The 57,896-nt window shown below is 42.9% G+C and overlaps 4 protein-coding genes and 1 long non-coding RNA gene across 19 annotated transcripts; 4 read left to right on the top strand and 1 right to left on the bottom strand.

The window, feature by feature from the left end:
- Nucleotides 1-4,521: 4,521 nt before the first annotated feature.
- Nucleotides 4,522-7,828, top strand: LOC100690875 (uncharacterized). 5 transcript variants are annotated; one of them, XM_005460500.4, is made up of 3 exons: nucleotides 5,086-5,201; nucleotides 5,293-5,448; nucleotides 5,573-7,828. In XM_005460500.4, coding segments are annotated over exons 2-3 (783 nt in total). In that variant the 5' UTR covers nucleotides 5,086-5,201; nucleotides 5,293-5,446; the 3' UTR covers nucleotides 6,354-7,828. The 5 variants fall into 5 exon arrangements, with proteins under 5 accessions (XP_003455825.1, XP_005460556.1, XP_005460559.1 ...); XM_003455777.5 differs by lacking the exons at nucleotides 5,086-5,201; nucleotides 5,293-5,448 and adding an exon at nucleotides 4,522-4,809; XM_005460499.4 differs by lacking the exons at nucleotides 5,086-5,201; nucleotides 5,293-5,448 and adding an exon at nucleotides 4,961-5,005.
- A 10,763-nt stretch (nucleotides 7,829-18,591) lies between these two features.
- On the top strand, nucleotides 18,592-33,021 carry lpar4 (lysophosphatidic acid receptor 4). 8 transcript variants are annotated; one of them, XM_025898111.1, is made up of 6 exons: nucleotides 18,592-18,889; nucleotides 20,994-21,145; nucleotides 24,269-25,067; nucleotides 25,173-28,710; nucleotides 28,816-29,163; nucleotides 31,079-31,151. In XM_025898111.1, the coding sequence occupies exons 3-4, from the start codon at nucleotides 24,492-24,494 to the stop codon at nucleotides 25,659-25,661; spliced, it is 1,065 nt and encodes a 354-aa protein (XP_025753896.1). In that variant the 5' UTR covers nucleotides 18,592-18,889; nucleotides 20,994-21,145; nucleotides 24,269-24,491; the 3' UTR covers nucleotides 25,662-28,710; nucleotides 28,816-29,163; nucleotides 31,079-31,151. The 8 variants fall into 8 exon arrangements, with proteins under 8 accessions (XP_025753896.1, XP_025753899.1, XP_025753888.1 ...); XM_025898114.1 differs by lacking the exon at nucleotides 20,994-21,145 and having other exon boundaries at nucleotides 18,592-18,860; XM_025898103.1 differs by lacking the exon at nucleotides 20,994-21,145 and having other exon boundaries at nucleotides 18,592-18,885.
- A 579-nt stretch (nucleotides 33,022-33,600) lies between these two features.
- On the top strand, nucleotides 33,601-40,227 carry gpr174 (G protein-coupled receptor 174). 2 transcript variants are annotated; one of them, XM_003455780.5, is made up of 4 exons: nucleotides 33,601-33,882; nucleotides 34,150-34,327; nucleotides 37,114-37,556; nucleotides 38,149-40,227. In XM_003455780.5, the coding sequence occupies exons 3-4, from the start codon at nucleotides 37,347-37,349 to the stop codon at nucleotides 38,947-38,949; spliced, it is 1,011 nt and encodes a 336-aa protein (XP_003455828.2). In that variant the 5' UTR covers nucleotides 33,601-33,882; nucleotides 34,150-34,327; nucleotides 37,114-37,346; the 3' UTR covers nucleotides 38,950-40,227. The 2 variants fall into 2 exon arrangements, with proteins under 2 accessions (XP_003455828.2, XP_019201519.1); XM_019345974.2 differs by lacking the exons at nucleotides 33,601-33,882; nucleotides 34,150-34,327 and adding an exon at nucleotides 34,669-37,007.
- LOC100702394 (integral membrane protein 2A) lies at nucleotides 39,333-47,907 on the bottom strand. Its single transcript, XM_003455818.5, has 6 exons — nucleotides 47,642-47,907; nucleotides 47,150-47,287; nucleotides 43,248-43,427; nucleotides 43,041-43,151; nucleotides 41,980-42,124; nucleotides 39,333-40,555 (listed from the first exon to the last, which is right to left on the bottom strand). The coding sequence occupies exons 1-6, from the start codon at nucleotides 47,711-47,713 to the stop codon at nucleotides 40,461-40,463; spliced, it is 741 nt and encodes a 246-aa protein (XP_003455866.1). The 5' UTR covers nucleotides 47,714-47,907; the 3' UTR covers nucleotides 39,333-40,460.
- A 2,230-nt stretch (nucleotides 47,908-50,137) lies between these two features.
- On the top strand, nucleotides 50,138-56,930 carry LOC102079103 (uncharacterized). 3 transcript variants are annotated; one of them, XR_003213780.1, is made up of 3 exons: nucleotides 50,138-50,190; nucleotides 51,520-51,603; nucleotides 56,480-56,930. It is a non-coding gene; the product is annotated as an uncharacterized LOC102079103 (long non-coding RNA). The 3 variants fall into 3 exon arrangements; XR_001222937.3 differs by lacking the exon at nucleotides 50,138-50,190 and adding an exon at nucleotides 50,867-50,950; XR_267265.3 differs by lacking the exon at nucleotides 50,138-50,190 and adding an exon at nucleotides 50,977-51,099.
- Nucleotides 56,931-57,896: the final 966 nt, after the last annotated feature.

The following is a 57,896-nucleotide window of genomic DNA, read 5'->3' as shown; positions in this document are numbered from 1 at the left end:
ACGCTCCGACCGGCGGCTGCCTCGGGTCTCTCCTCCTCCTGCCTCCCCTTCCCTCATCCACCTGCTGGCCTCCACCACTTGTTAATTTTACTGAATCTGTGGAAGCTCCGCCATAGCCACCACCAAACAACTGAGTTATTTTTACACACCGACCAGCATCTGGTCAGTCCACCACCAAAAAAACCAAAAAACCAAAATCATCGGGCCACCGAGCAAATGTCCGGTATGCCCGATGGCCAGTCCAGCTATGGTCGTGCGTGCCATCAGTTAACCCTTTGCGTGCCAACGGTGGCACGCGTGCCTAGGGTTGCCGACCCCTGCTATAAACGGACCAAACTTCAGTCAGGAGAACAACTGAGATAATCCATCCACAATACGAGGTTAGACATTAATATACTGCTGCAGGGGCTGGGCTGTAGTTACATCGTAAGATTTTAAAAACTGAGCTTTAAAATGAACAGTGGCGATAAAAACCGAGAGAGGCCGACAGGGATCACTGACTGTTTTTAGGGGCTTGTTCAGATTAAATAGAACAAGATACAAAACATTAAAACATGTTAAAAACATAACAGCCTTAATAAACACAGAGTAGTTTGGACCCTGAAGCAGGGTTCATACGTCATCACCTAAAGACCGTATTCCTTGCTGATGATAGATAGACGGTGCATGAGCTGGCAGTGTGATGGCATGCTGATATGTCACAGTGACAATCATTTTCCATGCTTAGCCTCAGGATGTATTGTAAAATGTTTTCTATGTTTGTTTGGGTGACCCTGAATCCTCCCTTAGTTATGCTGCAATAGGTGTAGACTGCTGGGGGATTCCCATGATGCATTGAGTTTTTCCTTTTCAGTCATCTTTCTCAGTCAACATGTGTTAACAGACCTCTCTGCATTGAATCACACTTGTTATTAATCTCTGTCTCTCTTCCACAGCATGTCTTTATCCTGTCTTCCTTCTCTCACCCAAACCGGTCGCAGCAGATGGCCCCGCCCCTCCCTGAGCCTGGTTCTGCTGGAGGTTTCTTCCTGTTAAAAGGGAGTTTTTCCTTCCCACTGTCGCCAAAGTGCTTGCTCATAGGGGGTCATATGATTGTTGGGTTTTTTCTCTGAATGTATTATTGTAGGCTCTAACTTACAATATAAAGCGCCTTGAGGCGACTGTTGTTATGATTTGGCGCTATATAAATAAAATTGAATTGAACTGAATATGTTTGGCATCCTGGACAATGAAGCTGACAGAGAAACTGATGGGAAAAACATATTTTTAAATCTCAAATCTTGTGTTTAAATCTTAACACCCAGTGTTTTCCTGGATGAATCATGTAATAGCCACTGTAATATTACTTATTGCTTATTATCTTTTTGCTCCTTGTTATTGTTTCATTCATTTCTGAAACATTACTTTATAATATGCTGGTTTAGAACCTCATCCTTCCACCTCTTGCCACTACCATAAATCCCTTTCCTTTTCATATAAGCATTGAAACTAATAACTATAATTGTGTTAGCTTTGGCAAAGTCATGCGTACGAGAACTCACAAACGCACTCTCATGTCTAGTCTGATACAAACATCTCGCCTGGCTTATTCACTGTGTAAACACTGCATGCAAAGTGCACCAGACTAAAAGTAAAAACGCCTGTTCTCAGTCCACCCAGCAGAGAAGTGTTTACCAGTTTAGAAACAGAATACATTTGCACCTGTTATGAGCGATAAGCACAGCAACAAATACATGAAGCAATTCAATATGCAAAGTTAGTGGCATTTTTGGTAAATATTGCATTATTGCTCCTGTTAGGAGTGATGCACGCCTCACTTTATGTAATACTGGACAGCGTGGCTTCTCTGGAAAAGAAGGTGACAAGTTTGCCTTCCTGCTATAACTCACAGTCAGCCTGGATAAATAATTTGTTGCTGTATGAAAAACCACCTCCACAAATCGCAGACTTCTTACTGTTTCTCACTGATAAAAGAAAGAGGAACAACACGAGGTTCCTTTTCTGTAATAAACCTAATCGGCTCAGAGCTCTTTTACTTAAGAATTCCATCAAACTTTATGTTTTGTTTTGTTTTTCACAACAACAACATTGTAAGAATTCAGGGAAAAAATATTTACAACCTTCAGACAAGTACATCATTAATTATAGCTACCTTATTGTTTACTGATGTTTATCTAGACTGTTGCCTTCCCATCAGCCTCTGCAAACTCTCTCCAATAATTACTTCATCCAGTGCAGCCACATGTTGCACTAGGCACCACGTGCCAAGCCTTATCTAAGGTCTCATCTAATCATTGAGCTTTTACAAGCTTTTCTCTCATTTAAAAAATTCTTCAAAGAGTAGCTGTGAAACAGCTAACTAAGCTAACTTTGCAAAGGACTTATCTATTTGAGGAATTTCAGTGAGGATGCAGAGCTCAGCATAGCACAGAAACAGCAGTAGTGAAGGTTACTAATGACCTTCTCATTGCCTCTGACCATGGACTCGTCTCTGTGCTTGTCCTGGCAGACTTCAGTGCAGCATTAGATACAGTTTGCTACCTTAACCTCCTGAAAGCCCCAAACTCTTTCATGGCATGCATTTTTAATTTCTCTTTGCTATTTGGGCTGATTGGGACCTGATGAATGTAAAAACAAAGAATTATCTTTTTAACTGATTTTGCTCTACGAGGGCCGGATATCCACATATGAGGACATTCATTTTAAATTTTGATAGACCAGTGGCAGTGTAATGTCCTCCCCTTATAGAGTAAAATTTAGTATTGTGGTCTAGACCAACGGTCCCAATCCCCGCGAGTCGTTTGGTACTGGGCCGCGAGAGTTGAGACTCGGGTGTGAAATTTATGGTTTTCAGGGTTTTTATCAGTTTTTATCGTTATTTTTTATAATTAACTCGGTTTCCCTGGGTCTTTTCCCGTGTGGTATGAATAAATTTTCTTTTTTTTTGGTACTGGTTTTATTTTGTTGTATTTATCCGCAACACTTTAAAGCCGGTCCATGAAAATATTGTCGGACATAAACCGGTCTGTGGCGCAAAAAAGGTTGGAGACCGCTGGTCTAGACAACCCAAAATGTGATGTCCACATATGTGGACACCAGGTCCTAGGGGGTTAATATATTTCCAATAATAACATTGGTATTAAAGGAAATGTGCAGCAGTGGTTTCAATCACATCTGATAAACTCAGATTTGTGGATGTAAATGGCTTTTCTTCACATGGACTTCAGGGTTCTATGCTGGGACCAGTGCTATTTACATTATACACGTTTCCCTTAGGCAGTATTATTAGAAAACACAATATAATTTTACTGCTTTGCAAATGATACCAAGCTTTCTTTATCTGTGAAGCCAGGGGACACAGATCAACTAGTTAAACTAGGCTTGTCTTACTCTGGATGGCATTACATTGGTCTCCAGTAACACTGTGGGGAACCCGGGAGTTGTTTTTAAACAGCATATGTCCTTCAATCCACACATTAACAAATATCTAGGACAGCCCAATATCGCAGAAACATCCCATCTTAGATTGATGCCCAAAAACTAGTCTGTGCATTGATTACTTCTAGGCTGGGCTACTGTGATTCATTATTATCAGGCTGTGCAGTTAATCTGAAAAGCTACAGTGAGAGTACTGACAGGAACAGAAAGATAGAGCATTTTTCTCCTGTACTGGCTTCTCTTCATTACCTCCTGTTAATTACACAGTTTAATTTTAAATCTTTGTCCTCATACAGAAACGTCCTAACAGCCTTCAGCCATTAGACAGTTTGTGTCCGTTTGGGCCAGTTAGACACCTTCTCTCCTTTTAAGATTAGTCTTAAAACTTTTGATAAAGCTTTGTGTCGTATCTGGTGACCCTGAGCCGTCCCTTAGTTACGCCGCTATAGGCTCAGACTCCCAGACTTTGTGTGATCCACTGGTTTCTTCTCCAGTCACCTCTTTTTACTCCCCACTGCCACACATCCAGTCTTCTTACGCTCTCCTTTTTCTCTCGCTCTTTCCCATCGCCCCCAACCCATAGCTGGTTCTGCCAGAAGTTTCTTCCTCTTACAGTAGTTTTCCCCTCCCACTGCTGCATAGAGTTCATTCATAGGGAATCAAATGATTGTTGGGGTTTTCTCCCTACTAACGTACCGTTGTTAGCTTGCAGAACAAACTTTGGGTGGCTGCTGTTGTGACTTGGTGCTAGATAAACAAACCTGAACTGAATACAACTAATGTCAAAGTGAGTCAAGTAATGAGTCATTCTTAGCTGGCAGCAGTTGTTGTAGTGATCACATGCTTGTTGTTGTGGACATGTCCCTACCTGCCCTACAGCAATACATGACATATTGACAGCACATGCTGGTCGTTTAGTCAACTCTTCAATCAAACATCTAAAAAAAAAATAAAAAGACAAAATTATATAAAGTTGTATTAGTTACTGGTTTGATATTAGTCTGTATAAAAGGTTCCTTGAGGAAACTCCTTTTTTGTCTCTGTGTCACGTTGAAAACCATACAGGTCTACACTGATGTCAGCAGTTAAAAGATAACACTTGAGCACAGATCCTCTGCCCTCATGAGTCAGATCCAGCTTTGCTCACAGACATGACACCACAGAGTGAGAATGTGCCAACTGAGCTGAGGCAACCAGCACTAATAAGGAGAGGAGAGTTGGGGCTCCTCACACTCACTGTTTTCCATTTGCCCACGCCGGCAGGCAGGCTGGGATGAGGGGCTAAAATGTGGCTTTTTAAAAGAAGAGATCAACGCACAAGAGGTGAAACAGGGCAATGACCTTCAGTCACGACTTCCTGCCTATACACAGGTGAGTTCCTTAGATATTAGAAGCAATAGAAGGAGATTAACAAAGCTGAGGAAATGATCTAAATCAGGGGTAGGCAACTCCAGGCCTTGAGTCCCAGTGTCCTGCAGGTTTTAGAGCTCAGCCTGGGTCAATGCACCTGAATCAAATGATTAGTTTGTTCCCAGGCCTCTGGAGAACTTCAAGACATGTTGAGGAGGTAATTTAGCCGTTTAAATCAGCTGTGTTGGATCAAGAATACATCTAAATCCTGCAGGACACTGGCACTCGAGGCCTGGAGCTAACTTTTAGAATTAATAAGAGCAGTTTCAAATGTATTGTTTTCCAGATAGTTTTAGTTAAGGTTTGAATACATACGTACTGTGAACCATGAGTGTTTTTATACATTTAAACTGGTATATAGCTACTTTGCTTAGGAAATTTTAAAAGTTTACAGGTTATATTTATTTTCCAATTTAAAGCATGTCTTACTGCTGTATTTTTCAGTGAAGCTTGACTTTTAGGCTAAATGAAGTTAACATGAGTCATCTTAAGATTCCTGTAAAGCTGAGGAATTTATCAGTGGCTTGTTTGCTTGCCTGGGCTTCTGCCTTCATGAGTAGTACTGCCTACTCATAAAAATAGATAACAGCATTAAGAAATGTATGTAGAAGAGATGCGTCAGCAGTGAGTCTGTTGTGAGGCAGAGACAATTTAGAGAATTAATTAGTGTCTAAACTGTTTCATGTCATTCTGAGCTAACCGCCCCGTGCTGGACTCTCCGCAGGTCACATCAACTTTTAAAGTCAATCTGGGAGATAAGCTGCCTCTGTTTCCCTGGTTCAGTCACAAAAGGGGTGCACCCGGCCTCCAAAGGATGGCTACGCAGGTTTTTACTGCTGAAGCTGGTGACGGTGCTGCTGTTCCCCCATGGGGTGGGCCTCCCCCTGCTCCTGGGCTGTGTATTCAGCCTGCGCGCTCTGTTGCTCCTGCGCTCCCCTCACATCTCCACCAAGCCCTCCACTGTCCTCCTGAGCCAGCTGGCTCTCTCAGATAGCCTTGTGCTGCTGCACTGGGCGCTTCGGCTGGGAGTGACGCTGGGGAGGTGGATGGAGGAGGTGGGCTGGAAGGCGGAGGTGAGTTTTATGAAGGAGGGGAAATCGGTTTGGTGGAGAGAGGCTGCAAAAGTGCTCTGTCATCAGCTGCTTGATGCACATCAGCTGGCCTCTCTGCTGCTGCTGGGTCTGCTGGGACTCGAGGCCACGCTGGTGTCACGCTGGCCTCAGCAGACTCGGAAATTCAGGACTTCTCGCTGGGCGCAGCTCAGCTGCCGTCTGGCCTGGATGCTTGTGCTGCTGGAACTCACGTCTTTGCTACACTTCAAAACTTTGCAGGACTTCAGACTTCAGATGTACCCCTCAGCATTTCATCGTCCTGGCATCATGCTTCCCCCCTCCCTGCCTACTCTCTCGTGTTATCTGAGGAAGATGTTATGGCTGGTGAATTCATGGCTGCATTACGCCATCTTCTATGGTCAACCACAGAGGAGAAAGAGTTGCTATCATTAGACCTTTGTAACAGGAGGGGAAATGGTTGCATTTATACAAAAACAAAATCTTATTTCTAAAAACTTACTTTACAAGTCAGACTATGTAAGCTTTCCTGCGAATAATCTGTCATACAGACTATTATAGTTATAATAGTCTAGTTATAAAACCAATAAAAAGTTATACTAATATTATTGTTAAAAAACAGAATGCTCTATAAATGTTGATAAACATGAATGTTACTACAGAAAGCAAGGTAGAAGTTGCACTGGGCCTTCTGTTCAGCTGGAACAGGAAATACAAGTGTCTCATACTTACAGTATTCATAAATAGACAACTAATCAGTGACTAATCTGTCATCTGCATTTGCATTTGCATAGCCACTTATCCAGTTCAGGAGCTTCAGAGTAAAGTGAAAGTGAATTATATAAATTCAAAGCTTTATTTTCATCAAGGAAATCATCAAGGAAAATTAGCTTAATGAATGATCTGATGAATTTGCTTTAAAAATTAATAACATTTTAATTCCTTTAAATGATCTTTAATTTGAGTCCACCTGTTGCCCTATGACAGCTGATGTAGGCTCCAGCTTATCCCAGCAACCCTGATAAGGATACGAGGAAAAGAGAATGGATGGACTTTTCATTTGTATCATATTTGCTTTATCTGGTATTTGAAAAGGTTTTTTTGGGGGAAAGTTGCACTCTATGTATCAAATGTGATACACTAGGCATCGAGGGGGTTAATCTTTGGAATTTTTGTGTTTTATCTGTTACAGGCGGAGCCATGCACTAAAACGTTCCCTGCTTTCACTGCATCTGTTTGAGTCTTAATGGCACTATAATTTACAAAATTAATGTAATGCTATATTCAGTAAGAGTTAAAACATGTGACTATAACCATTAACTCATTAGGAAGCTCTTTACTGAGGTCACATATGAATGTAACTTCTAAACAATTCTTTTCTTTGTATCCAGAGTCGTCACACCCTGCTCGGCACAACGATTCAAAAAGAATTCACGTTTAAGCCGTTTCACTTTTCAGTAGCCACATTTAATGCCCATCTTTTATATACAGGGTTTTATGAACTGAGCAGAGAAACGTCTGAGTGTAAGAATTAAAAAGTTTTAAAAGATTTTTAATTCTTATAAATGCAACTTTTCATGTGTAAACACAAACTAAAAGCAAGTTTTGTTTTTTTTAACATTACTTGGGGTAACATTTGAAAAGTGCTTAGAGTTTAAAATGATGTATTGGCATTTATTATCAAAAAAACGAATACTTTTAGCACACACATTATGACACATCCATTAAATGGGAATCTGAACACACACGGCTTTCACACTTGATTTTTGAGAGGCTTATATGACATGATCAGCTTTACGTGCAAATGTGCTCTCACTTGTTGTCTCTCCCTTATTTAAACTGGCAGCCAGCCCAGGAAATGGTGTTAATACCAGAGTACAACACAATAAAATGTTTGCGTGGTAAAACCACACACTAGAGCTCATCACAGTCTTTTCTAAAAGGTTTCCAGTTCACTGCAGCTTTTCATCATTTCTTTTGTGCGGCAAAACGGAAATAAACAACAACAAAAACAGCAAACTGGGGTGGGTCACAAGGAAGCTCTAATGAATGGAAATGGCCTCAGCGTAATTTCTGTAATGTCTTCTATTGATTTAGTTTGTTACTATATGGATAGTACAAATGTGCACATGCTGAGTGGAAAATAATTTTCCTAAATGATTTAATGGATGATTAGTGAAATGTGGGTCACTTTGGGCAGGACTGAAGCCACAAACACTCGGCAGGCAGGGCTGTATCAAGACATGATCTAACCAACCACCACAGTCATACCTGAACTCCTCACATTTGTCACAAAGCACATGAAAGATTCAAGATAAAGACAGGCGCTTACATCTGGATAGAATCTGCGACGTAACCACATCACACACAGCAGTCGCTGCCATACATGATGAAATTAAGTTCCAACCACAGAGAGGGGTGAACACATTACATGGTTCAAATAATGTGAGCAGCAGCTTCCACATACTTGTGAGTGAATCCAGAGTTTGTCCTTGCAGTGTGCGGTGTGTCCAGCAGAAGGAAGCACAGAGCTGCTTGCTCTGCTTCTTTACATAATCCACGCCAAGGAGCTCCTGACAGTGTAAAAGACCGAAGAGGATCGAGGAACTCTGCGTCTACGCTAACCTATTTACCACTGTGTTTGTGTGTATCAGTGTGTAGCTGCAAATTCAAGTGTTCCTGGAAGAAATCAATTAAAGCTGAAAAGCGAGGAACAGCTTAAGAAAGAGGGGCCTCGGTGGCCGCTTCCTTCCCGTGATGTTTGGCAGTGGTCGCCCTACACAGAGTACTTTGGCATCGCAGCTGTCACTCACAGGGAAACAATGTGGGAGGTTACACTTTTGAAAATAACAACATGTCCTGTTTGTTCTCTCAAATGAGTCAAGGTTCATCTGCACTACAGGCTGTAAAGGAGAGACCGTGGTAACTGGGTCGTTTCATCTCAAATCAACATGGGCCTTGTGCTCGACCGGTTTGCATCAAAGGTTTACGGACCGAAGTTTTTACGTCTGTAATGAGCCCTCTGACATTTAGACTTCATCTTCTCTCAGCTTTGATCTTTGATCTGTTGTCTTTCAATTTTAAATATGAGGTTGAAATTGAAATTTTTCATGCCTTGGGTATTTTCCTTCTCATGTTCCTGTTTTCTCCCACTGCCTTTATCTGTAATAATAATGTGTCTCCTTTTTGCCTCTGTGCTTGTGGCCTGGGTTTTACTTCTTCTCTGATCCTGCTAACCATGATTCTCAGGAAGGCTGCCATGCTCCTCGAGTTTATCTACTCTTTTTTTATGCTTAAAACTCTATCATGTAAAAGTCACCAACAACCTGCCTGTCAGCCACTTTAAAGCTCTTTCTGTATTTGTCTTTTACTAATTAGCAAATGGACCAAACGTGTCCTGATAGGACCTGATTTATTTGTCCTAACATTTCTTGAAGATGAGGTTGTGATACATTCATCACAAACATGTCATTTGTCACCAATAAAACAGTCAGTAACATATAACAGTACAGAATGGCCTCTTGTTTTGACATGTAGGTCAACAGCGCCCTCATTTGGACTGTTTCATTTTTCCAGTGTCAAAGAACTCGTAAAAATCCATCAGTCCAGATCATTAAGCCACATGCTTTGTCACACTGTGGCAGTTATGATGTCTGTAAAGAAATCTATCAATTAATGTGCAGATTTTCAGGAACTGATTAAAACTGACAGTAAGTTACAGTTTTACATTTTGTTAAGTATATATAATAAAACATCAGCTCACACAAAGAGTCACAGGATCTACAAAAACCATCCACTGGGAAGCATTCACCAAACTGCACAGCAGTCCATCCATTAGTACATTTTATGTTTTTAAACCTGCTGCTCTGGAGCTGTGCCCGCCTCAAAAGTGATGAATGTTAAGATGAAAATTAATTCTTAAATTAAACAGCTGTAAAAATGTCCGGCCTATAAATGTATTTTTATTTTTTTTTTAAAAAACAACAGCAAAAAAAGTTCATCATAACCTACTTCTACCACCTGACGCCTTGTTCTCATTTATTCTGGTGAACCTGTGTGATGGCATGGATCTCTTCCTATGGATGAGAAATCAGATTTTATTTTTTTTTATTTATTTTTTTTTTAAAAGAGAAATCAGAAAGATAACGCACATAAAGGCTTTTAGGATAGTAAAGGTTGCAGACCTGTTCTAGACAGGTTAGCATGTCCATCCCTTTATGGAATCAGAACGATGCCACCTTGAAACGAAACCAAAAAAAATATTGAAACCGAAATTATCGCTTACATTTTTTTTTTTTTTTTCAGTTTCAATCCATTTTTTTTTCGGTTTTGTTTCAAGGTGGCATCGTTCTGATTCCATAGTCCTTGAGCTGTGACACATGTTCATTTTACTGTATTTAACTGATTTTTATTTATTTTTTTTACCTCCAAACTATGGGCAGAAATCTGTGCCATCAGAAACTGAATTTGAATAAGTTAAATTTGAATTTGAATTGCTCAGATTGAATCTGAATTGTAACTTGAATAAATGCTTTTGAAAACTGAATTTGAATTAGTCTAATTTGAAACTGAATCTATGGTTTGAAAATGATCATCACTAAATTGAAATTGAATTTTATATATTGAAAATGAATTCATTTGCTTTGAAACTGCATTTTATCCTTTAAAATTTCAGCTCTCGAATAATTTCAGTTTCACTCTCACAATTCAATTTCAGTTCCAAAATTCAGTTTTTTGGAACTTACATGGTTCCGGTTCCAGAGTAAACGAGCGCAGATTAATAGAACTACGTTTTACTAGCGGACCGAAAGTGTTACTGACGGGAATCTACAGCGTCTTGAGCTGAATTAAGACTTCAGAAGTCATTCGTCATGTCGAATGACCAGCGGATAAACTCTCAGGTTGGTAATAAATGTATTACATGTATAAGAACAAGCGTCATGTTAACAATTGATAGCCGTACAGTAACTTTTATGCTTATTGTAGCTGTTAGCTAAAAACGCTAATTTAGCCTAGTTTGCCGTGGATTCAGCTTTGACAAACAAATATGATCGACTGTTTCTAGTAGAATTCCAAAGTTGTCATCTTGTACCCTGTCAGAGCCCTGTATGCTTGCAGAGACCCCTACAGTAGGGAAACATGCAAAACGCTGTCCAAACCTTTGTATTTGAGCTTTATTTATGTCTTACACAGCATCCCAACTCTTTAGCTAACTTAATAACTTTAGCTAAAGTGAATAGTTAGTCTAATTCATTAGTGCAGCATTACTGGATCACCTCTGTTTGAAGTGATATGATATGTGACTATCACTGTGTTTAACTATCATAATAATTCTTAGGGTACTGAGTGCATGCTTAATTAGTTGGGTTTTTTTTTTAACATACTGCTCCATTGCTATGTTTGACAGGCTGAAGTTGTCGGGTCACCTCCTAAATCGACCATCTTTTACAGGTGTTTTGTGCCAGAAATGGAGTGTCCACTGAAGACTGAAGATACTGAATCTCTACGCCGTGCCATTGATCCCTCTTGTGCCTTCATCTAGACAAGAGACATTAACCACTCTCACATGCTCTGTACCTACATCACCTTCCCTGACAGTCGTAGCTTGGCTCATCTGAGGGTGAAATTATAAGAATGTGTTATTTTGCAAAGTGCTCTCTAGGGTTCCTAAATAAAATATGGCATTGAGGTCATTTCTTTTGAATTAATCCCTTCTTCTGAAATATAAGAACCTCTCCTGGTTTTAATGGCACTTTGGATTTCCTTACTTTCTGTTCCACTCCCAACCCCAAATAGATGCTGACACAGTAACATGGAAGAGGGAAAGAAGTTGGAAAGGACTACTATAAATAAACCTAATGCCTAACAATGAAAAATGTAAAATAAGAACAATAATAATAATAAAGATAAAAGATGAAGTAACAAGTTTTTAGTTTTTAGTTTATTCCAAATGATCATCCAGATGTCTGTGACATGTGATGACAAACACCATAATGGAAGGCCTTTGTCATCACATGCTTAAACTCATATTTTTGCATATGCTGAACAGGCAGTCAGACATGCTGTAACTGTGGGGTAGAAAACTGCATGAACACCATACGGCAGGGGTCTCAAACTCCAGTCCTCGAGGGCCGCTGTCCTGCAACTTTTCCATGTGTCCCTGTTGCAACACACCTAGTAGGTCATTAGCAAGAGTCTAGAACTTGAATGCATGCTGAGTTGGCAATTCAGCCATTTGATTCACGTTACAGCAGCTCATGAGTGAATGAACATGGTGCAACAAAAGTATTTTAGAAGTATATGTTTCCAAATACATATATTTACTTAAATTTACTTGAGTAGGTAGGTAGGTAGGGTTAGGGGTTGCCACCTCAGCATACGGTCAAGTTCTATACTCTTGCTAATGACCTACTAATTGTATTCAGGTGTGTTGCACCAGGGACACTTTCGGTCCGCTAGTAAAACGTAGTTCTATTAATCTGCGCTCGTTTACTCTTGAACCGGAACCGGATGTAAGTTCCAAACAACTGAATTTTGGAATTGAAACTGAATTGTGAGAGTGAAACTGAAATTATTCGAGAGCTGAATTTTTAAAGGATAAAATGCAGTTTCAAAGCAAATGAATTCATTTTCAATATATAAAATTCAATTTCAATTTAGTGATGATCATTTTCAAACCATAAATTCAAATTCAGTTTTCAAAAACATTTATTCAAGTTACAATTCAGATTCAATCTGAGCAATTCAAATTCAAATTTAACTTATTCAAATTCAGTTTCTGATGGCACAGATTTCTGCCCATAGCAAACGTACTCACAATATACAGGAAAAGTATGTTTCCTCCTTAATTTTGATGTATAAATAAAATATTTATAAACTGTTTCCAGCAGAGATTTTTGTAGTTTCTGCTGCAATTGCGTCTCCAGAATTTTTTCATAGCGGTGGTCATGTGGAGTGACACACCAAAAACTGAATTTCCAGTTTTATTATGATGTTGTCAAATACAGGTTACTTACAGAGAGACACGAAATATATGCCTAGTTAATTTGATAACATTGAAAACCAAATAAGATTTTTAAATCCATAATAATCTGTTTTAAGCAGGAATAATTAATAATAATAATAATGGATTGGATTTATATAGCGCTTTTCAAGGCACCCAAAGCGCTTTACAATGCCACTATTCATTCCAGCAAAATGAAATGAAAGCAAAGAATATGTTCACTGCAGTATTGAATAATCAATGATGTGATGGAGGTTTCAGGCTTTTGCAGTGTTAGGCTTTATTTGTTCTGATGGCACAGATTTCTGCCCATAGCAACTCATTGTAGGGTGTCGCTCTCTTTTGCTCACGTTTATTAGAATTAATACCAGCATAGGACAGTCTTGCCAGCAGTGTTGGTCAAGTTACTTGAAAAAAGTATTTAGTAACTAATTACTGATTACTTCTCAAAAAAGTAATCCCGTTACATTACTGATTAATTATTTTCAAAAGTAATTAGTTACTTAGTTACTTTTTAAAAACCTTTCAGTCCAATTCGATTTTTTATGCATAATCCATCATATGAAATTGAATCAAATGGAAAATGTTTTATAAGTTTTCATCTTTTAATTTTATGCACATTGCATTAAGCAAAAATTTAATTATACTCAACAGTTTTTGACTTGAAGAAATTGTTGAACATTTAAACCTATTTTCTGCATATTCCAGCATATAAAATAAAATGTTTTGTGTTTACACTCTTTCAAATAGATGCAAGTAAAACACAGCAGAAAATAAATAAAATCAAAGATTCAGCGGCACTGAGTCCTGTCGCTCTTAAATCTATTGTCACCTGTTTAGCAGGAGTGGAGCAGGTGGAGGTTTGCCTGGTGTCGCAGTCATGTCAGTGGGGGGATCCGGGGATTTCTGTGTGAATGTCACATTCCCGTGGTGGCGTGCTAGGTGCCTGCTCAGATTTGAAGTTTAATTTTTCACTGTAGAAAGAAGTTTTCTTCCCATGCAGAATGTACAGCTGACACTAATGTTTTTGTCACTTTTTACGGACTAAAACTTAAAGTAATGTAAGTACATCCATGCTTTAAACGCTGCATGGTCGTACTCCCTCTCACTCCATATTATCCATTGTTGATCTGCACACGTCTGTTGCTGCCACGGGCATCGCACACGCTTACGTCATTGTCATGAGACACTCTCACAAACAAAATCATGAAGGTTTAGTAACGCAGTAACACAGCGTGCTTACGGGAAAGTAACAGTAATCTAATTACCTTTTTTTGCAATAGTAATCCCTTACATTACTCGTTACTTGAAAAAAGTAATTGGATGCCCATCTCTGCTTACCAGTTGGGGGCCACTGGAGGGGGCAGCAAATCTTGGGTGGTGGCCAGTGCCCCCCTTGGCCCCCCTTCGATGGCATCCCTGCTGCACCTAAAAAGCTGTTTATTGCACTGAGGTAATTTTAACTAAGAGACAGCTATGCTTGTAGGTTGCTTAATGAACACCTGTATATACAGTACTTTAAATACAAAACTTTGGTTATAATGTTTATGCTATTAGGAAGAAAGACATCCTTTTTCAGGTATCATTAGTGGCATTTATGGATTTTTACTTCATCACCTCAGTGTTTCTAAGCTCAGCACTCAACACAGCTATGGTAACGCAGTGCTTTTATCTATTGTATCACACAGTAAAGAGGGTTAAAATTAAACTAAATTCAATTATCCCCTGGAGCAATGCCAATTTTCCCTTTCAAGAAGACCATGTTTGGAAAAAGAGCTGATACAGTCTTTGAGAGCTGACTTTTTACTCCCTTGAAATGAGGAACATCAGCCCATTATATCACAAAGACAAACAGCTCAGTCTGAACAGGTTGAGGTCAGTCTGGTCAGCCTGTCTGCCTCGCCTCTCAGTCTGGAGAAACGGGCGCTCACCCATGGCTGCTCATGCTGCACCTATCAGTGCTGTGGGGTAAACAACTCCCCCTCGATCTCAAGCTGTAGTAGCTGTCGGAGGCCTCAGTTAAAGCCAGCGGCATTGATCTGGGCTCTGCCCAATCGAGTGTCTAATCAGGTCAGAGATGAATGCCGTCTCAGGGGCTAAGGTCAGCTCCAGAAGTACACATATGCACACAGGAGTAAAGGAGTAAAGCCCACTGTACTCCTGTTAACATCAGTCCAAAAAGAGCCTACAAAGCTCGAGGCTCCTGTGTTATGCTGCCTTGCTGCCTTTGTCCAGCCTTGTTGTCAGGGGAGAGGCATGTACGGCATGATGGGGCTACCCCTAAACCCTCCTGGAGCCCGTGAATGAGAGGATGGGCAGAGGCAAGGGAAGAAAAGCAAAGGAAATACACTCATCATCGCATTAAAGGAGCGTTGGACAGAAGGGTCCAAGAAGAAGAGGCCAGGGAGGGAGGGAAGGAGGCGGGGGTGGCAGTAATGGGGTCTTTGTTCTGGTTGGTGTGACTCACAAAGCCCTGGCCAGGGCCGCACAGCTTAGTTACCCTTACCAAACTCAGAGAAGCAGGAGGGAGGAGTGCGTATGGGTTTGTGTGATTGGGGGACGTTTCTGGACTCTAGGTCGAAGTAATATTTGTCCAGTACTCTGATTATTAATTAGTTTAACTTTGATTAATACTGCTTTAGCATCCAGCCCCTCTGATGATTGCTGAATAAGTTAAAGTGGACTTGGTGGTGGCAGATGAAAGTCAATGTAAGGATATGTGAAAACTGCATTGTTTGCACTGTTTTACAAGCCACTGTGGCTTATATTAGGCCTTGCCAAATTAATGGGATACACTCTGGATGATTACATGAAGCTGTGGGTTGTTTAGGTTCACTATCTGGATTAAATTACAGTAATCAAGATGTGAAACACCATTCAGGAAATATGCTCTTATCACACCGTGTGACTCACACTTAAAATGCATGTTCTTCAACATCAACAATTAAGACGGTTAAAGACAAAGCATTGTGTGTCTCTGTGTGTGTGTGTGTGTGTGCGTCGCAGCTCAGTTTAGGCTTTAAGCAGGATGTCCTGTCCTCCCTGCTGCTATTGTGGAGCGGTCAGCCTGCCAGACGCTACTCCCCAAACACCACTTCCCCTCTGTCAAGCACCTCACTCTCGGTGTCTCTGTCACACAAAAACACATTGTTCACACAGACACACAAGCACACATATGCTCACATACTGTAACGCCCCATGCCAGCCTGAACACAATGGAAACCTGGCCAACATCGCCCTGTCACCTGGTTAAAAATAACTCTTTTTGCAACAGATTATGGCTGTGTTCTAACAATAGTGTAGCAGGACTTTGATCAGCCAAAATGGCACTACGCTGTTATTTTGAGGTATCACTCAGCAGAGCTGACTGTGTGTTTTGGCTCCATAAAGTTGGCAGGAACCCGAAGATGTCACATCCATTTTTTTATTGTGCTGTAATTATACTGTATATAGTCAGGGTAAAAAAGAGCGTACTCTCTCTGTCAGTTCTGAGGTTTTACATATCAGGATATAATTTTTAAAATCCAGGTCTCAAAATGATTTAAATGCAACCTTAGATCTTTAATTAACAATAGAAGAAGTGTGTGAAAAACGAATTACACCGCATGATTCAACAGCTTGTAGAACCACTTTTAGCAGGAAAAACATGAAGTTTTCTCACAGTGTTGTGGAGGAATTTTGGCACACTTCAGTTCATCGAGGTCTGTGGTCATTTGTTTATGCACAGATCTCTTCAGGACCCACCGCAGCATTTCAGTCATGGTGATGTCTGGACTTTGACTGGGCTGTTGCAACATTTGGACTCTTTTTTTCTTCTTCAGCCGTTCTGTTGTTGATTTGTTGGGATCATCGTCCACTTACGTGACCCAGATTCAGCCAAGCTTCAGCTGTTGGACACATGGACCCGTATTTGACCCTAGAATAGTTTGTGGTTGACTAAATGCCTCCAAGGTCTGGAGCTGCAAAACAACCACAAATCATCACCCCTCTGCCACCGTGCTTGACAGTTGGTATGAGGTGTTTGTGTTGATATGCTATGTTTGGTTTTTGCCAATAGCGGCGCTTTGCATTATGGCCAAACATCTCCACTTTGGTCTTGTTTATCCAAAGGGCATTTTTCCAGAAGTCTTGTGGTTTGTTCAGATGCATTTTAGCAAACCTAATCGATGCAGCCATGTTCCTTTTAGAGAGAAGAGTCTTTTTCCTGGCAAACAAGCCATTCCATCTTAATGTACTAATGTTTCTCACAGTAGAATGATAGACCTCAGATTGTTTTGAAATGGGCTTGTAACCCATCCTAGACTGATGCGCAGAAACAGACCTGCTAAAGAAATAAACAGGCCGGGGAGCGTGAGGAGTTTGCATGTTCTCCCTGAGCCTGTGTTGGTTCTCTCTGGGTACTCTGGGTTCCTCCCAAACAGTTAGTGTGATCAGGTTAACTGGTGTTTCTAAATTGCTTGTAGGTGTGGATGTGAGTGCTTGTTTGTCTCTCTGTGTTAGCCCTGCGACAGACAATCGAACGGTCCGGGGTGCACCCTGCCTTTTATCCTGTGGCAGATGGGATATCTATCTCCATTATTACAGCAGTTATCTTGTGGTTGAAACTTGTACTTCAATATAACTGCCATGTTATTATGGGGCAGCCCTTACTCCTGGTGAATGTTTATGAATTGCTGCATCTTCAACAATATTTCAGACTGTTTGATGTTTCTTCACCATAATTCGGTGCTACCCTATCAAAAATAATTCTGCACTGTAACTTGCACTGTTTTGAAGCTGATTATTGACTGATGATGTTTTCAGGGTCCATATAATTCCCTCAGAAATAGTCTGCAACCCAGGAACTCAGCTCATCTCCCAGGCATGAAAGAGCTCATGTTCAGCACTCGGAGCCAGGGTATCAGCTCAGGTTTTCATCCCCATGTTGGTCAATCAGAGAGGGTAAACCAAGAACTAAAAACAGCTCTCTGCTGTGTAACCTCCCCAAACCCCTCCTCCTGGTCCTCTCAACTGGCGTGGGTTGGGTATGCACATAACTCACTTACCTCCTATGCTACTGGTTTTTTACCCTTTGAACAATCTCTAGGGTACCAGCCTCCAACCTTTCCTTCCGTTGAATCCGACCTTGCCGTGCCATCTGTCCAACACTAACGAGCAGGCAAATGTGGACCCAGACCCAGTTGCTGGTTGTTGTGGTTTTCTCTGTATTAATGTTGGGTTCTCATCTTACAATATAAAGGGGGGCATAAATATGAGATGACTGTTGTTGTTATTTGGAGTTATATGAATAAAATTGGAATTAAAAATATTGACAGAGAGCAAAAAACAAGAGGCAGCCAACATCACAAAATGAGCTTTGAATGTCCCTGGGAAACCTGGAAAAATATTCCTGAAGACTACTTGAGGAAAGCTGTGCTGAAGAATATAGATGATCATACCGAATATTGACTTTCAAGCTCAATGAAGTTATACAAACTTTTTGTTAGTGCATTTCTATTTATACCCGCACATCGTCCAATAAATCTCTCCATCTTTTTCTCATCCTAGCAAATTGTGTGGCCCTCTCTCCTTCTCCTCTCCTTCTTCACAAATCTCTATTCACTCTCTCCCTCCTCCCCTCATCTCCTCACTGGCCGAGGTACTTTTGTGTCGTTTCCTGTCACCGTGCAGGCGGCTCTCCGCACGCGCACAGCAGGCGCGGTGGGTTGTGATGCGGTCACATTTGTAGCGGACGGACGGAGCGAGTCGCCAGGATTTGCGGCTCGCTTAAAAACCAGTGGTTTGCGCTGCTGGGTTACAGTTTAATTCGTGGGAGACTCTGAGGAAAGTAGTGTGTAGTCGGAGCAGCAGCAAAACTTTTAAGTTGGAAAATAAAAGAAGGTCTGGAGGGTTTTCGCCCCCTTTTGACAGCTGCACCGACAAACATCAGTGACCGGGAGGTGAGCTGCCACCATCCATTCAGCTGTCAGTAAGTTTGCTCTACTTTGTCTTTAAGCTTCAATATTTCCCTTTATAGCTGATGATAACTGATGATTTTGTCTCCACTGGAGAAAAAAACAAAAGACCTTTTTTATCGGGTTCTGGTTGTTTCAGAAATTTGAAGCTTCTGAAACCACAAAATGCCTTTTTTAAGCAGCAGGTCTAACAGCTTTAAGAAAGTAAACCTATAAACTCTCGATGGAGTGATGTAGCTGAAAGAAATACCATTAGCATCTGTCTGTAATGCTCATTACTACAGATTTTTTGCAGTATGGACAGCATGAGTAGATTTTTTTGTATTTGTTGTGTATGTGACAGCCTGGTTAAATTACACTACGTCCAGCACCATATTTGTTCTTTTAGTTTTCTTTATTTTTAAAACATTTGATTAATACTTTTGTGTATATATTAACATAAAATAGTAAAATAAACACGTCTAATACATTTTCTCAGGTCTCAATCAATACTCAAATTGGGATCATAGAAGAAGAAAACAAGCAAATGTTCACATTTATTAATAATAATAAAAAAGTTCTAATATTGGCTTTTTTGACTGTTTCTGCTTTGATCTAAGTAACACCCAGAGGACTTCATGTACTTGTATTTGAGGTACTGTTGTGAAGTAATCAAGATGTCCGTTTATTACGCAGCGCTGTGCGCCTCCTCGTCCTCCACCTTCAGCCCTGTGTGCTTTCATTCTTTCTAGCATGTGAGAGAAAGGAACAGCTGGATGTGTGCTGAGCTCTGAACTCGATCTGTTGGTATCAGCGAGTCTCCAGAGGCCTGTTTCTGTCGCTGCTGCGGGGGGAGACCCCGTAACCGTGCAGCTGTCCACGACCTGTGCGAGAAGTCACAAACTCCAGGCTGAGAACCCTCAGCTGGACCACTGGCAATCCACAACATGCTCAAACGTTGGAAGTTCTCCTGACTTTTAAACAAGCTGCTCAGCTGCCAGATTACCGGTTCTATAGGCTCTGCTGCCTTTAAAGGCAACAACAGCTGACTGTGAATCAGGGACGCTGTCAGGGGTCCTGGGCCTGAGCCACAGCACACAGAAAACCATAGTGTTAGTGTGTTTGTGTGGGAGAGAGAGGGAGGGAGGACTGGCACATTTAAAGTGTTTGCCTGTTTGTGCGTTCACATGTGGAGCCTTGTGCATATGTAAGCGTGCGTCTGGTGCAGACGGGTACAGTAGGGGTATTGTAAAGGCTGATGGAGGCACAGGACAGTGCTGATGGACTAGTGTACGCTCTACTCCATCAAACTTGAAAATCAATATGTGATATGTTCATCTTTATTCGTCAACACAGCCTGAACTCTCATTACTTTGTACGTGCGTTGGAGTGTCTGTTGAGAGCACCTCACTGCTTGTTTAGTGTAACTGCATAACCCAGATTTAGATCTTGTCGGGTTATTTAACTGGGTGGGAAAGCACTGGTACATTTCCATGGAAGACCAAAAAAGAAAGTCAGAATTAGAGTTTTAGGTGAAGCTTGAAAAATGATGGATGCAGGAATCGCTTTAAAATGCCAAATTTTCTGTTTTTAATTGGACACAAAGTGTGATGACATCACTGAGGTTTGCTTTTAACTGACTTTAGAAACCTTAGAAACCAACATCATACAGCTGCACTGCTTACGAAACTTAAAATAATGTGTTAGCGTGCACTGAATTACTCAGCAGTTAAAGGTTTGTAGTTCTGCTTGGTGATGTCACCTCTTTCTCAGTGTAAAGCGTTGTTTAGTTTGACACATTTGTAATACTTTGTAAGGAAAGTTACTCTTATTTTGTGTAGCAATTTCATGCCCATGTTCTTTTACATGGAAATGCTTCTTTCCTCTAACTTACTTCCACTCGAACACTGTGATTCACTGGAAATCATTTCTCCAATCCAAATACTGAATTTGTTGTGGATGTGGCAGAGATAAGATAGTTACCACTCTCCAACACATTTCCATCAGCCTACTTCCTGTTCTGACCTCACACATTCAGATTTAGCATCGAGCAAACAACTTGGGAACACATTGTCTGGAACAATATCAGATCAGTGTGATTGTTAATGTTTGACAAAACTATTGTGTTTCACCCCACAGCAGTGCTCTGTGATGGTGGGAGCCGCTCTCAGCTGCTCTTTCCACCACGCTGGGCTAGTCACTTCTTCCAGCTGGAGTTCAGCCATAGATTCATTTCATGTTGAGCTCTTTGACTCTGGTTCATGGACATAAATGGAATTTAAAGGAAATATGTAGGTATTCCACTACAGTACATATTCCTGTCTCTAGCTATGTTATCGCACACAGTCTTGAAAGTAGCTAGAGTGGTGAAATAGTTATATATTCAGTAATTCTGTTTCACTTCCTATTATTATACACACTGCTGTGAAAGGCCAATATGTGTTCAGAGAGAAGTCAATTTCAAAGCATACTGACATAATGTGTCTGCACCCTCAGTTTTCTTTTCATCTTATCTTGGACATAAAAGATTACTTGGATTACATACAAATCAAATCAAATCACTTTTATTGTCACATCACATGTGCAGGTACACTGGTACAGTACATGCGAGTGAAATTCTTGTTTGCGAGCTTCACAAGCAACAGAGTTGTGCAAAAATACAATAACATAAAACAAGTGTGTGTGTGTGTGTGTGTGTGTGTGTGTGTATACATATTTTACAAATTAAATAGAGTAAACAATAAAATAAAATATATAAAATATACAGAGGTTGGTAGTTGGATATTGTGCAAAACAAGTGGCATTAATGTACAGTGTGGAGTGCATAATGTTGAAGTTCCAGTAATGAAGGTGAGGTGTCTATGAAGTGTTCAGCAGTCTGATGGCCTGGTGGAAAAAGCTGTCTCTCAGTCTGCTGGTTCGGGACCAGATGCTGCTGAACCTCCTTCCCGATGGAAGTAGTCTGAAGAGTTTATGGCTGGGGTGACTGGAGTCCTTGATGATCCTCCCCGCTTTCCTCAGGCACCGCTTCCTGTAGATATCCAGGAGGGAGGGAAGCTCACCTCCAATTATCCATTCAGAGCACCGCACTACTCTCTGGAGAGCTTTGTGGTTGTAAGCGGTGCTGTTGCCATACCAGGTGGTGATGCATCCAGTGAGGATGCTCTCAATGGCACAGCGATAGAAGGTCTTGAGGATGCGGGGGCTCATGCCAAACCTTTTCAGTCTCCTGAGAAAGAAGAGGCGCTGCTGCACCTTCTTCACTGTTTTGTTTATGTGTCCTGACCACGTAAGATCCTCAGCCAGATGTACACCAAGGAACCAGCTACTCACTCTCTCCACAGCGGCGCCGTTGATGGTGATGGGGGTGTGTACTTCTCTGCACCTCCAGAAGTCCACTATCAACTCCTTTGTCTTTGCGACGTTGAGGGTGAGATGGTTGTCTTGACACCAGTGGGTCAGGGCGCTGACCTCCTCCCTGTAGGCCGTCTCATCACCGTTGGTGATAAGACCCACCACTGTGGTGTCGTCCGCAAACTTCACAATGATGTTGGAGTTGTTAGTGGCCGTGCAGTCGTAGGTGTAGAGTGAGTACAGGAGAGGGCTCAGTACACACCCCTGTGGAGCACCAGTGTGATGGGGGATGAGGTGATGCTTCCCAGTCTGACCACTTGGCGTCGGTCAGACAGGAAGTTAAGGATCCAGCTGCAGAGGGAGCTGCTCAGTCCTAGATCCTGCAGTTTCCTGTCCAGCTTCGAGGGAACGATGGTATTGAATGCTGAGCTGTAGTCTACAAACAGCATTCTCACATACGTGTCTCTCTTCTCCAGGTGTGACAGGGCAGCATGGAGTGTCAGGGCTATGGCGTCATCAGTGGACCTGTTGTGGCGGTATGCGAACTGTAGGGGGTCCAGTGAGTCGGGTAGTGAAGAGCAAACGAAGTCCCTGACCAGCTTCTCGAAGCATTTGCTCACGATGGGGGTCAGGGCTACAGGTCGCCAGTCGTTCAATGAGGAGATGGTGGAGGATTTGGGTACAGGGACGATGGTGGCCATTTTGAAGCAGGCTGGGAGTACAGACGGAGAGAGGGAAAGGTTGAAGATGTGTGTAAAAACTCCAGCCAGCTGAGCCGCGCATGACTTGAGGACGCGGCCGGGAATCCCGTCCGGACCAGTAGCTTTGCGTGCGTTCACCTTCCTGAAGCACTTCCGCACATCCTCCTCAGACACAGTGTGCGCACTGACGTCACCCGCGGTGCGCACACTGTCCGGTCTCATGGTGATCCTCACACAGAGAGGCCGTGGTCTGCGGTGTGCTGGTTTTCCCTCTAAAGTCTGTGATTGTGTTTAGTCCCTGCCACGTACTCCGAGGGTTGTCAAACTGTTACTACAGGATTTCATGTAACGCAGGATTTCATTCAATATTCTCTCTTTTTATCAGCGTAAAGTATCCCAGTATGTATATCTGCACTTTAAATGGTATAGCCCAGTTTTGTAACTGTTATAGTAAATAATTAGAGGACTTGTGTACATATACATCCCATGAATTAATTGAATTGACCCATTATTAGCGTTACATTTATGAGAGAAATTGATACTCGGATGCTAATCGATACTGAAACTTACCATCTGATTGACACTGTTGACACAACACCTCTTGTTCACCTCTTCCTGTGGAAACAACTCCACACAGCACTGCAACAGGGAGGCAGAGGCTGAACTTTTGACCTGCAGTTGACAATAACAGCACTGCAGAAGAATTTCAAGAGGTCCCACTTCAGCAGCATTGATGTCTTTAGCGGTTATCAGCTAGCCAATAGTGTGAATTTAACAAGACGTCACAGTTATTTGTGTCTAAAAGGTTATTTTTCTCCTAAACTAACTGAAGCAGAGAAAAGTCGACCAGCAACTAGAGAGAAACATTCACAACCTACCTCACTAACTCTACTCGATCAGCTACAAATGTAGTAGTGCCAGATAACAAAATATAGTAACATATGTCATGTAGTTCAAGATTCAGGTTTATTATTTTCTTTTTGGCATGTCTCACAGATAAGTGCCTCTCAGAATTAAAATATTGTGACGCGTGATCACGAGCGACTCCATGATTCCCGACCCTGGCACATACAAACATGCCCAGATGTTATGAATACTTACATATAGATGGTTCTGGATGGATAATCCGTGTAGTTTTGTTTGTATCTTGTTTCTTTTAAATACTTGGCTCTATCGGGTAGTTTCTTTAGAATTGTACACTTGAGATTCAGTTGTTGAAACACAGAGTAATACATTTCAACCAGCCATATTCCTAAAATGAAATCTGCATCATGTTCTAGTTGTACCACATTTTCTGGAGAACTTGAGTGGTTTTGTAATGAGGAAGTGACTAAGTGCTTTTTCCTTCTTTCTCCACAGGACTGACTGCCCCCCCCTGTGCATCCTGACTGTCTCAGCCTCCATTTGTGTGTCTGAGGATCCATGATGACTCGGAGGGGGCTTGACTGGTGGATCCCCTGCTGACATCTTTGATCCCCAGATTTCCGCTCTAAAACACCGTTTCCCGACAGCTTTTGAGCTGTTGTGCACCCTTTTATTTTTATTTTTTGTGGAGGCCCCCGTCTGCGGCTGAGCTCTCAACATGGCTAGCCTGGTGATCAACGAGACCGGAATGGTGGACTGTGGGATTGACGACTCCTTCAAGTACAACTTGTACTCTGCGGTTTACAGCGTGGTCTTTGTGTCGGGCCTGATAACCAACTGTGCCGCCCTCTTTGTGTTCTGTTTCCGGATGAAGATGCAGAACGAGACCACGATGTTTATGACCAACTTAGCATTATCTGATTTAGTGTTTGTTTTCACGTTGCCGTTCAAGGTCTTCTACAACGTGAATCGTAACTGGCCTTTTGGAGATGGACTGTGTAAGGTTTCGGGAACGGCCTTCATCACCAACATCTATGGCAGCATGCTCTTCCTCACCTGCATCAGCGTGGACCGCTTCCTGGCAATAGTCTATCCGTTCCGTTCACGCGCCATCCGCACGCGGAGGAACGCGGCGCTGATGTGCGCCGCCGTGTGGCTCACCATCGTGGGAGGAGGCATTTCGGTGACCTTCTTCTCCACCATCAACAGCCGACACAAAGCCACCACATGCTTCGAGGGCTTTTCCAAGAACACCTGGAAGACCTACCTGTCTAAAATCACCATTTTCATCGAGGTGAAGCGAGACGCACAACATACAAATGACTCTGTTATTTTATTACGATAACCAAGACATAGAATTAAGGTGTAATTTTCATAATGTTTTTATTATTTTTTCCAGATTGTTGGTTTCCTCCTCCCGCTCTTGGCCAATTTAATATGCTCCTCGCTGGTTCTGCGGACGCTGCGTCGCCCCGTGACTGTTGGTCACGGTTGTGACAGTAAGAAACGCGTCCTGCGGATGATCCTTGTCCATCTTGGCATCTTCATCATCTGCTTCGTCCCTTACAACTCTATCCTCTTCCTGTATGCCCTGGTGCGAACCCAGGCCCTGGCTAACTGCACTGTGGAGCGCTTTGTCCGAACACTTTACCCCATCACTCTATGTCTGGCCAGTCTCAACTGCTGCCTGGATCCCGTGGTGTACTACTTCACCTCGGAGAGCTTCCAGAAGAGCCTGACCATGGGAGGCAAAGGGTCTGGCTCTCGGCCTGAGAGCATGCCCCGCAGTGACACGGAGACTCAGGACACAGCGACGGCTGTCCCGAGCGACACCCACACTCTGACCAGCAACGGAAAAGAGACAAAGATCACTGAAAGTCAGTTGTGACTCAAGAAAGAAGGAGAAGAAGGACAGGGTGGGTTTGACTGCAACCCCTGATTTTGACAAATATAACAACCACTTGTTTGGTCCTGAAAATGGAAAACACATAACTCACCAGATTAGTTAAGTCCTGAGGTAAGTCTTGAGGCATGGCCTGGGCTTTATGGATTAACCCAGCACCGGAGAACAGAGGAATGTATCTGTGGTTTTTATGAGCGATCGCTACAGGGACCAGAAACCCAACTACACTGGGACTATTGCAATAGTCCAGAGACTCAAAGTGGGTCTAAAAGAGACTCTGACATGTCATTGATCAAACATAAGACATGCACACAATTCCACTGGACTCTGAAGAAGATGATGTCCATCCACATGCTGTTTAGTACTTGTGTAACACAACAGTTCCTTAAGTATTATTATTATAAAGATCAAGCTTTCACAGTGCATTATATCACTGTGGTGTTACTAGTATTGCTACTGTGTAACACAGCATTGTGTTGACCTGCTGAGTCAAATGTATCTCATCATGTTGAAGACTGAGGCCAGTAAATGTCTGTTTTTGAATTGCATTCATTATTTCTTTGCCCCGGCCTTGTGATTGTCCTCACAGTCAAACCTGCTCTGAGCTGCTCTTTGTCAGCGAGCCTGTACATTTGAACTTGTGCAGGAGTTTTTCTACTCCAGCTTCTTGGTTTTTCACCAAGCAGCCAGTGTGAGCTTGTCCTGAGCGCAGAGGGCAGCTCTGATTTAGTTGAGGACCTCGGCCTGTGTGCTGTGTCACAGGCCAAATGCTTATTATGACTGGAGCAATGGTCCATTGTTTGCTTCTGAATGAGGTCTCTCTGTCTTAATCCGGCCTTAGACTGCAGATCTGCTCAAAGTCTCTTACACACAGCAATGTGCAAACACTCCAAGTACAGATGAACGCCTTTAGCTGTTTACCCAAAATCATGGATTTAAACTGCATGGAGCACAAAACACTTGTGTGTCAGCAGATTTGGAAGTTCGAGTGTTGCTGAATTTGCGTGTATAAAATGCAGTTTGGTCGAGCAGTCTGTCAGAAATGTGCAGAATTTGTCCAATCTTTATCATAAAGTCCGGTCAGAGCAGCATCTGCAACAGCAAAATAAATCATTTTGCAGCTGTGAAGAAGCTTCTGAATCAAGTTAAACTTTGGTCAAGTTGGTAAATTTTAGCATCCAAAGATGGAGGAACCACCTGTAGCTTAACTGCCGTACATTAAACTTGATTTATTCTTCTGTGGGAAATCTACATAGTAAAGGTAAACTCCTTTTATCCCCACACCTCAACCATTCAAGTCATTGTGGTATGCATCAACCTGACGTGTAGTTACATTTCTCTGGATGTACACGGCAGGTTATTTAGAAGGTTGCGGTGTAGGGTTAAAATGAAATTTCGGTTGTTGCATAAGTTACAATGTAGATCTGACGCAGAAGTATTCATACGCGTGTTGGAGTCGAGGCCAGCTGTGAGGCAGGAATCAATAACACAAGCAGATGCGGAATTAACGGTGAAATTTCCTGTTATCAACCGAGCTACAAGTTTGGGTTGGATTGCTGGATAGTTTGGAGGGCTTTATTTAATCTTCAAACCTTGGATTTATAAACAGTGCAGAGAGTAAACAACACAGTGTAGAGCAACCAGCTGTGTTGTTGAACTCCACCATCTTCCAACCCAGTGAGTTTCAGTAGTTCATCAAGTAGTCCCTATGCCACCATGCTTTAAGCACCACCTCATGTTTGGTCATTAAAGCATTAACTGTAGAGCCGAGGATGACAGCAGGCTCGCAGCTTGGCTCTGTGTACGTACAGCCCCCTGCTGCAGAAGCACAATAAATTCTCTTGGTGTCATTACACTCAATGTTGGTACAAGTTTAGTTTTTTCTATTCTTTTGCTAAGCAATCCAACTTTCCATTGCCTTAGTTGGCAATGTAACAGAGTATACCTGCTTCACTGGTATGCACAGTGAGAAATGAGGGTGTTGGGTGGAGTGGGGGTGGGGGGGTGTCTGGTTGTGTGAATGATGGGAGCATTTTGCAGCAGAACGACAGAGGGGCAGCAGTCTTTGGATCCTCAGATTTGGGGTCAAGGGTAGCAGGAGGAGAGAAGAAAACCAGGAAATAAGAACAGTGGGAGTGTAGAGGTATGCATGAGCTTCACCCCCCCCAAATGGTTCATTCCAAGAGTGTTGCGTCACTTTTTTCCCGTTTTTTTTGAACAGATAACAGTCAGATGTTTACCGTTGGAGCACGCCTGTTAAAGGAACAGTCTGCCCTAAATCTAGAAGAGAAAAATGCACATGGCTCAGTCAGTTGTGACAAGTGGCCTGTCCTGACATCTAGTGGCCACAAGTTACAACAGCAATTTTAAATTTGAGACAACAGACTGACCACAGACCACGTTCCACATGTTTGCTGATTGTTTTGGGCTTCATAGTCACCTGTTTGTCAGCCCTGTAGAAGTCTCAGAGAAGCCACAAGGCAGCCGGGGCAAGCATGGGAAGTATTATCAAGCTATTTTCTCTGGGTGTGGCCTCGTGCTGTGAAAGTAACAGGATGGGGAGCGTATGTCATAAAGCTACAGCGTGGTTAAACATTTCTACAGCACGTGAAGGCTTTCCTTCTTTTTTTTCTGTAGGCCTCGTGAACAAAAACCATAACCACAAGAACAAAGCTTAAAAGCTACTGTTCAGTGTCAGAGGACACACAAATGCAGCCTTTTTATTTAATATTTCTTTTAATTATTAGAGGAATAAGAGCCAGGTACCTACATTTTGCTAAATAAATACTATGATTTAAAAACGGAAGTAAGGAATCTGAACGGGGAAGCAGATGAGTGCTATTATTTTGGTCACAACGGCTGTAGGTGAACTGAGACAACTTCTACACCGTCAGCGTTGCACTGTAGATGTGTTAAAATACAGACTGCAAAGAAGAGAAGCTAAAGAAGAGGGCTGATTTCCTCAGGATCTGCTGGGTCTGCAGACCAGATCACCTTTGAAAAGATCTTTTGAAAATCTTCAGACATTTCTGAGGTAAGAAAAACAAGCATGTGTCTGCATGTGTGCTCTTTCAGCGTAACCTCTTTTCCTGCTGCCATTTGGTTTAACCGCATGTGTGTCCAACTCTGCTCGTTATAGTTCTTGCGTGTGTTGCTAAGCACTAGTGACGACGTCGCGAACAGCAGAAAAACACTCAAGCGCAATAGGGCAGAGCTTCCCCTTCCCTTCAAAACTGGCAGCTAGTTGAGTCACAGAACGACTGACACCAGATCCCGCCACCTCCAGCAAACACTCTCATATCACATCACCAGCAGCTTCATGCTGTTTTCACATGCAGTGCGCTGGCAGATTCTTCTTTCGGCACCTGTTGACTCCTTTTTCTGCTGCACAGCGCGAGGACTTTGTAGAAGATGCTCCACGCGGTCGCTCCTGGCTCTGACCTCTACCGTCTGCCTACGCTGGTGATTTAGAGGCTTGAAAAACGAGGTAATAACACAGTGTTTGTTTGTGTAGACATGTACATGAGGGCGTCATGCTGCTGTGCCCTGCGGTCAGAGTCATGCTTTGAATTTTGCTGATGTTAACGGACTGTTATTAGTGCTTTCACTTTGCGTTTAATCTTAAATCTGGATATGCATATGTGTCGCCATGTGCATATGAAAGCTTTTGTGTCACAAGGTATAAAGACTTTGAAATTTGTGATAAACTGAAAAAAAATGAAGTTATTGTTATTGTAGTTACTTGTTTTTGATTCGATGTAGGCTAAACCGTATCACCAGTTACTGTATCACCAATATTTATTCATGTCGACTTGATATTTTATCCTAGCACATTTAAGAGATATGAGAAACTCTACACGTGTTTCATGGTGTGTCATGAAAATGAATTCTCGGTTTCTGTAATTTCCTTAAACACAACTCTTGAGATAGTATTACACAACTCTTTATCGTACAGGCATCATCAGGGAGCTTTTTTTAAACTGAGAGTCTCAGCAGCTGTCAGACAAGTCTAAACAGGTCTGAATCTGGTAAAGCAGTTAAAAAACGACCACTATTACTGTGCTCCCCTCGTGGGCCTAGTGTAGGAAAGGGTGCGGACTTATAATGATGTTAGAGGAAGGATGATCCTCCCGTGATAAGCAGAGCCAGTCCTCGATCTTTCTTCCGGTCACTTCCTGCTGCCGTCCCAAGCAGTTTTTGATTTATTTTCACTTTAACACCATTTTCATGGCATTCTCATATAAAAACATATAACTTAAACAATTAACCATCACACAAGAATGGGAGAAAAATCTAACTGAATAATTTTTTTTCATATTAGCTTGGCTGTGATGACCAAAATTACTTCATATATAAAATTGTTGTAATTTTGTTATATGCCATTAGTGCAAGCCTTTTCTGTGTTTTGCTGGCTGCTGCTTTATGACACCTTGTTTTTATCTGGGTCTGCAGCTTACCAGCCCAATAGATTTTATGACACTTATCTGCCAGAGAGCAGCTACTTCTGCTTCAAAATCTGTTTAGAAATTCCCACAAACAAGCCCAAAGAAGAAAGGTGGGGATATCCTGACTGTTCAGTAAGTAACAAATATAGTGAAGAAAGACTGATATTTCTACTTGTAGCAATTTATTTTTTAGCTGATCTGGGAGAGCACACCTCCCTCTGCCTTTCCATGTGCACACACTGAGGTGAAAAGAGCAACAGCACATAGGCTGGAGCGGGTGTTGATGTTGCAGCATGAAAGGGATCGCTGAGGTGGGTTGCAAAGTGGCTAACAGATTAAAATAGCATGAAATGAATGCCCCGGTTGATTTTCAAGCAAAAGTCAAACTCTTAAATTTTTTTCCTGTAATGCTAATGACCTCATCGGGATGATGATGTCAGGAGCAACAGCAACGAATGAAAGTGGATGAACTGAATTCATGGAATGCGCCTTTAATGAGTTGTTAACATTCACTTTTAGACTCAACGATTACATCATCTCATCTAAATACACTTGATACTTTTTTTACATATAGACGTTAGCAGTCATCACTTATGACTTTCTGCCACTTTGCAGTTTTTTTTGCAGTTGTTCTTTTTTGTTTTTTTGGAGCATTTCTGTGTTAAACTGGGTTTAAAGCTACAAAGTGTTTGTCATACTGCAGGAGGCTTCACACCTGCCAAAGTGAAAATGTAGGTTCACCGTTGCTCTGCCAGCTGCTGATTCCAGTTTTCAAAGCGAACTTTTAGTTTCAACTTTCGCAACAACAAAACGGGAAACGTGAAGCACTGTTCAGCTTTTTTCTTGCCACGCGCAGGCTACGAGGTTTTTATTAAGGGCAGATTATGACAATAAGGATAAAGCGCAACGTGTATGTGCATCGGATGTTTCACAAGTTCTCCTCTCTCTGCCTTTCAGCAGTCATAGATACTTCAGCAAAAAAAACTATGATCAAAGGAAAGGCACGCTTGGTTATATCATCACTGTGAGAGAAAAAGAAAAATGGTCACCAATATGACTGAATGCAAGTACAATGAAACGGCCTGGAATCAGAAAATGGACGTGATATACACCTACTTCTACCTGATTCTCTTCATACCCGGGCTGCTGCTCAACACCACTGCACTCTGGGTCCTCCTCAGATACATCAGGTAACACTCATACAAGTTCACACCTTTAGAAAATTTCAGATACGTTTTCACTAACTCTCTCTGTATGTGCCGTTTAACAGCAAGAAGACCAAGGCGGTGATCTTCATGATAAACCTGGCCATCGCAGACCTGGCCCACATCCTCTCTCTGCCCCTCAGGATCTATTATTATTTCACGCACACCTGGCCCTTTGGACGAGGCCTCTGTTTGTTCTGCTTCTACCTGAAATATCTCAACATGTATGCCGCTATAGTGTTCCTGGTAAGCAGGCGGTTTAGGGAAAGCAAGCCTTGAATTTCCTGATAATGCTCATCACAGGGAACAAGGATAGTCAAATGAGATCTTTGTAGATTTCATTATATTTAAAATCAGTCAAATGTCAGTACAAAGCACTTTTGTTGTTGTTTTTGTTTTTTAAAATCAAACTCAAAGAGAGAAAGTGATTTAAATGAAAGCCTCTGTCTTCCTTCTTGGAACTGCTTTGCTTCCTGTGCCTCAGAATAAATAAAAAGTAGCTTCTTTTCATCTCTCTCTGATTTCAGGTGTGCATCAGCATGCAGAGGTGTCTGTTCCTGCAGAAGCCGTTCACGGCTCGACGGTGGCGGCGTCGCTATGACCTGCTGATCAGCTTTGTAGTGTGGGTTGTGGTTAGTTTGGCCTGCTCTCCCTTTATCCTGATGCGGAGTAGCAACAGCGGTAGCAACAACGAAGTGGCATCAAACAGCACCCATGCCCAGCATGCCAACGTCACCAAACAACCACTGACTCCCAGTAAACAGAGTTTAGACTCCAACGCCACTTCGGCGGGCTGTTTTAAAGACTTGCCCATGCGCCACCCTCCTCTCTCGTTGACGATCACCATGCTGGTCTTTCTGGAGGCGTGTGGTTTCCTAATCCCTCTAGCATGCATGTCATACAGCACCGTCCGCATCTTCTGGTCCCTCAAGGAGAAGCAGATCCAGGATCAGCACAACTCCTTCAACTCCTCGGCACGCAGCCGCCTCCACTCAGTCACCTCCAACTGCCAGGCGGAGAAATCGAATGAAAAGCAGACAAATGGCGAGAAGCGGCGTGCTCTGCGGATGGTGGTGGGCTGCTTCATTCTCTTTTTGTTCTGCTTCGCTCCGTACCACCTCAACTTCGCGCTCTACCTGATGGTGAAGCAGAGTATCGTGTCCAGCTGCACCGTCAGCAGGGTGGCCCTCCAGTTTCACCCAGTGTCTCTGTGCATGGCGGGCCTGAGCTGCTGCTTCAACCCCATCCTTTATTACTTTCTTACAGCCGAGTTTAGGATGCACCTCAAAAGACGCACCTCCTCCTTCTCCTCCTCCATCTCCTCCCCGACCACTTCACCGACCCAGTGTCCTTTGCAGAGCAGACTCATGAGCACCTCCTCATACAGGGAGTAGTATTACTCAGAGGAAAAGTCCATGAAGGATTCTGTTAACTTTAAAGCAGACTGACACAGGGTCCAAGCTGGATATGATCATCTGACATGTTGCAGCTGTCGGAACACAAACTGACCCGAAAGACATTGACCTGAGTTGTGTGAATCCCGCCTCCTCTAAAGCAAGCAGAAAACACCTTCCAACATGCAGACAGTATCATAAAAGCTGCCCACTGTTTCAGTTTGTGTCTTTAAAACTTGATATAAGCTATGTAATAAAAGCTGTATGTGAAATGCACTCCCATTAAAAGCTTTAAGTCTCATCTCTGGCTCTGATGTTTGTTTCTTCACTGCGAGTTGGACTTTTTCTCTTTCAGGCAAAAAGTGAAAACAGGTGCCAGCTCATTTTTGCTTCACTTCCTCTCAGAATGCAAAGTGGTAAAGGCAGTTGGCAGCAGTTACAGCAGCTCTGAAACCAGTAACTGTCAGGCGCCCCCCACCCACCAATCTGCACAGCCCAAGCCTGAGCCAACTCTGAGTCTACATCAGCCCCCAGACACACAAATGCAGCCCACCTAAGGAAATCTACCAAGAATGAATCATCCACCAAAATGCACCTGCCTCTCGTTTCTCTGTTCTCACACGCATCAGTTTAGTGTTTGCGTTCTGAGAGTGTCACATTGTAACTTGTGAAAGTTTGCTTTGTGGTTTAGGTGTAAATATTTATGTTTGATTGCTTTTGATTTGATGTCCTGTCAATAAAACAAACAAAGGGGCAGCGTGACGTGTTGACTTTGTCCAGAAGGAAATGGCAGCTAAGAGTGTAATAGCAGAAGTGTCAAAAGAAAATTCTTGTAAACCACACCCCTACGCTCACAGGAAGCCCTCTGTGTGTGTGTGTGCGCGCTAAAATCCCCAGAACAGCAGACACACAGAGACGGGCGGCACACATGCAACGAGTGATAGATAAGAAATCAAAACAGGAAAGAGCACGAGTGAAGACAGAAGTTAATGGATATGAAAGATAGATAGAGAGGTAGAATGAAAAAGAGAGGCAGAGAGAGAGAAAGAGGCGGGACGCTGAAATTAAAGAGTGTTAGAGGAGGAGAAAGGAGGATGGAGCTTTTCATCTGATGCCCCGGTCTTATCTGCTTTTTGTTTCTCCAGCATCTTTAAAGACAGAGGTGAGAGGATGATTATTGATTGCTAATAATGTTCAGAAGTGTCGGGAGAAAGTAGCGGGTGTGTGGGGGTTTGTGTGTGGATGCTTTCTATGTGGAGTCATGGCTCATAGGGGACCTTGTCTGTTTCTCCAGTGTGTGGAATGCCTGTTATGTTGAAGTGTGTGTGTGTGTGTGTCTGAGGGCCAGTATTGGGGTGTCTGGTCTTTATGTGTCAGTGTAAGTGGACTTCCTGGAGATCACAGCATATTTTATTGTGTATTTGAACAGGGCACACACACGTGGAGGGACCCCGATGCTCACCGGCAGCGTTTTTGGTTCTGAAACACGAGGTCAGATCTTCGGAAAGCTGCTTACACGCCAGCAGCCCACAGACGGAGGTGAATCACAGCAGATGAGATTATGTGTTTCCACTGGCAAGACCTGATGAAAACTACTGAGTCCTAAGGTAAGGGAGCAGCACTTGCCTTGTCTTTTTATCTTTATCTTTTTAAAAACACTTCACTTTTCTCGGTTAGGTTGACATTTCAGCTTGATCCCGAGGCGCGTTACCGTAAACATGTTACTTTCACAACAGATGGTCTCGGTTTGACTCCTGTACATACATGTCAAAGCCTCTGCCGCGAGAAGGAAACGAGAGCTTCTCACAGATTGGCCTTTTGCACATCATACAAATCAACACACAGCCTTGGAAGGAAGCACATGGTACGTGCATAAGTGAGAGTAACAAGTGGAGAATCATTTTCAAACAGTAACACACAGGTCAGCGGTCACTGAGTTAAAAGGCAGTCCGGGGGCTGATGGTCTACTGGGGCCTCGGCCTGAGCATAAAAGGCAGTCGGGGAACTGAGAAGCAGTCCAAGCTTAGCAAAACCCCCCTTTTTACAAATAAAATTCCACTGTTTGTTTGTGTATGATTGTGAGGAGTTAAGTTCAGGTCCAAATACTACTTTATACATTTACACTGGTAGATCCCAGGCAGGGATCGCTGTTTATACTCTGCTACATTTACTTACACACTGCTAAAGGTACAAGTTACTAAACGGTTCATTATCAATAGATTGCTGCCTAACCTTTTTTGGCTTGTAACCGTTTACAAAAACAGTTTGGGAGCCAAGCTGTTAAGAGTACAAACTAACAAAAAAAGAGTAAATGCCTTAGATAAATAACTTTAACATTGAAGAAAGTAAAAATATATTCCCAAATAAAGGGTTTGTTTGTTTTTTAAAAAAAGGTCCACCCTATTAATCATTTTACTCCCACGCAGAATTTATCTCGTGACTCTTTAGGGGAGGGCAGACACACGGGTAGGAAGATACTCAAACCGTGCCATCTTTTTACTGCTGCAGCTGAAACAGCAGCGCAATGCTAGCGGACAAATGTATGCATTCAAATGTAGTCAAATGTGCAACTGCACATGATATTTAGATTTTGTGCTGCTATTTTTAGTTATTTCCCTGTAAAGAAATGTGGCGTTCTTTTAGTTAAGCAACAGCAACGTGATTATCGTGTATAAAAAATCTGCTGAGGGAGCCCGTAAAGAGAACTAAGAGCAGTCACTTAACCACTGTTTGTCTTGTGTTTGGCAAGTGCCATTTCCCCCTCACACACAAAAATAGATACACATTTTTTGCTGCGTGTTGCGAGTATACCTTCCAAAGGTATACCAAATAGTTTCTTGTCAGAGATGAACTATATTTTAGTGGCTGATTTGCATTTTTGCATCGATAAAATGGTTCATAAATGATCTTGAAACGTCCCAAAACTGGTTAAAGTGGGCCTAATATGCTTTGCTAACATTCTGCCATACATATATAGTGTTCTCATAGTGCTAAACAAGGCCAAAGTTCCAAATAATGACATCAGAGTATGCATTACTAATCCCTGTGAGTCAAAGTTCAGGCTTCAGACTGCTCTAAACACAGTTTCTGTTCTTGTTTTCACTGCTTTTTGCTCTGGATGATGTCACTGAAAAATATCCCAATGCTGTTAGCACAGCAGCTCCACCCACCAGCTATTCAAACCTTTTGGTTGCAAGGAGCAGCCAATCAGAAGAAAGCTAGCTTAAAGAGAGGGGGAAGGGCGGAAGATAGTGTATGAACTAAGGGTCCCTTTTAAACTGATGGAGGATTAATGGACTAATGGAGGACAGAAATAAACACATGCAGGTGTTCATTTGAGCATAGCAGGTGTCTGGGTACTAGGCATGTGGAAGATCGCAACACCACATCGTTCCTGGGTTTGCTAGGGTCTGATAAGTCTCATTAGAAATGAGATAACAAGAAACAAAAGTTGAACAAAAAGAGGATGACAGCTGTTCAGCGAGTAAGTAAAAAGCCATCATTTTAAACTGGTCTACACCCACTAAAGTTTGTAGCTGTGGGTGTGTGCACCTATAGGCCGTTCAGTCCCTGACATTACCGTTTCCATTTGAACCGAAAGTATTTGAAGATAATCTAAGTTGAAGGTCATCTAAAAGCTTTAAAATTTCATCTCAATTACTTTCATTTTCTGCTCTGTGCGTGTGTCACGAAGAAGGAGAAAAAAACGAAGCACGTTACAGGCGTCACCTACATCGAAAAACCACCCGCAGTACTGCTCCTCATCTCTAAGTGCCCTTTAGTGACAGGTTTTTCCTTGATCTGGGCTGTTAACCAGTTGCCTGGTCTGCCTGCGCTAACCACGCTAGTTTCACTTCGATGCCTTGCGCCGTAGTTATTTCACACAGACTCAGTGCAGGCACCATAATGCTCGGCAGTGAAGCAGCACGTGGGAGAGTTTACCGACTTCTCTGCGGGTTTGCACGCTTGCTGTAAAGGGCACTGCAAAAACACTGCTATCAAGGATCATTGATTAATTATGTTATTCATAAAAACACATGGGAGATTATACCCGGCAGGTGCTGCCACCGAGCACAATGTCATCTGTGTCTCATCTAAAAAGGTTCCTTCTCCAATTCTGATGGCTATCTATGCTACATGCAAAACAGTAACTTTAATATCCCCTGGTTGCACTGTGTGAAAGGTAGAGCGAGCAGCAGTTAAAACTCAACTGCGTCGCTGTCAAGAGCTGATCTGCACTACAGTGTGTGAGAAAACCCAGGCGGAGACAGAACCTCTTGGTGTGAGGTGACAGCACAGAAACCTTCATGTTGTTTTTCTTCCTCTTTTTGGTAACGCTTTCTGCCTCCGACTACACATACTGAACTTAACTTAGGTTTCTTTCCTCTACCAGAACACCAGACTTGTTGGGGATCGCAGAGAAGCCTGGAGGACTCATCAGCAAAAACTTAAAACAAAAGAAATTCTTCCTCTGTCTGGCATGCCGCAGAGAGTACCAGCTGCACGGGCCACAGCATGATGTAACCGGCGGCATGGACGCTCAAACCAACCTGTCACCAGACTACAAGCAGCTCTCCTGATACAAGCTTCCTGCTGGTTTGCAAGGCAGCTCATCTTAACACTGACATGAATGTCAGTTCTCCTAATATGAACTGCTCCAGTACCAATGAGATAATAGACTACCAGCACCATTTGTATGCCGTGGTGTACAGTGTGATCTTAGCACCGGGCCTGCTGGGCAACGTTCTGGCGCTGTGGGTGTTCAGGGCCTATATCAGAGAGACCAAGAAGGCCGTGGTGTTTATGATGAACCTGGCTGTGGCCGACCTACTGCAGGTAAAAATCCTCTTCAGTCGTATTTCGCACTTACTTTCCAGTTTAAACCATTACTGTGAAGTCACGTGATGTGGTTGTGTGGTTAATTACCACATAGCCCTCCTCGGGAGTCAAGCTTTAATCAGGGAAGAAGTTTGCATGCAAGAAGTAAGAAGAATGTAAGAAGGACTTGTTACACTACTCGTGCCCCTAATAGCTGCATTTAGTGTTGTAATGCTGATCCTACAATACGGTTTTAAAACTGCAATAAAGCAAATTAGTGTAATGACCTCTTTAGTTTTTATTCTGCTTTCATGTACTAAATTGGGAAGTCAAAAAAAACAATATGACTCTTAGATGTTGGCAGAGTTGTGGGAAAGTTCAAACCACAAGAAAAAACTTCCATTATAGAACACCACTACAGAAGTGCGTCTCTTTATTCCAATGAACTGCCTAACGGGGAGGATTTTATTTTAAAAATCTATTTAGAAATGTTTCTGTTGACCAGATAACCGAGCGAGCTCCTTAACGTCATCGCCAAAGAGCAAATATGTACATCAGCGTTTGCCTGCTGTTCTCTGCCTTCACTTTTGTCACTCTGGCCTCTCCTCAGGTGCTCTCTCTGCCTCTGCGGATCTACTACTACCTGAATAACTCCTGGCCCTTTGGGTATTTCTTCTGCATGTTCTGCTTCTATCTCAAGTACGTCAACATGTATGCCTCCATCTACTTCCTGGTTTTCGTCAGCATACGTCGCTGTGAGCTCATCATGCGTCCGCTGTTGTACAACTCGGGTCGACAAAAAGGAGACGTGTTAATATGTGGGATCATCTGGCTGATCATCTGTACTGTCTGCCTCGGATTCCCTCTGCTGAGACACGATCCTTCCTTGCATGAAAGAAATGACACAAATAAGTGTTTCACGGAGCTGCCTCTGCGGAAGGATATCGGTCCCTCGGCAATGTGGGCCCTCTTGATTTTACTAGAGCTGTTCGGCTTCTTCGTCCCTCTCGTTTTGGTGCTAGGCTGCACGTGCATGACCATTTGGAGCCTTCGGGAAAATACAGCAAATGCTATTTCTGACAGAGGGGAGAAAAAGAGAGCGCTGAGGATGATACTAAGCTGTGCTGTAGTCTTCTTAGTGTGCTTTGTACCGTACCACGCCACGATGCCTCTCGACCTTATGGTCAAAGCTAAGAAAGTTACCAGCTGTGACTTTCAGAAACTGGTTCTTCGAAGTCACCCGGTCACACTCTGCCTGGCCAGCCTGAACTGCAGCCTGGACCCTATCATGTACTATTTCACTACTGATGAATTCTGGAGGCGACTGAGCAAGCCAGAGATACCGGAGAGCATACATCTCAGCCGGCGTCTGTCCTGTATAACCGGAGAACAGGACGGAGAGGAGGACTAAACTGCTGGTGGCGACAGCCTCCCTGCAACCACTAACTGAGACTGAAGACTATGCAAACTTCAAGTTCCTGCAAACTATGGAAATAACATTTATGCTGAAACGGGAATGTGAAAATATGGAAGTAGAGTTTTAAAAAGTTATTTTTTTAAACCTATTTATTTCTCAATAAATGTTTTTTTTCCCTTCCCCCTCTCAATTTGCATTTCCTCGATGAACAGCAAGTAGTGTCAGCAAGTGAAAGAGAGGAAAACCCCGAAACCCAGCGACAGTTTTCCTCCAGAGCCAGTGTTTGGATAACCTAATGTCCTTCACAGGACGATAAAAGGGTTAGTGTTGGTGCCACTTTCACTGGCATTATAATAACAAAGCCGCTGTGACGTTCAGTAGGTAAAGAAATGCAACTTTATTCAAACAACAAAGTGGAATTCAGTTCAGTAGTTGCACACAACATTGGGGGTTTCCCCGTCTAACATCTTCTAGTATTCAATTAAAAAGCAGAGACAGAAGCCCCATCTTTACAAACACACTTCCTGTTGATTGTCTCTCTGTGCAGGCATCAAGTAGGAAATCACTGAAAATGACTTAAAATGTGCTCGACAGACTTCAGAAATCAAGGACGACTGTTTTCATTTAAGCACACGATGTGTGTGAAGATCACAGGGAGACTACAGGTAGATAATTAGTCAAATTAGATAACCGACTGTTTTCAAGTCAAATTAAGTGAAATTTCCCTTTAGCTTATTCATCGTTAGCTCATCCCTCTGGTTTAGGATCACGCATGAAGCTTGAAACACAAACACAAAAACTGGTCATATATTGTAAGGGTGCTGGACTGTTTCCCATCAGGCATGAGACCATCAGTAACACTAAAGTCATCACACAGCGGCACTCTGGGGGATATCTACAAACAGTGGTGACTGAGAGCTTTGCGTTACCATCCACGGACAAGCATGTTACACGTATACTGTACCAGACATCTCCATGCTGACTTGTTCTATATCACGCTGTAACAGAATACAAATACCTGGTCGAACCTGCACCGTGCACCCGGGTCAGAGCGGCGACAGGAGGCTGACGCAACACACGCCTAATATGATCTCACAAGAATATTCAGTAGGATGACTAATAGCTCTGGTCTGAATGTGGCGGGTGTGTTGTTATATAGTAACATCAATAAGATCTGTCTGCAGGAAACTACAGCAACAAAACAGAAAGCAACGTAATAAATGAAACTTATAAATCTAACTTTAGTTTACCGACTTAAAGTTATAACCAGTACAAGACTAGCTAGTGAATACTTACGCACTTGTGACCTATCACGGGTTCGAGGGAGTACATCAGGGGAGAAGGGGGCTAGGCTCTAATTCTGCAACTTAAATTCACTCAACACTAGATTAAAAGCAGGGGAGGCAAAAACTGGAAAGAGTTTTGTACAAAAGTAACTTTCTGCTGTTCCCTTCACCGCCCACTCCCACCTACCCTCTCTCGCTCTCTATGACCTATATTCATGCTTAAGCCTTGCAGATGCGGGTCTCAGTCACAAACTTGTTCTCAAAGTGATGGATGGTGAAACATTCGTCCGCAGAGCGCTTCTGGATGCCTCCACCTGACAAACAAAAAGACAGATAAGCAGCAGTGCTAAGTATTCAGCTTAACATTCAGCCGTGGGCATGTTTAACACATTTCAAACACAACTACATTTAGGAAGATGTGTCAAGGGTAGTTGGTGTCTGTTTACACTCGTCTTCTTATTCGGTTTCTAACCAAAGTGTGTTTGACACTGTATAATTTATGCATCAGCTTGATAAGTCAGCAGTTTCTGTTTGAGCCATAGTGATTAGTGACTCCAAAATCAATATTAATGTGTACCCAGTAAATAAAAAGTTATCACTGTCAGCAGCTAACTTCACCCTTGATTAGAACTATACAGGGATATATTTTTATATAACTCAACCATCAGAAATGTATGAAAGCCTAAAGTTGTAGCTGCATTATGTGACAGCTTGCTTCCTTTATGTTGTGGTCAGCATATATTGTTTGAAAGCTGTTTCTGTTAGCCAAAAGATAGCAGCATAATAAATTACACTAACACTCTGCTAATCAAGCTAGCTCATACAGTTTTATACATAACCAGTGTGAAATACAGTACAGTAATTTTCATGGTCTGGCTATTTTTTAGCTAGCGCCAATGTTAGCTGATGACTTGACAACACTACTACATCGATATTACTGAAAAGCTTAACTCATAACTACAAATCTGTAGTCCTGAAACTAAAGAGCAAAGTCAAGTTGTTGGTGTCTGTCTTTTAAATACTATCACTAAATTTGACCGTGTGGCTATTTATTACTATTAGCTAAAATTAATGTTAGCTTATGACTTACCCGAACCATGTATTACCAAAAAGCTTAACTCATAACTACAAATCTGTAGTCCTGAAACTAAAGAGCAAAGTCAAGTTGTTGGTGTCCGTCTTTTAAATACGAGAACTAATTTTGACCGTGTGGCTATTTATTACTATTAGCTACCGCTAATGTTAGCTTATGCCTTAACAGCACTACACGTACTCATGAATGCAAATGATCCTGAAACTGTAAGACAAAGTCCAGTTGCAGATATGTTTTACATACGGACACTAATTTTGACGTTCTGGTTATTTATCACCATAACCAGATCGACAAAAAAAAAAAACCCAAACAAACCTCAAAACAGCTAATGTCAGCCAAGTAGCTTCCTTTCTAAAATATGAGACAAGTACAGGACAGAAAAGTTGCAAACTCAAACTGTTCAGCTTGCACTCGCTGAGTAAAGCAAAAAAATCTTGCATAACAGTGATGTTGTAATCAAAGATTAAATAATATAATTAAATAATATAAAGATAAAAGAGGATTATATATTACAGCTTAATCCAGTTAAAGACATGCATGTTATATACACAAGTTAACCTGGTCTGCGCCCTTATTTCCGAGGGGTCGCCACAGCGTATAGAGCCGCATGTTTATCAGAGTTTTACATTTCCATCACATCTATACCTGGCAGGCTGGCACGGCGCTGCATTCTGTATGTTTCTTTTCCATCACAAAGACGGCGGATATAAAAGCCCAGGGGCTTGACATCATCAATGCGCTCCGTCACCACCAGGTCCTCATGCACCAGGTAGCTGCGGTACGAGTCAGACTGGAACAAAGACGAGAGCGTGAGACTGTCACGGCACCTTTTTAAATTAAAAAATTTCTTTTAATTTTCCACCAGATAAAACAGATCAGTGAAAACTGAATAACAAAATAAAAAAAGGTGATGAATCATCCCTAGATTTGTGAAACAACTCTACACCAAGTGTTGAAATTTCCTGATTTCCCCACTAAGCAAACTAAACTCTGGTCACAACCCTGGTTTTTACTGTGTTTCCATACATGCCGACCTCACTCCACTTTAATAACCAATTAAACCCAAATCTAATAGGCATTAATAGCCAAGCTTTTTCCTGATATGCCCCCACCTTCACATGCTAAAACTACCCAACACTACATCAATTATTTTTAAAAATTCCCTAAATGAATATAGAGATTATTTGCATACAAGTATGCAGTATAGATGCAGCACACTTCTAGTTTACTGCATGAATAAAGGAAGAAGGGGACAAGCCTGTGGGTGACAGTTGCTCATTCATATTTATCATCAAACATCTATAGTTTCCTGTCAAGAGGCTATGTTTCAGTTAAGGTGATATTGTTGCATAGCCTCGGCTCAAACATGCCAGTGAATTATAGAAAACTGAAATACAGCAACTTTTCGGTTTAGCCTATATTTAAAACCTACATGCTGTAAGGACACCTAACACATTCATACTTACTGGGAGGTAAAGATCTTTTTTTATATGTACAAATTCAAGATATAACAGATTTGAGGAGGATTAAAGAGCAGACGGTCTGTGGAATGACAACACATCCCTGAATTTCTTATGTGATGTTTTGTCCTCAATATCAGCGCCTGTGCATGAGCTTTAGCAAGACTTATGTGTTCGGTTTGTCCGTCATCCAAGTCTGGACTTTCATCTGTGTCTCCAGGTCCTGCTAGCAGGGACCGTACTCACCATCAGCTGTGAGAACAGGTCAATGAGGTCCTGAGGGGGGAGAACTACCGATGTGTTCAGGGGAATCACAAAGCAGGTCCTCAGAGTCAGGTCCAGATAGGCCGTCAGCTTCTGCTCACACACACATGAAATCATCGGGAAAGAATTTAGAGCAGCAGAAATCATCCACCAAGCTGCGCCAAGTGTGACAGAGTCCACAATCCTCACCCTGTTGAAGTCGTGCAGGATGTAAGCGGGGTCTCCGGGCCTGAAGCGGGGAGGAGGGACGCTGATGACGGCGATGTTGTCAGAGATCTCCACCTCCTCCTCCACTCGAGGCAAGTAGTACGGCTGGCTCTCTGCTCCGGACGACACGTCTCTGAACTCCATCGCGCCATGATACATCCTCTGAGGAAGAATTCATCTCATTTAGTCTTAAGAACATCTAAAGTGAGGTGGGGGGCACTGGAACCTTTGCTTATGCACATTTTACAACAAAAAAAAGAAAAAAAAGAAAATGCACCGTAATACAGTTATTTTATTTTCAACCAGCGGTGCAGCTGGGGTCTGCCTCTACAACCACAAATGCATCATCTGGTATTACTGTGAATCTGCAATATCAGCTGTGACCCTGCGTGTTCTGTTCCTGTCTAAAGTTCACGTTTCACAAACTGCACCAACTACTGAAAAACCGTCACGCAGCTGTCGAGGCAGCTCAGGCTGCCAGGGGGAGCCAAAGCACACGTTCTGCTTGGTTCCAGCACAGTTACATCACGGCACATGACACGTACAGGACTTTGTTTACACAAAGAAGCCTACAGTTTTTCCGTGACTATTGACCATAGTTTCTTTTAATATCAGGTTTTAAGCTTACATTTACACACTCACTCTCCACATGGCATTGATAATTAAGAATTCCAGTAACATTTTTGGCTGATGTGAGGCATTTTATTTTCCTGCAAATTAAATTGTGGCTGATAATTATGGCACACTGGCTCTGGCTGAGATGTCAGAAGCCCCGCCCACCTGGTGCTCTAACCTTTTGTTTGTGAAGAGCACCCAATCAGAAGAGTCGTACTTTCAAACAGAATGAAATGAACAGAGGGGGCAGCACCTATTATTTATATGCAGGGTTCTAGACTTACTTTTTGCCACGGTTGCACTGGTGCGCCTAAATATTTTCTTAGGCGCAGCAACACAAAAGTTAGGCGCACTCAAATTTTTCAACCGCATCGCTTAAAACCGCAGTTTTACATGTGCACTTTTTTGGGGGAAAATTGCTGTCCATACAGACAATATTGATTTGTAAATGATTAACTAACAATCTTGTGCTTGTGCTTAAAATGTAGACAATGTTAAACTTAATCATCATCTCGACCTCCTCTGACGACCTGTTTGCTGCTGCCTGCCGCTGAAAGGCAGCGGGGAGAGGGGACACTTGGGCAGTGCATTTATCACAGCATATGTGTTTTCTCGATACACTGTGCTTTTTCAGTGTTTAGAGATTGATGGCTCCGTGTCAGAGCACTGGCTATGAATTTCAGACGGATCAGGCCTTAACTTAAAAAGTTATCAATCGTTCTTATCATCTTTTCTTATTACCCACAGCTACATCCACTTCTGTTGGGCCTAGGCTACTCACTAGGGCTGGGTATCATCACTGATTTCTATAATCCATTTGATTCCGATTCACAAGGTCCCGATTTGATTTTGCCTCAGAAAGTCAGAAATATTAGAATTCTAATCATTTATCAGTACTGACACTTGTGAGACTTCATCAGAGGTGTGAACATCACAGCAGATGCTTTTGTGTCAAAGTAACTGAGGATAAAACTCAGAAAAACACGAAGGAGATTTCCTGGCCTGACTTTTTATAGCAGATAACCTTAAAAATATTCTGCAATATTCTGCAATTTTGCATAATTTTAAAAAGTTTAAATTTCTTTAGTATTGGACAGCAGAAATTAGGCTTTCTTGTCCGAGGACATTTAAGTAAAAAAACAAAAACAAAAACACAGCGGCCGACAGCGCTGTAAACAATGGTGGACTAGTTCCTAAGGACCCCAAAGCACTTTACACATCCAGTCATCCACCCATTCACACACTGGTGATGGCAGCTACGTTGTAGCCACAGCCACCCTGGGGCGCACTGACAGAGGCGAGGCTGCCGGACACTGGCGCCACCGGGCCCTCTGACCACCACCAGTAGGCAACGGGTGAAGTGTCTTGCCCAAGGACACAATGACCGAGACTGTCTGAGCCGGGGCTCGAACCGGCAACCTTCCGATTACTAGGCGAACTCCCAACTCTTGAGCCACGATCGCTCAAGTGAATGAATAATGCAGAAAACAGAGATTTGAGATGGGAAACTGTTCTTGAGAGAGAGAGAGCTGTGCACGACGCGTGATTTTTAACGTGGTGGAAGCAAAATAGCAAAAGTAAGAGGGAATTCATGATGATGTTTATCAAACGTGAAGCGTAGTTTGCTGCTTCTTTAGCTGCTGGTCAGTGAATTTTGGTTGGAGAGAGACAAAACCTGCAGCTCAGAATCTAGCGCAAAAAGACGTAAACACAGCGCAAACCCGACGCATCAGAATCAGTGAGCTGTCGGCTTTCAGCCCCGACGGCGTGTCCGTCTACGTGCCATCGGGTGAGAAAGCCAAGAAAGAGAAAGCTGATTTTGATGCGTCGGGTGCGTCAGGTGGCTCTGTGTTAACGTCTTTGTGTGGAGTCCGTTTTCCTGCTCTCATTTGTTGTTTGGTGGTTGTTGTTTTGTGAGCCTTAACCTGAGATTCTGGCGTTTCTGCCAAAATACATTTTATATAAAATTCGATTCAGGATTTAATGAATCGATATCGCTTTATTCAAGCTACTCACCTCTCTCTATCCACCTGCACTTTCAAACGTACACATGGACTACATGAGTATCTGGACCACAGACAATCAGAGAGGTCCCACCCCTGAATATCTCTGATTAGTTTAGACCACGATAGGGGCACAATGTGTGTCTGCTGTTGACCACACAAAGACTTTCAGAGTTGCGAAGACTTTTCTTTTTGTTACTCGAACAGTTGGTCGCACCGATGCGACCCAAGATTTTTTTCAGTCGCACTACTGAAAAATTTGGTCGCACTCTAGAGCCCTGATATGGACTCTTTTTGTGTTCTTTTTCTGCTTACCATGTTTCACTACAGTTTCAAAGCTTAGAAGTGAGGAAACAGCTGAGATCAAAGGCACGACAAAATTCAGAGCAACACATTCTTGTGATGAAATCTCCGGAAGAAGCTCAGTTTTGTCGGAATTCTGATTTTCTCAATCAACATACTGACAGTTACAGTTTCACACGCTGCTCTCCCCCCACCTCGCTTTGCTTCATTTGCATGGGTGTGGGGTTGCCTCATCTCATTGACTCTAAGACCCTCCTGCTGGCAACACAACAACTGGAAAAAAAAAAGGTGAAGTCTGCACTTTCTCTAAACATTAAATGAGTGAAGGATAGCACTCGGTTTCCTAACGAAGCAAAAGTGTCCAAACCAGCGTTAATAATTCTTCATCACTTCTAGACAGTGACAGTTTATCAGAGGAAGAAAACATATCTGATAACGTCAGTGGATAACCAAATTAATTCATACAGCTGCTTAATTTTCCAGGGCCAGTCTGCAAAGACTGCGTCACAGATGCCCCCCCAAACCTTCACAATATGTGTATGGTGATTTCACTGACCTGTATTTGCAACGTGAAAATGAAATAATGTGGAAAAAGTTATAACGTAAAATAGTCTTGGGTTGCAATTTTAAATTTCTACGTGTTTCAGTGCCTTGCTTGCAGAGCTGGTGGGGTGGCATGAGCCTCACGTGCATAAGAAGGATGGACAGAAAATGAATCTATTATAAGCATCTGCAACATTAAAGTGTTATGAAACCACAATCATGGCCTAATGTATACATATATATATACACTTTAGGTACTTACTTTGAGTACGGCTTAAGACTTTAAATGCTTTTTTTAAATCAAATATTCTGATTTCATAAGACCCCCTCCCCTCCCACTCTTTGCAACCCCTTATTAAAGATGGTAACATGTGTGAGAGAATATTCACGAAGAATGAGCTGCAGCGCACGCGCACACACCTTTGGGGTGAAATATCGGTAGAGACAGGCCCCCCCTACGATGAGTCCACTGAGGATGAAGGCGATGCCTAACAGGGTGAGCAGGCAGCGACCTGTGGAGCCCTCGGTGCCCACTGGAGCAGAGGCCACTTCAGGGTCCTACACACACACACACACACACACTATATTAACATGACATTCATATTCAGCTTTGATTAAACAATCCCTTAATCCCGTCCCATCTTTGTCCTCTGCATAACAACAGCTGGGCAGGAGATGGGCGGTCCCATCGTGTCCTGCGCCAGGTGCAATTTGACTCCGTGCGTTATGCAAAAATCACCGCAAAACCACTGCATGTCAAATCACACTTAGCACAACAAAACACGACAACCCTGTGAATGCGCACATGGATGGAGTCCACACGCTTTGCGGGCCGGTCCGGCACAGCGGGCCTGCTACCAGGCTAAAGTCGGACACCGGGCTCAGGCGCAGCGCTGTGCCCCGTTAGCTCACCTTAACAGCGGCTGGCACCTCTTTGCCCAGCGCCTTCTGCGCCAGAGCCGAGTTAAAGGCGATCTTCACCATGCTGGAAGAACAGACGTCAGCTCGGGTTTTTCTTGTACAAACAAAAATAACAGAGGAGGAGGAGGAGGAGGATGCCGGGGAGGGGGACTTGCGTCGCTAGACTGCAGGTTCCGTTTATTCTCCGCAGCTCAGCTGTGTGACGCACTTTGCAACCTCGGTGTTATCTAGCGCTTCCGGTGGCTGCAGGGGGGGGGCAGAATCAAAATAACAACCAAACAAGAAGCTGGAGAATATGCTTCAGTCTCATGACCTGCCTTAGTTTAACTACAGGTAGCGGTTTAACATTTACCGCTTGCATAATTTATTTCCTCTAGCAGTTTCTCTCCACGGCTTTTATGTTTTTTCTTGGTGTGTTTGTGTAGTGTGGGTGCCCTCTAGTGGCCGCAGGTGGAACCTAAACAATCCCCCATGCAAGAGCTTCCATTCATTCATCAGATTGAAGCTGACACCCAAAGACACAACTGTTTACACTTTCAGTCAGCTACATTGCCTACATTCACTTCTTGTATGACAAACGACTCGATCGACTCGCGACCGACTGCACTGTAATGCAATGAAAAATAATATCTGAGTGTATAATGCAGCTCATTCATCTCTGTGAATGTTCCACTCTGCAAACACATTCCCTCCTGCATGCTGGGCACTACCTGCCAGCGTGTCTGCCCACTCGCATTAGCACACACAGTACACAGCTTTTACTGCGCTGCGTGCAAAACACGGGCCGCTGCCAAGGCCGTACAGTATGTCTGACACATATCCTCAGTCCTGCGGTGGTCCCTCTGCTTCCTCTCTCTCAGTTAGGTTTGTACGTATGAGTAAATAAACACTTAACTGCTGTACTGCCGCTCTAACTCCACGCAACTCGGTGGCATCTCTCCAACCCTCTGCACTGCAACTGTATGCATCTCACACACACACACTCTGCGAGGCTCTGATATTTGCTCTGTTAAACAGACAGATTGGACCGGTAATCACCACTGAAAGGTACATAAACAGAGCAGCTGATTTCTGTACCTTACTCCCCCTCCGCGCGCCCCCTCAACACTGGCTCTGCCTGAAAATCCTAAGTGGTCCTGAAGGCTTGTTTATGGGCTCGTCTTACGCTGTGTTTGATCCGAAAGCTTGCCCACACATGCGTAGCACGGACACGCCACACACACGCTGCAAAAGAGAGAGGGAGAGACAGCATTAGCAGTAATAGCTGAGATGGTAAACAAAAGACTTATATGTAATCCTGAGGGCTTCTCGGCATCACACACAACAGCAGGAGAGGGGAAAAAGCAGAGGAGAGAGCAGGATTCTCATTCCAGGAGGGAAACAAGGGATGACTGGGGGTGAGGTGGGGTGGGAGAGGCATGGAAGCAGGTGGGGGGTGAAATAGAGTGATTCGGGTAGAAAACGAAGTGATGACTGGGGGGGAAAAAACACTGAGAAGGAGTTGCCGGGAGAGGCAGAGCAATCTGCAGAGTCTGATGCTTGACTGAGTTTTCCGAGGAGCTGATTAGCGGCGGATTAAGGTTGCAGTCCATCCAGTTTAGATCTCAAACTTTCTAACATGCCTCCTAGGTGGAACTGAACACAGCTGAACACAATCGGACACCCGTGTTTTTGGTGCACAAGCACACATAGGTGGGAGAGCGTCATAATGGTGGATGGCCGGCATTTATGATGGGAGTCTGAGCGCCAGTGTTTCCCTGTGGTCTGCCGCAAGCGTCCAACAAAAGCAATAAGGCTACACTCGTGCACATGTGTACACAACACACACACCCTGGGCCTGCAAAGTCAGCACAGTGTGAGAGTCTGCAGGGGCATAGCTGGTTTCACAAAGACACTCTCATGCATGACATCACCGGCTCTCATGCCAGTAAATATGAACCCACATACAGACACACACCTCATAGATTTGTCATCGATTTCAATACCAGACATGTGAAACCACAAGTGACAAATGACTTTGTCCCTTTCGGTGCTCACACACCACACACACACACACACACACACACCACACACACACACACACACACACAAACACACACACACACACACACACACACACACACACACACACCACACACACACACACACACACACCACACACACACACACACACAAACACACACACACGGCGCAGACAGAAACACACAGCCTTTTAATACTGCTATGGTAACAGCTGGCCACAGGGTTTTGTTGAGCCCAAAAAGTTAGAAGCTGCTCGGTGCTTCATAACGTCACTGACATGTCTTCATGTGGATCCACCATAATCACCATGTGCCTCCAGTCAGAGAACATTTAGTGGTCAAAGAGAACGGGAGAGCAGAAGAAGATGGAGAAACAGAGCGGCGGATCTCTCGGGGAATGAGCAGCGATGCTGCTTCACAGCCTCCAGAATTTGGAGTGATCCTTGCCCCACCACACACACACACACTTCTGGCAATCACATGTGGATCTGAGACAAGGGTGACAAATGAGTCTTTCCTGTGAGTATCAGCTTCTAAAGCTGCGTTCGCTCCCTCACAGCACTGCCTGTCTTGTGCTCTTCATCCTCTCAGCTTGGCTCACCTCTGGGAAATGTAATAATTTCATGCTGAAGGAGTTCTTTTGGGGTGGTTGGGGGATAATAGGGTAGGATTGGGTTGCACTGGCTATTCTTAAATTTTGTGTGCGACTCCCTTATGAAGTTCTTAAGCACTTTTAACTAGTTTTTTTTTAAATATATATTTATATATTTATATATATTTACTCTAAACCATAGACAGTATGTAAATAACTCTTCATATATAGTCTGGCTACAGAGAGGTAGAAAATATTTGTAGCAACTTCCATGTTAAACATAAATGTGTAAAGAGGAAGTAATGCCACAAGCTACAGACATTTTAGAGCTAAATAAAATGTGTGAAGACACAATCATGTCTGTTCATAGGACTCTTTGCAAGCCTGTAACTAAGTACACCCTTACTGCTTCCATAGCAACAGAGAAAGTACCTGTTAATCAAATGCACTGACCATCAGCAAAAGTGAGCACCTCTATAAAAGCAATTGCTTGGTCAGACCATGCAATGTGCAAAAAACCCCAAGAGCTACATATCAGACTCCACAGGCATCAGCATGTTGAATGTTAAAGTTCATGCAGTGCAATTAGAGAAAGATAATTACTGAAAAACAGTTACTTCAAGTTACTGTTGCTAAAGGTGGTTTTAAAAACTACTGGGTCATGGGTTTTTTGACTTTTCACAAAAGGTATAACTTTGCTATATTTATGTGGATACACAAGGAAATACTGTGCGATTTATTTTTCACAATATTTTGTAGTTAGCGTTCATGTAAAGACCTAATATGCTAATTCAACCAAAATCATGTAAAACTAGTGAAGCTTTTTACAGTTTGAGGTGGGTCTTGTATATATTTTTTTGAAAGATTATCGTGAAATACTTATGCTACTATACATTTAATGTTACTAAATTAATTTTATCAACTGCTAAGCATTAGCGCTTCCCTCTTTACTTTCTTAAAAAGTTAAATTCCAGATTAGCAAGCTAATGCTAATTTTAATCATTTAACGGTTAACCTGCTTTTAGCAGTTACTGGGAGCAAATTAAAAACAATAAATGTTATTGTTTATCAAATTCAATGAATTTATGCCATTCAGCCAATTTTAATTCACTGATACATACATTTCAACGAAGTAAACCAAAGTTTTAGCTAAGTTTGAATGTTCAAAAGGCTGCCTGGATTTAAGATAAATGGCTGTTTTCTTAACTTATGACCTCATGTTGCTGCCTGTCTGTCCATCTTTTGTCTGCTTGAAGCAACAAAGAAAAAGAACAAGAGGACCTGGAGCGAGAGGACTTTTGATTCTTGGGAAAGGGCAAAAAGATCTGCAAAAGTAAAAGGTGAGTCACACATGTACTGCGCTCAACTCAAGGTAGACAACTGGCACAGGTAGAAAGAGAACAAAGACGGAGGAGAACAGAGGGATGGAAACGGACGCATGTCTGTTATGTTCGTGAGGGTTAAACTCTGGGGAAATTACCTCATCGCAAGACCTCTCCAGAGCGCTGCAGCCATGTTGATTTTTCACTGGTAAAGCATACACTCACACATACACACACCCTCCGCTGAACTGTGGCCAATAGCATCATAGCCTGTGCGAATGACTTCCAGATTCAGTAACGTCACCTCTGTCAGGTTCACGGGAGGAGCACGCATACACACACACACACACACACACACACACACACACACACACACACACACACACACACACCTTTCCAACAGAGGGCAGCAGCTTGATCTCTATTTTGCTTCACTTATGACACAGAGGTCAAATCAAGGCTTTTTAATTCCAGCTCTTTTAACTGAACTCAGGGAGGAACTATCCTCACATCATTGTGCGGGAACAGCTGAGGACTGACAGACTTAAACTCTCATGGCTGAGAGCCATGAGGCCAGAGTCCCCGGCTGGACTCTAACATGCCCCTAATATGGTTTTAGTAGCCTGCAGAGGTTAGGGAAGAGGCCGTTGGGAGGCCATTGGTTTATAACCTAGGATGACAGGGAAAATGAGAGGGGAGGAGTGACACTGCTTTCCTTTTGCAACCGCTGTTGACGTGCCAGTGACCGCTGACCGTTTCAACAGAATACTTTGTGGTCAAAAGCAACCCGGGGCCTTACTGCGAAGCCATTAGGTGTCAGTGTGCTCAGCACCAACGAGTCCAGCAGAAATATAAAGCCTTAAAAACTCGATTTACCGACCACTTATAAAGTCATTAGTTAAAGACCAGCCTATATTAAGGACGATCTATTAAAAATCTATATTCACTCGCAGTGCTGCCTAACTTGCATTTTTTTTTATAACAAACTTTGTAGTCTCTTGATGACAGCTACAGTTGTTATTATAATTATTTTAACTGAAGAGATATGTATATGGCCACTGAGAAAAAATGTATGTCATTTTATAGATCGGTAAATGATAAATGCAATGATACACAACGACATTTTTAGGAATGATAAGTGTGCAGACAGAGAGTGTGCTAGATGGAGGAGGTGGAGCTGGATGATGTAAAAGTAAGCTGTTAACTGTAGACATGCTGCAAAGAAGACAAATATGATGTTTAGTGAGGATGAAAGTGATAGCCCGTGTGTGTGTGTGTGTGTGTGTGTGTGTGTGTGTGTGTGTGTGTGTGTGTGTGTGTGTGTGTGTGTGTTTGGTAGGGGCCCACACAAAGCCCTCAATCAGACAGCTTTCAAATTAGCGCTCCATAACTACATCCTGACCGGAGCTTTAGACTTCTGAAATGCATAGTCCTTACACACACACACACACACACACACACACACACACACACACACACACTTTATCAGTCATTAATCTATCAGGTGTCATTAAGAGGGGGAGGATGGGCTGATTGGAACCAGAGGGAGACAGAGTGATGTCAGACAAACACAAAGCTCTCAAGTGTCTCCACGTCCCCCCTTTTATCCCAATCATCACCGCACACACACACACACACACACACACACACACACACACACACACACACACACACACACACACACACACACACTTGTATATGTGACTGACATGTAGACAGATAAAAGTGCCTAAAGGGAAACGTTTATTCGCGCCGCTTTGCTCCTCTCCCACATCTGAAGCAGAGCAAAGATCTTCCATAAAACTGGATCAGTGGAGAGCCCGACGAGAAGATTGAAAAGCTCTGCCTGCAACAATAATGGGAAAGTAAGCGCGCATGAAGACAAATGTGTATCCGTAATGAATGAGCTCGTGCTAAGAAGGGCAGAGGGATTGTCTACCCCCCTGCCCCACCCTCTTCCTTGATTCCCATGACATATACGGGAACACACTTTCAGCATATATGGCTATCTTTGGAGGGCGAGCTATTGTTTAGCAGTGGCAATAATCTCTTAAAGCAGGGCTGCTTTTCCAGGCTGAGAATGGATCTCTTTATTAACACTGACGGAGGCTCATTATCTATAAATACAGGCGGGAGCCACTAATAAATCATTTCTCATGGCCCTGATAGAGCACTAACCACAAGGCATTAAGGCATCGTGAAAGCAAACCGCACATTGGCAGGCGAAATCCCGCTTGTGTGTGTGTGTGTGTGTGTACGAGAGTCACACCACGCTTTGGCAGCCGGGATGATGGGGCAAGAGCTGGGCTTTTGATTGAAATAGCATGTTGTCTTTTGAGCTCCCATTTCGGCAGCGTTTAAATTATAGTGTCTCTGCGGGGCTGCAGAACGTCTCTAAGGGTGGGAATAAAGTCAGAAAAGAGAAGATTTTTTTTCAGTATATGTGAGGACACTCTGGATATGAGTGAAGGGAAGTTGAACGACTCTTATTTTTCCCCAAATGCTGGTCCAGGCGCTGCAGTAGCAAGATTAATCAGTTTCTCCAGCTTCCACGCTGGTGTCAAAACCTCGCGTGTGAATTTTCCTGTCGGCGGGTGTCGCTTGCGGTGATGGCTTTCAGTAAAATTGGGGTGTAGGTTAGGTTCCAGCTGCTACACGTAAATTATTTCAGTTTATGTGTAAAGTCACCGCTGATTACTTAGTAACTGTTTCTTGCAAGCTTCAAATGTGGAACCTGATAAATTGCATGCTATAGTTGAGATTTTTTACATTTACTTACATTTCTTACAAGTGGTTGAAAACATCAGTGCACGTGTGAACAAGAAAGTGTTTGATAAGAAGTTTGAAATATCAGCTTCAAAGGGGATGCTGTATGTCAGCGCTGTGCCCACAACATCCTCCTGCTGCCCTTAAATGTCTATAAGGTTATGTGAAAAATGAGAAACTGCTCACTCACGGGCTAATGATTTATGTAAATGCTGTACAAGCTGGCCAGGGTTAGGTCAGATTACTGATAAAACGCAGCTAAATACTCCATGAGAGTGTAACTGTAAGATAATTGCACATCTTTTCAAATGAAATCTAAGTTGATTATGGTTACGCATGTTTCTGATTACATGACACGGTTTGCATGCAACGATGTTAATTGGATTTTTGTCCTGTTATGAACCTTCAAGCTCATCGTCACCGTGTTGGTGTTTAGAAACTGAATGTGCGAGAAGTCAGTGGCCAATGAGCATACCACAGATAATCCTCCTTTCTTAATTTAATAATGAGCATAATATATAAAAATAGATTTGATGTTCTATTTAATATGACCTGAAACCTGATCCAGTGGAGTAATCAGGAAAGGGAAAGGGTACGGTGGCCCTGAGAGGCCAAACGGACTGCAACTTAAGAAAACAACAGCAATAAGAAAAACGCTGCAAAAGCACACAAAACACAAGGGAAATAGGAAAAAGAGCGTGAACGTAACATTGTATTTTAGCATCACAATGAGTCTTTTACATTCCAAACCACAGTTTTACAAAACAGCTCTCACATCAAACATAACTGCAGATGCTTGGTCAACGTATTGTTTGCCTTAATTATGATTCATCTCTGGCTCTCATACAGTGTTTGTGTTTTATCCCGGCTCCCTAACAACATCCCAACTGTTACAGGGCTCTCTCTACCTTAGTCTGGTTGCGCTGGAGGTTTCTTCCTGGTGAAAGGGATGTTTTTCTTCCCACTCTTGCCAAGTTCTTGCTTATAAGGCAGGAATTTCTGTCACTGTACAGAAGTTTACCCAGTAAGTCACAGTTTTTCTACATGATGAAAAAAGGTTTCTGTAATAAATGGAAGAAACCTGTCAGCATGGCTCCTTGGGATTAAATATCTGGCAGGCTGATTCTGGCCTCCAAGCTAGATGTTTAACACCTGCCATAGGAGGTCATCTGATCATTGAGGTTTTCTCTGTTATTTTAGGATCATTATCTTGTAATATAAAGTGCTTTGAGGTGATGGTAAATGGCCTGTATTTATATAGCGCTTTAATAGTCCCTGAGGACCCCAAAGCACTTTACATATCCAGTCATCCACCCATTCACACACACACATTCATACAGTGGTGATGGCAAGCTACATTGTAGCCACAGCCACCCTGGGGCGCACTGACAGAGGCGAGGCTGCCGGACACTGGCGCCACCGGGCCCTCTGACCACCACCAGTAGGCAACGGGTGAAGTGTCTTGCCCAAGGACACAACGACCGAGACTGTCTGAGCCAGGGCTCGAACCGGCAACCTTCTGATTACAAGGCGGACTCCCAACTCTTGAGCCACGATCGCCCCGATGGTTGTTATTATCTATCTATCTATCTATCTATCTATCTATCTATCTATCTATCTATCTATCTATCTATCTATCTATCTATCTATCTATCTATCTATCTATCTATCTATCTATCTATCTATTTATTAACTCCCGCCTCTGCTTCTTTCCTTGTGCTTTACATCATTCCAAATGGGCAGCATAATTTAGAATTAATAACAGCTAATCTTTATTTTAAAGCTATGTGTGGTGCATCCATATTAAATGGTTTAAATGTTAATGATGCATCTAAATTCAGTAACTATCCTCCATTTGAGTTTACAAGGGGCCGATACAGCCACAGTCATCTAGAGAAGGTCGTAGAGTTTCCCTGGAGTAAAAAGACATTGCAGCAAAGTATTTTTCCAAAGGGAATTACAGTGTTCATCTTAAAACAAATTTCCTAAGCTATTCATGTACAGCATATAACCCACTGTTCTTTAGCTTAAACAGGCATTTTCAGCTTTGTGACTTTTGGCTTAAAAACGGAGAATTCTGCTAGACTAATATTTCCTATATTCTTCTCCTCTGCTCCGTCTCTCCCAGCTTGTGTCTAACTCGAGCCAGGCCAAACCAGCCAAACTCTGACAGTTTGACCTTCCTCAGAGGTCACTCCTATTCTTACAGCAGCCAGCCCAGCACGGCCTCCTGCTTCAGCACAGGCCAGCCCTGTATAACTGATCACACCGCTATCCAGGCTCATTCTGCAGAGATGTGGGAATGAAAGGTCCGATTAGGGGCTGCTGGAAGTATTCAGCACACAGTCGCTACCCCGCCCGGCCCATCACTCCAGTCGGCGGCCCCCTTCTAACCAGCCCCTGCTCCCCTCCGTCCTGCGCTCCTCAGAGCTGTGATTGGCATGTGAATTACAGTGTGTGGTGATGATAATAAGAGTGCTAACCGGGGCCAGGCCTGCGCCTTCGAGCCAGCAGCCAATCCCAGCTGGCACAGCCTGAAAGACAACCGCTGCCACCATCTGAAGAGGCAAATAAAAATGACAAGCTAACTGTTAAAGAACTGCTGATTTTTCACATGTTTTAAAAGCTTTTGTGGCTCTGCCAGATCTTTCTTTCTTTTTCTTTCCACCCAACTTCTTCTTCTCCTAAATTTTCACCCTTCTCCCCGGCCGCCTGCGACCACATCCAGATACACGAAACCCCTCATTTATCAGGGAAATCTAAAAATAATCCCTCCTCTGCTGCGGTGTGGCTTTGATAAAAAAAAAATATTGGTGTTCAGAACGATTGTGCGCTGTGGGACAGAAACAGATAAAGACATGCGTGACGGTTCCTCAACAGCTTTCTACCGCATGCATGTGAAACGACGGATTTCCCCCCCTCAAATAATTACTACTTCCCCCTCTCACCATACGTGTTAACAACACCGAAAGGAGCACTCAACACATTTCAAACTCCTGCTCAAGTCAGCGAGCCATCCAGAAAGTGTATTTACATTGGAGCGTCGTTCACTTTATGCATCGCTCTATCCAAACATTCCCAAAATCGTGTGGTAGTTACACATTACAGTATTAGAAAATTACACCCTAACACCCGGCAGATTAGTTTTTCACCTCTTGACATCCTTCTGGGAAGAAGAGCTCTCATTCCCAGAGATCTATTCCTAAATCCCAACTTTCCCGGTGCCCCGTTCAATCAGCGTCCTGCTTGGCAGAGTTGCCCCGTCTGGGCTGTCTGAGAGGGAGAAAAAACGCTCGGCTCAGACCCTCACATGCAGAGTCTGACTCTCATTATCAATTACGGCTGTTTTTGTTTCTTTTTACCACAGCCATTAACCACACTGTTACTGGCAGCCAGGGGGAGATAGTGAGAGAGAGAGGCAGGCGGAGACAGAGGGAGAGAGAGAAAGCAATTTTCATCAAAAAGAATTAGCTATCCAAACAAGTGAGACGAATGTGCCGTAGAGTCAGTTTCACAGTTGGCCTCATGAAAGCACTGTGGACAGA

Source organism: Oreochromis niloticus, linkage group LG2, assembly GCF_001858045.2.
Source record: "Oreochromis niloticus isolate F11D_XX linkage group LG2, O_niloticus_UMD_NMBU, whole genome shotgun sequence".
NCBI classification, from domain to species: Eukaryota; Metazoa; Chordata; class Actinopteri; order Cichliformes; family Cichlidae; genus Oreochromis; species Oreochromis niloticus.
The sequence above is the reverse complement of the archived record's forward strand: the minus strand, read 5'-3'. Positions and strand labels throughout refer to the sequence as shown.

What these genes read in the sequence shown, in the direction of transcription:
- LOC100690875 (XM_003455777.5), top strand. Translation starts at nt 4,775, where the DNA reads ATGACCTTCAGTCACGACTTCCTGCCTATACACAG. An exon ending in GACTTCCTGCCTATACACAG is followed by an intron (nt 4,810 to 5,572) that starts GTGAGTTCCTTA and finishes GACTCTCCGCAG; the next exon opens with GTCACATCAACTTTTAAAGT.
- LOC100702394 (XM_003455818.5), bottom strand. Translation starts at nt 47,713, where the DNA reads ATGGTGAAGATCGCCTTTAACTCGGCTCTGGCGCAGAAGGCGCTGGGC. An exon ending in ACCGATATTTCACCCCAAAG is followed by an intron (nt 43,428 to 47,149) that starts GTGTGTGCGCGT and finishes ATTCTTCCTCAG; the next exon opens with AGGATGTATCATGGCGCGAT. An exon ending in TCCTGCACGACTTCAACAGG is followed by an intron (nt 43,152 to 43,247) that starts GTGAGGATTGTG and finishes GTGTGTGAGCAG; the next exon opens with AAGCTGACGGCCTATCTGGA.
- lpar4 (XM_019345945.2), top strand. Translation starts at nt 31,163, where the DNA reads ATGGTCACCAATATGACTGAATGCAAGTACAATGAAACGGCCTGGAAT. An exon ending in GTCCTCCTCAGATACATCAG is followed by an intron (nt 31,312 to 31,391) that starts GTAACACTCATA and finishes GCCGTTTAACAG; the next exon opens with CAAGAAGACCAAGGCGGTGA. An exon ending in ATGCCGCTATAGTGTTCCTG is followed by an intron (nt 31,573 to 31,853) that starts GTAAGCAGGCGG and finishes CTCTGATTTCAG; the next exon opens with GTGTGCATCAGCATGCAGAG.
- gpr174 (XM_003455780.5), top strand. Translation starts at nt 37,347, where the DNA reads ATGAATGTCAGTTCTCCTAATATGAACTGCTCCAGTACCAATGAGATA. An exon ending in CTGTGGCCGACCTACTGCAG is followed by an intron (nt 37,557 to 38,148) that starts GTAAAAATCCTC and finishes GCCTCTCCTCAG; the next exon opens with GTGCTCTCTCTGCCTCTGCG.